Source organism: Miscanthus floridulus, chromosome 6, assembly GCF_019320115.1.
Source record: "Miscanthus floridulus cultivar M001 chromosome 6, ASM1932011v1, whole genome shotgun sequence".
NCBI classification, from domain to species: Eukaryota; Viridiplantae; Streptophyta; class Magnoliopsida; order Poales; family Poaceae; genus Miscanthus; species Miscanthus floridulus.
The window spans coordinates 118,206,053-118,269,121 of NC_089585.1; the positions used below are offsets into that span (position 1 = coordinate 118,206,053).

The 63,069-nt window shown below is 45.5% G+C and overlaps 4 protein-coding genes and 1 long non-coding RNA gene across 6 annotated transcripts; 3 read left to right on the top strand and 2 right to left on the bottom strand.

The window, feature by feature from the left end:
- Positions 1–3,883: 3,883 nt before the first annotated feature.
- On the bottom strand, positions 3,884–5,188 carry LOC136461098 (wax ester synthase/diacylglycerol acyltransferase 5-like). The gene is made up of 3 exons (XM_066460546.1): positions 4,973–5,188; positions 4,254–4,874; positions 3,884–4,084 (listed from the first exon to the last, which is right to left on the bottom strand). Exons 1-3 carry the CDS (start codon positions 5,186–5,188, stop codon positions 3,884–3,886), a joined length of 1,038 nt encoding a protein of 345 aa, XP_066316643.1.
- Positions 5,189–30,690: 25,502 nt separating this feature from the next.
- LOC136459279 (proteasome subunit alpha type-3-like) lies at positions 30,691–34,631 on the top strand. 2 transcript variants are annotated; one of them, XM_066459155.1, is made up of 11 exons: positions 30,691–30,946; positions 31,243–31,391; positions 31,494–31,533; positions 31,644–31,727; positions 32,073–32,146; positions 32,217–32,303; positions 32,410–32,494; positions 32,693–32,739; positions 33,626–33,691; positions 34,227–34,317; positions 34,407–34,631. In XM_066459155.1, the coding sequence occupies exons 2-11, from the start codon at positions 31,288–31,290 to the stop codon at positions 34,476–34,478; spliced, it is 750 nt and encodes a 249-aa protein (XP_066315252.1). In that variant the 5' UTR covers positions 30,691–30,946; positions 31,243–31,287; the 3' UTR covers positions 34,479–34,631. The 2 variants fall into 2 exon arrangements, with proteins under 2 accessions (XP_066315252.1, XP_066315251.1); XM_066459154.1 differs by having other exon boundaries at positions 30,695–30,946; positions 31,240–31,391.
- A 9,618-nt stretch (positions 34,632–44,249) lies between these two features.
- On the top strand, positions 44,250–45,141 carry LOC136459280 (uncharacterized). The gene has a single exon (XM_066459156.1). The coding sequence runs from the start codon at positions 44,409–44,411 to the stop codon at positions 44,793–44,795; it is 387 nt and encodes a 128-aa protein (XP_066315253.1). The 5' UTR covers positions 44,250–44,408; the 3' UTR covers positions 44,796–45,141.
- A 2,957-nt stretch (positions 45,142–48,098) lies between these two features.
- LOC136461099 (protein FAR1-RELATED SEQUENCE 5-like) lies at positions 48,099–49,968 on the top strand. The gene is made up of 3 exons (XM_066460547.1): positions 48,099–49,340; positions 49,665–49,841; positions 49,933–49,968. Exons 1-3 carry the CDS (start codon positions 48,099–48,101, stop codon positions 49,966–49,968), a joined length of 1,455 nt encoding a protein of 484 aa, XP_066316644.1.
- Positions 49,969–50,105: 137 nt separating this feature from the next.
- On the bottom strand, positions 50,106–51,590 carry LOC136459281 (uncharacterized). The gene is made up of 3 exons (XR_010760163.1): positions 50,688–51,590; positions 50,528–50,605; positions 50,106–50,427 (listed from the first exon to the last, which is right to left on the bottom strand). It is a non-coding gene; the product is annotated as an uncharacterized lncRNA (long non-coding RNA).
- Between the last annotated feature and the right edge of the window lie 11,479 nt (positions 51,591–63,069).

Sequence of the window (63,069 nt, forward strand, 5' to 3'; positions counted from 1 at the left end):
TATGCATAGATCTCTGCATCATTCAGATAACTCAAGGCCATGCCTCTGATCCGTGCATAGATAAATGCATAGGCACTGTCATAGTAAACCAGGTAGACCATGATGGAAGCGTGTAGAAGCACGAAGACGGTGACTAACCCCTGTACAAATGCCCACCCCAGCGCGTAGAACGGCTCTAACCTACAATGAACCAACAAAAACAAATTTGAGGGTTACAACACAAGAAAAAAAAAAGACGTTTTGGCCAAAAAAAAATGATTGGCGCCTGTACACGCTAGCTACGGCGAGAATCTCGCCTTGGTTCGCGAGGGTGTAAGCGACACAGACACGCCGTGCTGACCACCTACGGGTCGTCCGCTCGGGCGTGCTGGCCTGGGCTCGCCGGGAAGGACGAGCCCTTGTCAGCATGCTCAGAACTCATCTCTGCGCGTGAAATTTTTGTATTTTAGTTCTTTTTTAAAATATATTTTATAGATAGATCCTTCGTGAAATTTTTTCTAAAAATAGAGTGAAAGCTCGGCGTGCAATGATACTGCACCGAGATATGTGGCTTGGCACGCTACGAATGAACGCTAAACTTGCCACGTAAGCGCCAACGTGTCGATCCGGGCCGAAACTCAGCGTTTAATCATTTAACGCCAAGGTTAGGCACATCGGCGTTTAATCAGTTCACGCCAAGGTATGGTGTTGCTACAGTACAAGCTAATAGCCCAAGTGCATGATGTACTTGTCCATTCAATATCTTTTGAAGATCCATAAAAATAAATATAAATCCCCTTGACATGAGATCAATTTCATTATAACCATAAGGTTACCCTCTAGGGACAAAAATACATGGATTGATAAATTGTTTGTCAAGATTTATACCAATAATTTTGTGAATGCCGGTGTTAATTGGGAGCACACCCATGCTTGTATAAATAGTTGGACTTGGCAAGTCATTTTTTTTTTGTGGTGCGAAATAGAAGCAAGTAAAATAAAAGAATACACACATGGAAGTGTCATGTATCTGGGCTAGCCTTGATGCTGTGTTGTGCCTGCTGGTGAGATAAATATATTTCCAAAATGCAGTGATGAGCTCGCATGTTGAAAGCTAGGAGTAGTAAGGTGCAGCATAGCACATGAACGGGCAAATGCAGGAAATGAAATTCCCCAATAAGATGTTCATATTAAAACATTCGCCCTGTGAAGCCAAGGGTGATTAGTTGCAGTTAAACAACCAAATGCAAAGAGTTAGTATTTTAGCAAAGTAACAAAAGTGCCCAATGTTTCTGTACAAAAAAAAGAACTAATGAGTTTCCTTAAATTTAGAACTAAGTCGATCAAAATATGGAAAAGAAAATCCGATCAAAGTCGCATCAGGCACAATGAATCAGGTGAACTATAGATGAATTCATTCTTCATGTAAGCAGATCTTTACCCATAAGTGCTGTATAGAGAACATCCCGGGGGCAATATTGTTTCTAGTAGTAATAAAAGTTTGCTAGCTCTGTCAGCATATTGTTTTGGCCAAATTGGAAGCAATTTCAGACCAGCAACTACAACTACCTGAAAGGCTGAAACATAATAACTCTGATCATGCCCAAGGAAGCAGATCATATGCCCGTTCCTATTAATAATTATGTATGTACAACCCCCTTTGATTTGATTCACTGCAACCAAGTTGAACATGACAGAACCAATGCTCACAACTTACAGATTACTAATCACAATGGACTCAGGTGCACTATGTGGATCTTAATCAACTGTTAGCAACCATACGTCAAAAAGCAAACCAAATTTAGAAAAGGATACCCCATAGACAAAAGTACCATAACCAAACCTTTCTGATTCTCTAGAAATCTTGGCAAACATTTTATCAATCCATGTATTTTTGTCCCGTAGAGGATAACCTTATCGTTCTAATAGAATTGATCTCATGTCAAGGGGATTTACATTTATTTTTTATAGATCTTCAAAAGATATTGAATGGACAAGTACGTCACGCACTTGGGCCATTAGTTTGTACTGTAGCAACATCATACCTTGGCGTGAACTGATCAAACGCCGACGTGCCTAACCTTGACGTTAAATGATTAAACGCTGAGCTTCGGGCCAGATCTACATATCTTGGCGTAGTATCATTGCACGCCGAGCTTTCGGTATATTTTTAGAAAAAGCTTCACGGAGGATCTATCTATAAAATATGTTTTAAAAAGCAACTAAAATGCAAATTTTTCACCCTCTGCGCATGGGCCTGGGACGGCGCGGCAGTGGTAAGCAGCCACTTCGGCGGCACCTGGGCTCGCCGTGCAATGCTTGGCGGCGCTGGCTTGCCGTGCCCACGGCGAGGCTCGGAGGTCCTGTGCGTGCGCAACCATGATCGTGGCGACGCCGTGGTGTGCGGGTGTCAGTGCTGCCGGTGCTAGGTCATGGCGTCGCTCGTGAGCTCGGGACCTCGCTACCGCACGCCCTCGAAAAGGACAGCGGCGGTGGGTAAGCGGCCTGATTTAGCGGCGCTTGGGCCGCGCGTGCATGTGCGTGCCCGAAGCGGCCTGCTGGCATGCCACGTGCATGGGCGTGCGTGCAGTGCGCGGCTGCGGCGGTGAGGCTAGCCCTGCAAAAGAAAATGCACCGCCGGCGTCGAAGGCCGGAACAATCAGGCGCTAGGCGCGAACTACAAACATACCGGAGCTTGTGGTGATCGCCGCCGGCTCCTGCGCCCGCCGTGTCGCCATCGGCTCCATCGCCCTCGCCGTCTGCTCGCAAGTTGTAAGCTTTCTCATTGTTGTGGTGGTCGGAACCGTCTCCCGCGTCCCGCGCCCTCTGTGTCGCCACCTGTGTTGGAGTTGTTCCAAATTCACTCCAGGATATAGGGCGGGCTTCTGACGGAGCGAAGCGGAGGCCCGTCACCGGAGGCTTGGGCCGGAGCGTAGCGGAGTCTGAAGTCGGCTCATCAGGTCTCGCCCCTGTGCTCGGGGGGTGCGGGGGGCGGAGCCCCCCACGGTACGGTACGGTATATACACCCTTGCTAGGGTTTCGTGGAGACTTGATTCTCTTGTAAGCCGCCATAGGCGTGTAACCCAAAACTCTTGAGATAGTGAGATTGTTGCTGGCTGGTGCCCGTGGTTTTTCCCCTTCACATCGGAGGGGTTTTCCACGTTAAATCGTGTGTCTCCTCTGTGGCTTGATTCTTTACTTCATATTCCTATACGTCGTTCATAACAACCTGCTCCCTCGCTCTCCCCGTCGGCTCGCTGGGCCAGGCAGAGCACGGCACCTTCCGTGCCCTTGTCAGCGTTGTGGTGGTCTCCGCCGTCTCCCGCGCCCTCGCCGTCGGCTCGCCGGGCCAGGCAGAGCACGGCGCCGCCGCCGTAGGAAGGAAAATGTGGATTCTTGTTCTTGGAGATCGGGCGACGGAGCGCGGTGTAGCTTCCCAACCCAGCGATCCAGGCGCCTCCTCCTCCTCCTCCCAGCGTGCCGTAGCCGCGGCCTCTTCCGATGAAGCCACCTGCTGTGCCGACGAAAGGGAAAGAGGGGAGAGTGGCCGTGCGTGCCGGCGTGGCGCCAGCAAGAATCACCACGAGCTGCGCGTGCACAGATGGCCTGCCGGCGCTGGGGAGAGGCATGGCGGTGGGCGGGCTGAGCGCTAGGGTTTTGGCGGCGAGCGACGGAGTTGGAGGAGACGAGGGATTGATGGGAGTGGGAGTTGGTAGGGAGGAGGGGAGTGGTGGGTAAAATATCGGAGGCTTTTATCTGTGTACCCTTAAAAAAGATGCCACACTCCTGTGTACCCCTCAAAAGTTGGTCGTCACCTACATGCCCTCACTCGAACTTTTCTTTTCCCTCACGCCATTCCATCGGCATTTGCTAATAACGGTGGGTAACAGCTCTGGAGAATGACTCAGTTGCCCTTGGGCTTGTATGGGCGTCTGAACTTTTTCGTTTCCCCTGTGCCATTGGCAGGCCAATTGGCTTTGGCTTTGACAAAAAGGACCGATCTAAAGCATGTGCTTCTGCTTGTGTCTTGCTCATCACCTAGCTTCCGGAAGTGATACCGTGACAGAGCAGCAGACGTCACCCCCACTAGCACGTCATTTACCGTCTGTGCAGTGCGTCGATGTCAAGGCATAGGCAGGCAGGCAGGCATGGAAACAAACAGATCATGTCAAAACAACATGCGTGCATGCACGTCGTGTCTATACAGCTAGCAGTACGTAGAACGGAAGAAGAATAAAAATTCGCATGCATGGTGTGTTACGACGACGACTCACACAGCCGAGAGCCTGCATGACGAGTTTGACGTCGTCGAGGCTGAGGGTGCGCATGACGAACCGCTTGCGCCTGAACTCGACGCCCGCGAACACGGTGGGCGGGTCGCGCACCAGCTGCAGCGCCATGGCGACGAAGCGCGCCACGTCCACCACGGTGTTCCACGCAAGCACGGCGCACGCCAGGACCCACGCGGCGAGCGCCAGGGCGCCCGCCGACCACGCGGGCCGCGGCGGGGCGCCGTAGACGCGCCGGCCCTGCTTGCGCCGCGCACTGGGAGGAGGCGGCGGCTGCGCGGATGGCATGGCCGGCAGGGCCCTGGGGTCGGCAGCGCTCCGCGTGCACGCCAGGAGGAGCGACACCAGCGACGTGCCGTCGCCGAGCGCGTGGTGGATGCGGAGCGCCACGGCGCACGCCGCCTCGGAGGTCGGGAAGTCCAGCACGTGGACCTCCCACAGCGGCCGCGACTGGTCCATGGGGAGCGTCGACAGCGACGCCACGTAGTCCTCCAGCGCCTTGTCGGGGTCGGCCGTGATGGCGGCGCGGTCCAGGTCCGGGACGATGATGTGGTCGTCCAGGTTCACCGTCGTGCGGACCCACCGCGGCTCTGCCCCGTCCATCACCTGCATGCTCCAACGTGCATGCAAGTATTAGTTCTAATTCTAAAGTAACACCAACTTGTATATTGCAAAAGAAAAAAAAGGAAGAAAAACGTATATACTCGGATGCTGCAGAAGCGGGGGTGGCGCGCGAGGGTGGCCCCGACGCCGGCGCGGGCAGGTTCCAAGTCGATGGGCTTGCCGAGGCCGAGGACAGCGACGATGTAGAAATCGTGGAACATGCGTGCTGTAGGACTCAGAGGCTCCTCCGCCGCCTCGCCGCTCGCCCCAGCTCCGCACAAAGTGTCTATCGAAAGCGGCGGCGGCGGCGGAGCCATGAGGGCCGGCGGCCGGCCGGCTATTGCACCAAACGCAATAAGCTAGCTGTATGTTAGTGTACTCGGGTGTGCGTGCAGTGTGTGTGCGTGGAGAGCAGCTGAGATCGGCGATCTTGTTTATATAGAGCAGTTGCAACATACTACGTACACGGTTACACGCATTGGATTAATTGGCCTGGTAATGGCACAGGGAAAACGAAAAAGTTCAGACGCTCATACAAGCCCAAGGGCAACTGAGTCATTCTCCAGAGCCGTTACCCACCGTTAGGAGCAAATGCCGACGGAATGGCGTGAGGGAAAAAAAAAGTTCGAGCGAGGGCATGTAGGTGACGACCAACTTTTGATGGGTACGCAGGAGTGTGGCATCTTTTTTAAGGGTACACAGGTAAAAGCCTCAAAATATCGGCCCGGTGCCCCGGTTTCAGCTTGCCTGTTTTTACTGTCCGATAGGATTTTACTTTTATCACGTTGGCGCGGTAAATATGTCCGATAGGGTTTTTCCTATAAAGATAACTTTTTTACGTGATTAATATACTCATTAAATTTTTTATTATTTTCTTAAGCATCTTAACAATTTCAAATAAAAACTTTAAAAATAAAAAACTTGTAGATCTCATCGTAGCTACTACTTAATAAAAAAGTATCATCATTTGACACATTTCAAAAAAATATAATTTTTGTGAGCCAAGAACTACTAAAACTTTATATTATTTTCTCATGCCTCTTAATAACTTCAAATGTAAAACTCAAAAGTATAAAGTTGTAGATCTCATTAAAAGCTACAACTTTGATATAAAAATATTTTTATTTAACGCCATACAAAAAAGGATATTATTTTTTCAATGCAACAAGTGCTAGTACGTAATTATTATGCTATTGAAATTTTATATTATTTTTTAGCATCTTAATATTTTGGATTCGTATTCTCTTCAGAAACATTTCTAGGATGACTCAGAATCACTTGATAAGACCGTTTGGCCAATAGACCGAATTCTGGTCCTCAAAAATTTGTTTTTCAATTGAAAATCTTACAAATGAAAATATTGCTTCAAAAGAATTCAAAACTTTTTTTGAACAAAGAACAATTTAAATACAATCCATTTTTATTTATTTCATCTAAATCCTTGGAAATCTGCAAGGGAAGTACACAAGGTGAAAAAAATAAGAATCGCTGAGAAACCACGTTCTAGATGATTCAGCGGTGTAGTATAAAAAAGAGAATCGTTTCTCTCGGTTTCCGAAGCTGATCCTGTTCGCTTGAATCACTTCAACGGTATTTTTCAGCGAATGGACAGTCTCTCACAATAAATCAACATAAATATCAGCATAAGCTAAATTTCAGCAAAAACAAACAAATATGCTGAAACGCTACCCTTCTCGTCGTTTTGAGGTGCCAAACGCACTCTTTAAGTGTCATCTAGATTTTCATACTAGTCAACTAGATTTGCAAAAAATATTAATAATATTTGGATCTCCAAATAAATATATTATAGAGATATATATAATGATACATCTAATAATACTTATTATATAATATAATATTAATAATCTCTTATATATATTTGGTTAAAGTTGAATATATTTAATGTGTTTAATACGTAAAAGTAACAGTTGAAAATGACAGAGGGAGCATGTATTTTCATAACGGCTTGGAAACTGCAGACTCGCAGCCAACATTGTTGATTATTTTTTTTCGATTACACGGTACAACGCAGACACACACAACACATGTTGAACTCACACCATAAAAGATCGAGTTTTCCTATGAAGAAGTCTCTCTCGTAATACTCGTTTGCTCTAGACGTCGTCCCATCCGATCCTTTTATTATTCAGAGAACGTAAGATTTGTAAAATTTTGACACTCAGAAAGTTATTATGATTTTATCTTTTGTTTATTTATTAAACCATATTGATTTACATCTATTGATTTTTGTTTAGTTAAGTCATTAATTTGTAATCTCAACACGTAACGGATAGAATGTGATATAGTCGCCCCGCCGGTACTTTGCCGGCCAAACCTGGGTTGAACGGCCGACGTGGAGCGGGGCGGGGCGGACGAGCACGAAGTCTCCCTCTTGGCGCTGCGGAAATGGTTCATAGCGAGGGGTGACGCCGGCGACCCTGTGGTAGCCCGACGCTATGTCCGAATTTTTTAATTTTTAGTCTTTGTTTTAAAAAAAATCACAAATATGCTCTGAGATAAAATTTCAAAATCTAGACCATTGGCTTGGCACTATTATTGCTGGCGCCGGGCTTACATTGTTCGGCGTCATTGTTACTGGCGTCAAGGTTTTGGGCTCGACGTAGACGTAGCGGTGACTTACTCAGCTCGACGCCGTAGATCCTGGCGCTGAGCTTGCTTGATGTACGGCCCCAATCGTCGAGGAATAAATTGAGATAGAGAAGTGACAAGCAACAGCAAGCAATAAAGACATAGCAGTGTTACTGTAAGTGGATTCAGGAAGCCATGAATGGGCTTTTATTCTAGTGATGACTATGGAGCCACATGCAACGGGAGGTAGCACTACAGTCTATCCCGTACTGCGCTACTGCATCTGCATGCCTCTCAGCTCTCTCCGTGAACTGTTATGCAGCCAACTTCCCGGAGCCACCATGCTCGGCTGGGATCAGTAACCTTCGCTTCGGTCGTTGTTTTGCTGCTCGATCCAAACCCGTCCAGCTTGGGCGTTACGTTACTCCTACTTTGTTGTGCACAAAAAAAAACATGTGCGACGACGACGATCAACATTCGACAAGCTAGCTAGCAGTTGCGTACCCGTACGTGTTTTGATACTACAGTGCGCTTTCACATATATAGTTGTCCAAACGGCACAGGCCCGCTGGCCCGGCACTGGCCCGCTGGCCCGGCACTGGCCCGGTGCGGCACGGCAGGCCTCGTGCCCGTGCCTGGCCTGGCCCGACGTCGTGCCTGTGCCTGGGCCGCCACACCGGCCCATAGTGCCAGCCCGGGCACGGCACGGAAATTGGGCCAGCACAACGCGGCCAAATAATTCCTAGCCATTGGATGATTCAGGGGATTTTGTAGCCATCGAATGAGAGTATATGATGACCAAAACCCTAACTCTCAATTCCCAAATCACTTCCCGTAGCCTCCTCCCAGTGGCCGTCATCTCCTGTCCTCCCCATGCTCAACTCCTCCTCCTGCCCCGGTGGTCCCCATGGTGTCTCCTCCTCCTCCTCCTGTACTCACCATGGCGGCTCCTCCTTCTCCTCCCATACTCCCCATGGCGGCTCGACGGCGTGGCGACCTCGTCGCGGCGGCGCGAACTCCCTTCTCCGGTACTCCCATGGCCGCTCGACCAGGGGCGCATCCGTGCGGGATCTGCAGCGGCGGCGTAGCAACGGCGAGCCTAGGCGCGGGATCTGCAACGGCTGCACGGAGGCAGTGGCGTGCGTTCGCGCGGCGTGCTGCTGCTGCTCCACGACGCGACAACAGCGCTCCACGATGCGCGGCTGCTGTTTGACGGCGCGGCGGCGGTGCTCGAGCTGGTACGGTGGGCTGCCGTCCATCGGCATAGCTAAGAGGCCGTAGTGCCATGCCTGGACCAAGACGGCGGCACGGCGACACTGTTAGGCATGGCACGGCTAAGCTGCCGTGCCTGGCCGGGCCGTGCCTGGCCGTGCTCGTGCCAGTGCCGTGCCGTGCGGCCCGGTTGGCCAACTATATTCACATAGTCTGTCATGCATGGTCGCCGTGGACCCTAGCAGCCTTTATTCGTGAGGAAGACAGGAGTCAATTTGTGGCCTTAAAGGGGCAACCATTTTCAGTGCATTGGCACGTAGCTGTAGCCTGTAGCCAGCATGCACCAACTCTACCACCTGGTGTGTGTGCGTGCCAGGCCCTGTTCGCTTGTCTGTGTTTTTCTCTCACCAGTAGGATCGGAGGTCGTCGGACTGAGGATCCCACAGGAGCTTGGGAATTCAGTTAATTGGAGGAACGAACGATCGTGGATTATTTACTGCTGGCTGATTTGGTGTGAGAGAGAAACACTGTTTCTGACTAGAAATTTACGATCGTTTACGAGCAAGCGAACAGGCTATAACCGCAAGAAAGAGAAACCATATTTATATGGCGGCAAATATTGGATCCACTGTACTATACTCGTGCATGATTTGATCCGGCGCATGCAGTCGCAATCGCTACGGGTGCAAATAAATTTCGAATTTATACTACCCGCGGCAGCTAGGTTGTGTACGTGTGTGCAGAGAGAGTTAGTATTAGGAACGGTACTTGCATTTTCTTAAGACAATAGTCGTATCGTACCCACTAGTACAACATTGTTTAGTTTATTTATCTTCTTTTTCTTTGGGTTGTTTTGATCGAGCAGCCACAACGACCGAAGCAAAGGTTACTGATCCCAGCCGAGCATGGTGGCTCGGGAAGTTGGCTGCATAACGGTTCACGGAGGCATGCAGATGCACTAGCGCATTTAGGGGTAGACTGTAGTGCTACCTCTAGTTGCATGGCTCTACAGTGATCACTAGAATAAAAGCCCATTCGTGGCCCCCTAAACCCACTCATAGTAACACTGTTGTGTTTTTATTGTTTGCTGTTGCTCGTCACTTCTCCGTTCCGATTTATTCCTCGACGGTTGGGGCCGTATATCAGGGCGTCAAGCTCAGCGCCAGGATCTATGGCACCGAGTTGCCTGTCAAGTCACCGTTACGTCTGCGTCGAGTCTAAGACCTCAGCTCGGCGCCAGCAACGATGGCGCTGAGTTAAGGGTCTAGATTTTAAAATCTTAATTCCAAAGACATGTTTGTAATTTTTTTTTAAAAAAGGTTAAAAATAAAAAATGGGCACGCCATGTGCACTCCCATGCATGCTGCCCAGTTCCACTTGCTTCGACACATCACACAAGCATGCAAAGCGATCGACCCGGCCAGTTCCGCGAGATCCCAGCAAAACACGCGTGTCCTCCTGCATAGCGTTCTAAGTGCAGATGGTCGCTGTCACCATGCATTAAATTGGCAAGATCTTCTATGTCAACTGGATACGTAATTAGGCGCTGCGTACGTGCAAAACGGTCACAGAAAATCATTAAAAAGGGCAACCACTTCTACACCTTCGGGGCTGTTCGCTTGTCTGAATTCTGAAGTAATCTGGATGGTTTGGAGAAATGCTGGAAGAATTTATGAGAGAAAAATAATGTTTCGGATGAAAAAATAAGTGGATCAAACCGGGTTTAAGGGCACACGAACGGAACCGGTTTGATCCGCTTATTTTTTCATCCGGAACAGTATTTTTTTCTCACAAATTCCTCCAGCATTTCTCCAAACCATCCAGATTCCTCCAGAATTCGTGTCGGGGCAAATTGCATTGAAAATTTTCACTTTCGCCAAATTTCTACAATGTTAAAAAGAGTTTTGCGCTTAACTACATTTCTAGGAGCTAGCAATTTTAGTACAACTAATTAGACACTTGAAGAACACTTTCTACGTCATGGAGCGATAATAGGTTACGCCATCACGAAAGACGTGACTGCTGGGTCACACCAAAATGAATAGCGTTTTAAGCAAGTCACGCCACCATCAATGATATGACATGTACTCTCTGTCCCTTCTCAAGTGTTGCTACGCTATTCGTGCCGGTTAAATTTTATAAAATTTAATTAGATTTATAAAATATAATACTAGCATTTGTATTTTCAAATAAATTTATTATAAAAATAAATTCAATGGTCTATCTAATAATACTGATTATATACTATAAATATTAATACTTTCTTGTATATATATTTGATCAAAGTTGAGTACGTTTAATTTCTCAGAAAGTAAGAACGATAATTTTATAAAAGGACAGAGGGAGTATGTGTGCGACTGTTAATTTTTATGTGTTTTATTTTTTTTAGTTTTTTGTCTACCTAAAACAAAGGACCTATGTATATGTAAATTCTTTAAAATTTGCAAGAAGATGCTAGAAAATAAGCATGAGCTATCTTGTATTTATCTGGCCATACCTCTTGTATTTTTCAAAATAATTCTTTTCTCATAATGTTATGTTTGAGTCGTATAGCTAGGTTATTCTTTTTAGCCTCAAAATAGACTCCAAAAAATTTAAACAAATATCAAAACTTATGGTTTGGAAAGTAGTATTATGGCATGTATTTTGTAGTATATGTATTCAGGCGAAATATGGAGTTTCTTAACAAAGTGCATGCTCAAAACTAAGTTTTAATTTGGAACTAAATTTAGAAGCATTCGAAACTTTGACCAAAGTCATGGATCTATCGTTCATACGGAGAGTTAATATTACCATTGATTTTAGTTAGCTTTAGTTAATTGGAAGATCTCTAAGACTTAACAGTTATAGAGTTATGACAAATGACATATGTTTATAGTAATTATGGCACATTTTTGCACCATGAAAACACTGTCATGTAACACCCCAGGTGTTATGCTTTCATTTTTGCACCTGCATTTGCATAAGCATGAGCATCATTCGTTCATTCATGAGCATGAACATATGAAAATGCATGCACTTGTTTACATGTTTACCCTATGTGATGATTGTTTCTATGTGTGACTCGTATGTTCATGTGTGCTAATACAAGTGAGTGTTGTTTGATCACCTAAACAACATAGAATAACCTAGGATAAAAAATGGACTATGGTTCATGTTTATGATATAGCCTAAAAATGTTTCTAAGTGCTGAGTTGTTAGATAACACTTTTTTTCATGATGTTATGTTGACTGAAATAAAACTATAGGTTCTCTACTTGTATTGATGTTTGACCTTAAATGAAAGTTGTATTTAGTTTGTGTGCTTCAAACTTTGTTTAAGGACTCAGACCTAGTTCAGCCTCTAAGTCCCCAATGAACAGCAGTGAAGGACGCCCCGAGGAGATGGAGAACACACCAAGGAAGCTCTTGGACGTCCTCATTCTTGGCCACCACCTTAGGAGGCCAACAAGGACATCCAATCCAAGCCTAAGGCCCAATCTAACTTGACTTCGAGTCTGCCTCGGCCTTCAAGACCAGTCTGCAATAAAATGAATGCCTAGAGCGTATCTGGACTCTGTTTTTGAAGATCCACATATAGATGAAAAGCTAATTTCATAATCTAACTAATGGCTTTGGTTTGAGGTCCAAATACCACCAGAGTCAATGGGAATCATCTAAACAAGTCAGCGTTTAGAATCTATCATGATGCTGCGTCATCGTCTTTGGTCCACTAGACCGTGTATCGTCATTGAGCCCGTTAGGGGGGACGCGTCCAGGGGTGATGACCCTTAGACCTCATAATCAGTAGCTGCTGCCAACACTAGGGGTTAGGTTTTGCTTTAGATCAATCTATCTTTGAATAGTCACCATTATCGGTTTGTGAAACCTCACATTGGAGTGCTTAATTATACATCCGCAATTGTCACTATACTTGAGTTGCATTTTTATCTTGCTCTTGCTTGTGTTCTTCGATTCACAGTAGGGATTAGCCTTCTTGGTGAGGTCAACCGGATTATGACACCGTTGATAACCAGAGGAGACTGTCGATGCGGGACCCATAGGATACCCTGCAAAGGACAGAGAAGATCTAGTCTAACTAGGATTCTTCCCCTGTAATCTTAGTAGTATAACTATTAAGCAATCCTACTAGGATATCTCATTATAAACCAACTAGGACTCTGGCCTCCTGACTATATAAAGGAGGGCAGGGCTCCTAAGACAGAGAGAACAATTGTACAACACAACACTTGAGAATCAATCCAACGCAAAGGCTAAGGCCGACTGGACGTAAGGTTATTACCCGATCTACGATCGAGGGCCTGAACCAGGATAAATCGACTGTGTCTTGCGTTAACCATCGTGTTCGGCATACGCCGAAGCCCGAACATACTGCCCCGGGTACCCCCGTGGCAGGCTATCGGTGATAAAACATCGACAGCTGGCGCGCCAGGTAGGGGACTTCGGCGACTTTGCATCCAAGAATTCGATGGACCTCGATAACATAATCTTCCCGACGGAATCAACTTTCATCTTCGGCTCATGGATCTGCGAGGCAGACAACAACGGCAAGCTTCAGGGCCATCTCCTCAAAGATCCAGATCATCATAAAGAATTTCATATTTCACCAAATACAACGGATCAGCTCACCAGAAGATTCGCACAGCTCACAGTATCCGATTCAAATCAGATTTCACGGCCACTCGTATCCGATTCGAATTCAAACATCAAGGCGAAGTTTTATCCGAGTGCTTTCAAGAATCCGAGTTCTTTTTTGGCAAGATTCCAGAGCACATCCCAAAACAACTCGGATTACCCTCAGAATTCTTCCAAAAAGTCGAGTTCTTTTCCATTTGGGCTCAACAACATGGCAAAATCCTATCAAGAACAGTTCGAAAGATCTTTCAATCCAAGATGCGGGATACCACTGACAGGAGCTCAGGAGGGCCTCGTGCTAACAATAACATCCCAAGACTGCATCATCCATTGGCCAGGTTCTGTTCCTGAGGACAGCAATACCCAACTAGTCGGCACGACGACGACAGCAATTCTACCCTACCAAGAAGGAGGCTCGATCTACGACACCGAGGCATCCACTAAAGTCATTAGCAACTCTGACAGCGTAAAAGCTAACACCAATAACAGAGCGACTCATGCGCGAGAAGTGCTCATGGTTCGACGACCGCGGTCACCACTAAATCCCCCAGAAGCACCCGATGTCAGATCATCAGATGAATCAGAATCCAACATATCACCTTTTGCCCAAGGCTACGACGGAGAAACAGATAGTCAAAAACAAGCTAGAGAAAGAAAAAACAAGTTAAAGCAAGGGCGTCAACACCGTGCTAGGCAGCGCAAGGAAGCTTGGATCAGATACGAGTCAGATTTGGCTGAGTACGACAAAAGAAAATCGCAACGAGAAGTAGAGGGGAGACACACGGCAAATACACCTTACGATAAGATTCGAGAAGCATTAGAAGAACTCAAAAAAACTTCACACCCCAGTGACAAGTATGAACAGCTCCAGAACTTGCTCCGACCAACGATCCCGAAAACGCATGAAGAGAGAGCTCGATCAAGACTACCCGCAAGATCAACAACCCACAGGCAAGAAGATCAAAATCAAAGGAAATCCGCTTTCGAAAGACTTGGGCCGAGTAGAAGCCATGACGAAGGAAGTAGGAAGGAACATAATCAGAGTCACCGATTTGAACAACCAAGGAAGACTAGGAGTAGGGTACCTACCCAGACAATCTCGCAAGATTATTCCCGTCAGAACGACAGCTGGCCAGAAGAAGGTGCCGAATCCGAATTCAGAGAAACCAAGACACACGACAGATTCCCCTGTTTCGCGAATAGGCTTGCAATGGCACGATTACCTCACAAATTCAAACCGTCTAACCACTCCAAGTATGATGGCAAAACTGAACCAAGGCAATGGCTCAGAATATATTCACAATCAATCGAACTAGCCGGAGGAGATGACGATATCAAAACCCTGTTCTTTCCCATGGCACTGGAAGCCATGCCTCTCCAATGGTTCGACAAACTGAACCCAGGATCTATCAGAAATTGGGAGGATTTGCAAAGAGCTTTTTGTGAAAATTTTGCAGGAATCATTACACATCCAATCACCCATGCAGAATTAAAAGGACTCAAGCAAAAGGGAGGTGAAAGTCTCAGAAATTATTATCGACGATTCGGCGAACTACGAGCCCAAGTGCATGACATAACCGAACGAGAAGTAATTGAAGCTTTCTCTCACGGAATCATGGCTAGGTGGCAATTTCAAGACTTCTGCAAAGAAAATCCGAGAAACAATGAAGAATTCAGACGAACAGTAGAAAAGATGATTACTGCAGAAGAAAAAACCCGAGAAAGGTTCCCGGACAGAAACAACCAGGACAACTCGGACAAGCAAAATCATCGAAATAGCAGACATCAAGAAAGAAAACGTAGACCAAACAATACTGTGGCAATGGCCGACAAATCAAAGAAGTTTACCAAACCCAGAAGATATGATGACATTGAAAACATATGTTGCCCATTGCACCCTAACGGGAGACACACCATTGGAAATTGCTATACTTTCAAAGATCAATACACAAGAAAAAATAAGGAAGACACCAAAGAGGACAATCAGAAAAGAGAAGAAGACGACCACGAGGACAAAGGATTCCAAAAACCTAGGGGAACGGTAGCAGTGATTTTCTCAGGGGCTCCGGATTGCAGAAGCAAACATCAAGAAAAACTAGCACTGCGGACCATTATGACAGCAGAACCGGCTACACCAAGATACCTCAATTGGTCACAGTATCCTATCCAATTTACCAGGGAAGACCAATGGACTAGTGTGGGAAACACAGGCCATTATCCATTGGTTCTGGATCCGACTATAGCTGGTATGACTGTCACCAAAGTACTAATCGATGGAGGAGCTGGGCTTAACATCATCTTTTCAGAAACTCTAAGAAAAATGGGACTACAACTTGCCGGGATGATTACACCAACAAGCACACCTTTTTACGGAATAGTACCCGGCAAAGCAGCCATGCCACTCGGACAAATTACTTTACCTGTTACCTTTGGAACTCCTTCAAACTACCGAACAGAGTTTATCAAATTCGAAGTCGCCGATTTCGATTCATCATATCATGCAATCCTAGGACGTCCAGCACTGGCCAAATTCATGGCAATACCACATTATCCGTACTTACTACTTAAGATGCCGGGACCCCACGGTATCCTTTCTCTTCGAAGCGATTTAAAGCGCGCTTTTGACTGCGACGTTCAGGCAATCCAAATTGCAGCCAAAGCACAAGCTGACAATGGAAGAAAAGAAATAGCCACAATCGCGGCAGAAACAAGCCAAGAAGAATTAGAAATACCAGCCAAAAAACCCAGTATCATCGCACCACCAAAAGAAGCCGACGTCAAGCAAATCGACTTAGGCACGGGCGACACCTCCAAGACAGCAACTATCAGTGCTCACCTCTTGGAAAAATAGGAACTCGCGCTCACCAATTTTCTTCGGGACAACAAAGATATCTTCGCTTGGAAGCCAGCCGACATGCCAGGGGTCCCAAGAGAGTTGGCTGAGCACAGAATTGATGTCAACAAAAGCTCCAAACCTGTAAAACAACGGCTACGACGATTCTCACCCGACAAGAAGGCGGCAATTAAAAAGGAAATAACAAAACTGATGGCAGCCGGGTTCATCAAGGAGATCCTACATCCAGACTGGCTAGCAAACCCGGTCCTTATACAGAAGAAAAACACGGACGAGTGGCGTATGTGCGTCGATTACACAGATCTCAACAAACATTGCCCAAAAGATCCGTTCGGGCTACCACGCATTGACCAGATAGTCGACTCAACAACAGGATCTGCGTTATTATCTTTTCTTGATTGCTATTCAGGATATCACCAGATCACACTAAAAGAAGAAGACCAGATCAAGACATCTTTCATCACCCCGTTTGGTGCCTACTGCTACAAGACCATGTCGTTTGGACTAAAAAACGCTGGCGCCACGTACCAAAGGGCTATCCAGACTTGCCTGGGGAATCAAATCGGTGAAAATGTGGAGGCATACGTAGACGATGTGGTGGTGAAAACAAAAGACCCAGACACTCTAATTGAAGATTTAAGGCAAACTTTCGAAAACTTGAAGAAATGGAGATGGAAATTGAATCCAAATAAATGTGTATTTGGAGTTCCCTCAGGACAACTACTTGGATTTTTGGTCAGTCAGCGCGGGATCGAAGCCAGCACCAAGCAAATTCGAGCTATAACAGAAATGGGCCCACCTAGAAATATCAAAGATGTGCAGAAACTAACAGGATGCATGGCGGCCCTCAACCGTTTCATATCAAGACTCGGTGAAAAGGGGTTACCTTTCTTTAAACTACTAAAGAAGACAGACAAGTTCGAGTGGACAATAGAAGCCGATGAAGCTTTCAAAAAACTTAAAGAATACCTCACTTCATCGCCTATCCTGACACCTCCAAAGAAAGATGAAGATATGATGCTATATATCGCGGCCACTCCCACCGTAATCAGCACAGCAATAGTCATAGAAAGAGAAGAACAAGGGCGCGCGTATAAAGTGCAACGTCCAGTATACTACATCAGCGAAGTGCTGTCAGAATCCAAAATCTGGTACCCACATGTACAAAAACTACTCTACGCTCTACTCATTACCTCTCGGAAGCTTCGCCACTATTTCGAAAGCCACAAGATTACCGTAGCGACAGATTTTCCACTCGGAGACATCCTACACAATAAAGACGCCACAGGGCGCATATCCAAATGGGCAGTTGAAATTGGAGCTCTGGACATCAATTTCACCCCACGGAAAGCAATCAAATCTCAAGCCCTCGCCGATTTCGTGGCCGAATGGACAGAGATTCAACAGCCCTTATCAGATACCATCCTCGACCATTGGAAGATGTACTTTGATGGATCACTCAAACTAGGCGGGGCCGGTGCAGGCGTTCTCCTCATTTCTCCAGAGGGAAAACAACTCAAGTACGTCCTTCAGAGATTATGGCAAGCTACAAATAACGAAGCAGAATATGAAGCCCTCATCCACGGGCTATGAGTCGCGATTACCCTCGGAATAAAAAGATTACTCGTATACGGCGACTCAGCAGTGGTCATCAACCAAGTCAACAAAGATTGGGACTGCACCAAAGAAAACATGGGTGCTTATTGTGCTGAAATACGGAAACTTGAAAAACACTTCCAAGGATTAGAAATTTTACACGTTTTACGTGATTCCAACATTGCAGCAGATGTCCTTGCCAAGCTCGGATCAGACAGAGCAAAGGTTCCACCCGGCGTGTTCATAGAAGAGCTATCAGTTCCCTCTATCAAACAACCCGGTGAAACAACGCATGAAATTCAGGCTAAAGGCGTTCAGATATTGATAATCAACACTTCATGGACTCAAGTTTTCATTGACTATATCAAAGAAAACAAATTACCAGCAGATAAGACAGAAGCCACCCAAGTTGTTCGCAGAAGCAAAAACTACATTCTAGTAGGAGATAAACTTTACAGAAGAGCAGCATCATCAGGAGTACTCCTAAAATGTGTTTCGTTTCAAGAAGGAAAAGAGATCCTAGACGAAATACACTTAGGTTGCTGTGGAAATCATGCCGCTTCAAGAACACTGGTTGGCAAAGCATTTCGCACCGGATTCTACTGGCCAACTGCTTTGAAAGACGCAGAAGAGCTTGTCAGAAAATGCAAAGGTTGCCAAATGTTTGCAAGACAAGCCCATGTACCAGCTCACAATCTTATCTGCATCCCACCCGCTTGGCCTTTTTCCTGCTGGGGGCTAGATCAAGTAGGACCTTTGAAAAAGGCAAAAGGCGGTTTCGAGTACATCTTTGTGGCGGTTGACAAGTTTACCAAGTGGATTGAATACAAACCACTCGCGAAATACAGCGCAACCAAAGCAGTCGAGTTCATCCAAGACATTATGCACCGTTTCGGCATGCCAAATCGAATCATCACAGATCTAGGCTCCCCCTTCACAGCTACAGAATTTAAAAGCTGGGCACAAGACTGTGGTTTCAGTATAGACTATGCGTCTGTTGCACATCCAGAAGCCAACGGACAAGTAGAAAGAGCTAATGGACTCATACTAGCCGGATTAAAACCAAGGTTATACGAAGAACTAATGGACTATGGGTCCAAATGGATTGAAGAACTACCGAAAGTAGTATGGGGGCTACGAACTCAAATAAGCAGAGCAACAGGCCACTCACCTTTCTTCCTAGTTTACGGGTCAGAGGCCGTACTACCCGCCGACTTGATCTGGACATCCCCAAGAATAGAACAATATGATGAAGGAGAAGCAGAACAAACAAGAAGATTAGAACTCGACAGCTCAGAAGAAGTCAGAATAAACGCTACCCTTCAATCAGCTAGATACCTACAAGGTTTAAGACGGCACTACAACAAAAGTACCCAACCTCGATTACTACAAGTCGGAGACTTAGTGCTAAGAAGGATACAAAAGACTGATGGACGACATAAGCTACTCAGTCCTTGGGAAGGCCCGTTCATTGTCACAAAAGTCACCGGACCCGGCACATACAAGTTAATGACCGAAGATGGAAAAGAAGTCAGCAATACATGGCACATCAGCCAGCTAAGAAGATTCCATGCGTAAAAACAACTCAGGGAAAAGCAGACATGCAAGCCACAAAGGACCTATGTTCACAATCAACGAAAGACAATACTCTTCAAAAACATATGTATTAGTTTATACTCATGATCAATAAAGATGATATTCATCCACAGCACGTCTTGTCATGACTTCCAACGAGTTGTTTTCACGAAACAAAAAAGCAAAATGGCTAAAAACATGCCTGAGCATTCCGGCCGAGAGCAAAATAGCTGAAAAGACGCTTGAGCCCGCCGATGAGGGTAGCTAAAAGCTAACACCCGAAACAAAAAAGCAAAATGGCTGAAAACACGCCTGAGCATCCCGGCCGAGAGCAAAATAGCTGAAAAGACGCTTGAGCCCACCGATGAGGGTAGCTAAAAGCTAACACCCGAAACAAAAAAGCAAAATGGCTGAAAACATGCCTGAGCATCCCGGCCGAGAGCAAAATAGCTGAAAAGACGCTTAAGCCCGCCGATGAGGGTAGCTAAAAGCTGACACCCGAAACAAAAAAGCAAAATAGCTGAAAACACGCCTGAGCATCCCGGCCGAGAGCAAAATAGCTGAAAAGACGCTTGAGCCCGCCGATGAGGGTAGCTAAAAGCTAACACCCGAAACAAAAAAGCAAAATGGCTGAAAACATGCCTGAGCATTCCGGCCGAGAGCAAAATAGCTGAAAAGACGCTTGAGCTCGCCGATGAGGGTAGCTAAAAAGCTAACACCCGAAACAAAAAGCAAATAAACCAAGCCGACCGAAATCTAACTTCAAAAGACCCTCCAGCACTTCGTTCCGAAAAGCAAGAGGCTCGGGGGCTACAACCAGATGGAGGTACTTCTTCTTCAAAAAAGCACAAGCACCACTCAAGAAAGCACTCGGATGCCGAAGTTTATCAAAGCTGCATTCTATACCGAGTCGTTTTACATAGTGCGGGCGAAAGGTTGCTAACGCGAAGATCTACATCTAACAAAGTCATCACACGGACAAAACACTCAACGAATCACAAAGGAACGATAAAAGAAAAGTACCCGACAAATCAAGGGGCCCCGTAAGAATAACACATAGAGCCGTTTTGCGGAGCAGAGACGGGAACAGAACAAGGTACTCAACAAGTCAAATAACTTCAACCGCACCCAAGCAAAGAATACATCAACAAGAATAAAGAATCTTCATTTAAAAAGGAGTTTAATATTACAAGGGGATGCTCAAGCGAGTCAGGCATTGTCATCAGAGAGGGAAAGGTCAATATTTAGACCATCTACAATTCTACTGGCTAGATCTTCGACCTCAGGCTCCATCTTTTCAACGGCGTCAAGATATTCTTGGCTTTCAGCTTCTTTCGCTATCTTGGAGAGAGGCACCTCCGGAGCAAGGACCCGGACCTGGGCCAGCACATTTTTGGTACATACTTGGGCGCACCTCTTCGCGAACTCTTGGAAACGAGTCGGAATCCGAGGAATGAACTGCGCCCAAGATTGCCCGTCATCCGCCGAAGTCCGGAGGACGTCGGCTACCGAACGAAAAGATTTCCACAAGGCATTCCAATTCTCGGTAGCCGTCGCCAGCTTCCCAGATAGGCCTTCAATGGTTTTTTGGGCCTGCACAAGATCTCTGTCAGCTCCACGCCTAATCAGCCTAGCAAGGGCGAGTTCTTCCTCAGCGTGAGTATTTACCTCCTCAGCTCTATTATGACTAGAACGGACAAGGGCCTTCATTTCATTAATACTCTCCGAGAGCTTTTGTTTCTCAACCCGGAGAGCTAGAACAGAACACCAAAGAACAAGTCAGCAGAAAAAGAAGTCAAAATACAAGAAGAAACAGGCAGAACCCGCGGCACCTTTGCTTTCATTCTTCGCAGACTCCACCACAGCATCTCTCTGTTTCTCCGTCTCCACAACCCGGGCGCGAAGGGTTTTCTCCTCCTTTTGGTGCAACTGGCGCTCCGTCTCCAACTCAGCCCGGAGAAGGTCAAGATCGGCTTTCAGAGCGTCTACCTCCGAAGACAACTTCCTCTCATTTTCAGATGAGAAAAAGAAGCCAGAATGATCACGAGAAAAAGACTGAGCAGAAAGAGGCAAAGAGAAATGGGGCGTAAGGATAGAAGAAAAACAAGCATGCAAAAGAAAAGTGGCAGAAAATTTTACCTGGAGCTTTTCACCAAAAGAAGTCGTGAGGGTCGACAAGCTCCCCCAGGCTGCGGTCAGCTCCGATAACCGATGAGTGGCATCGAATTGTTGCACCACATCATCGGACAGGGAAGGGCCGCCGGAGGCAAAAGAAGGGGAAAGAGAAGCCGGCTGGGGCGAAGCAGGAGCGACCAGAGCAACCTCCAGGGAAGCCGGAGCCAAATCCCCAGAAGAACCCGGCGCGAAGGCCACAGTTACCTCCGGAGCGACCAAGCCCGCAACTCCGCCAGGAAGCTCTGAAGCCCCCGCCGCGACTTCATCAACAGAATGATGTGAGTCTCGAGGCTCAGAACTCGTTGGCACAGCGGGAAGCAGAGAAGAAGTCGGTGGAGAAGTTAGAGAAGACGAAGCACTGAAAAGTGATAAAAGGAAGCACCAATAAGAACCAGAGGAAGGAAGATAAAAGGCAAAAAGACGAAGCAAGAATCTACTCACCCGACTACTTTTTTCCTTGCGAAGCCAAGAGAAGGCCTCACAGGGGGAACCACGACGGCGAAGACGTCCCCGTCACCCAGCGACGGGAGCGGGACAGCCGACAACGGAGCCACGGAAGAAGCCGGAGCCGGAGCCGTGGAAGAACTCCGCACCAGAGGAGCAATACAGCTCGGGGCGGAAGAAACTAAAGAACTCGACCCCGGAGCTTCGGAAGAAGTCGGCGTGAGAGCATCGGAAAAACTCACACCCGACCTCCGATTACTTCAAAAAAGTTCAAGACTAAGATTAAAAACAAAGAGGAAAAATTCAATGCGACAAGAATATGAAAAACAACTCATCGCCGCGTGATAAGGGGAACTTCATCATCCTCTTCTTCCTCAGCCAGCGAAACCAGAGCACCCGCTGAAAAAGAGGTGAAAAGTACTCGGTTCAAGAGAGAAACATGAAAATAAAAGAACAAAGAAGTACTAAATGTGCTCACCTAAGAGCATGCTAGCAACAACTGGAGTACCTGAAGGAGTACTTGGTTTGCGAGGCTTCTTGGAGACAGGCAAGCCAGATGAAGACCCGTCCATCCGCCCCCTCTTCGGGACGCTGCGAGGTCCGCGAGGGACTAGACGAGGAACATACTCTTCATATAGATCATCAGATCCGAAAGATACCCCAGGAAGGGCTGTAAAAGTTTGAGACTTACTAATTACAGAAGTACCGGCTAGATGATCCCCGGCCTCCGCCACAGCAGGGAGAACATCAAGGCGGATCGGATCAACGAAGTTCCGACCAAGCACCTACAAAAAAAGACAAAACACCAAGACAAAGAAAAACTAAGCAAGAACGGACGCACAAAGAGTACATAAAGAACTCAAATAAAAGAAAAAGGAGGATAGACAACTCACAGCTGGGGGCGGGTTGTTGGCCGAGTACTCAGGGATGGCAGGAGGAATGACGCTCACTCCTTTCAGCATTTTCTGGAGACGCTCGAGTACCTCCTCACCGGTCAGCTCAAGAGCTGGGACCATGCGCGAAGAATCCTCAGCCCCAGAATACTCAAAGCCGAGATGTCCCCGCTCTTTCAAGGGCTGAACCCGACGACGAAGAAAACTTGAGACAATACCAAAGCCAGTCAATCCTTGCTGTTTCAGTGTACTAATCCTATCAAGGAGAGGTTGGATCGCTTGAATCTCAGCGGGAGACTCAAGCTTTTTGTTCCACCGGTCGTTCGCCACAGGACCGGATTCGGAGTGGACAACAAGAGAAGGGATCAAATTGGCAGCGTAAAACCACTCGGCGCGCCAATCCTTGACAGAATCGACCAGGTCATAATCAAAAAACTTGATTTTGAGACCCTGGTGAAACTAAATCCCGCAACCACCAAGGACACTGGTTTCCTCGCGGCGGGGTTGAGGTTTCAGGCGAAAGAAAAAAACAAAAAAGAGATAGAGAAGGAGGAATCCCAAGGAAGGCTTCACAAAGATGGACAAAAACGGAAAGATGGAGAACGGCATTGGGGTTAGATGGTTCAAACTAACCCCAAAATACCCAAGAAACTGATGAAGGAAGACAGAAGCAGGGAGACAGAGACCTGCGCGGACAAAAGAGACAAAAAGGACAATCTCACCAGGACCCAGGGCCGGAACCCGATGCTCGCCCGGAACTCTCCATTCAGCGATGACTTTGTTCTGGATCAAGCCATCACTAACGAGCTCGCGCAGCTGGTCTTCGCTGGTTGTTGGAGCTGGCCAAACCTTCTGAGCTGCCCTCATGGCCACGAACTCCTGGTTTTCGATCAAAGAAAGCGACGACTCCTCGTCCACAAAGGTCGCCTGAGATTTGCTTGCGGTCTTCTTCTTTCCCATGAATTGGCGGAAGCAACAAAGGCGCTAAGGAGGATGAAGCTAGAACGATGAAGCTCGGGCGATAACGACAATGACGGCGGCGGTTTTCTGAGAACTAGGGTTTAAAGGAAAGAGCTGGGTGACAAGGGAAAGAAGATAAAAGGTCTTTAAATAGATTTCTCAGTGATACAAACGGCCCATAAGGCCCGTTAAAGCACATCGTGGGAAAACAACGGTCCATTTACCGACGCAGCTAAAACAACGGAGGGCACGAATCCACACAACGGTACGAAACAACGGGCAGATTTCAGACTTATCCACGCAGCAACACAGCAGGGTTATCAGATGACCACAGAAACAACTCGTTGAACCAAGAAGAAAGAAAGGGCTACCTCACGAGTAACAAAAGAACCCGGTTATGTAAGAAAGAACTCGGTAGTCCCATGAATGACAGGGATCACAACAGAAGAGTCAAAGACAACTCAGAAGACAAGATTCGTTACATTATAAGCAACTTCAAAAATAGAAGATTACAAACCCTACAAGACCCAACGAACTCGGCACCACGAAAAGCAAAGTAGCAAAGAGGAACACGGACACGACTAGGCTCTAGAACGACTACGTGTCCCAAATTGCTACTCGGAAGGACAGACCGCCATCAGCTACACTGTTTTCTTCAAAGGACGAACGCAGTGCATCCAAGGCGAAAATCGGCAGCACGGCAGGGCAACATGGAGCAGAGAAGGCCGACGGGCATCTGTCTACCCAAGACCGATGTGATGCTGGATATGATGTTGATCTGCACCGGACGGTCTCAAGACAGGCGACGAGGATCAACCCGGAACTGCCGGATGAAGGAACGAAGCCCACATCACAAGACTTCCTCCAACTACCACCACGTACATCCTGGCACAATGCTGTCGCGGGATTAGCCTACCTCTAATCCCTATCACAAGACTTCCTCCAGCTACGACAAGACACACAGGAACTACAAAATACGCCGGGGGGCTGCTCTACTTCACAAACTACCATGTTCACAACCAAGAAGGTTTCAACAGAATGTCCAATGGATGAAAACAAGCACTCCAGGACGGTATTTATAGGCCAAAGGATCGGCGCACATGAACCAGGAGCACCAACGAAATAAGCCCAACAAAGGACACAGTGAAAAGACAGGACTCAATAATGGATGACTCAGGCGAGAAGAAATAGTACTCGAAGACGGGCATATTCAGAAGAATATACTAGCACAGTACAACCCATGAACAAAAGGCATTTACGCTCAACCACCACAATACAACTACATCTGGCAACAGCAGACTATCAAAGAATACGCCAAGACCTCGCATCCGAGTTCTTCCTGAAACAAAAAGAACCCGGACATAAGCTCGGAGGCTACATGCCACGAAACTACTCGGATAACGAAATAATCCAAGTCTCGGGGACTACTTCAGAACACAAATTCTTCAAACAACATAAAAGATCAAGACCCTCCAACTTTTTGTTCCAAATAGCAAGAGGATCGGGGGCTACACTCAGTGAGTGCACTTTTTCCTCAAAAAAGCGCACGTCACCAAAAGATTTCCTCAACACAGACCACTTCAAGACATTACGACAAAAAGAACCCGGAACGATCCATATTCGAGCTCTTTTTAAAACTTCAACGAACAATCAGAGCAACTTCAAGACAAGATCCTCCAGCTCCTTGTTCCAAATAGCAAGAGGCTCGGGGGCTACAACTAGATGGATGTATTTTTTCTTCAAAAAGCACTCGCGACTCAAAGATCCCAAGAAGCGCTATAAGGTTTCACTCCAGAAAGCACTCGGATGACATTTTGTTCCTACTCAACAAGACTTGAAGGAGCAGAGCGAGACTTTCAGAGCTCAACCATGAAGTGCTCGGGGGCTTGTCGATGCGGGACCCATAGGATACCCCACAAAGGACAGAGAAGATCTAGTCTAACTAGGATTCTTCCCCTGTAATCTTAGTAGTATAACTATTAAGCAATCCTACTAGGATATCTCATTATAAACCGACTAGGACTCTGGCCTCCTGACTATATAAAGGAGGGCAGGGCTCCTAAGACAGAGAGAACAATTGTACAACACAACACTTGAGAATCAATCCAACGCAAAGGCTAAGGCCGACTGGACGTAAGGTTATTACTCGATCTACGATCGAGGGCCTGAACCAGGATAAATCGACTGTGTCTTGCGTTAACCATCGTGTTTGGCATACGCCGAAGCCCGAACATACTGCCCCGGGTACCCCCGTGGCAGGCTATCGGTGATAAAACATCGACAGAGACGTAGTGCTAAGGTTGTAGGGTACAGGTCTTTGTGATCTAAAGCTAGATCAGTGTGTCGCTCTCCACCAAATCGATAGTTATTTTAAACTTAATGGAAGATCGAAAACCCTATCCCCATCAAAGCCGCCATCGTAGCTGCATACCACCTCCACCAGTCAAATTGGAGCACATCGCCGCACCACTCTTTGATTGCACTCTCCCACAGCAGTGCCGGTCTTCATAGGTAACGACCGAGCGGGTGTTGGTAAATTTAAGATGCACATAGATAAATCTGTAAGTGCACGGATACCGCTGTAGCTTTTACCCAGAAGTATTCCAAGTATCGTATCCATAGAGAAACGTGTGATTAACTATAGTCTAACTTAACTAGAGGTAGCAACAAAGCTAAGGATAAACATGAGCGTAGAGAGGATTACTAAGATTCTTTAGTTCTGACTTGGGTAAGCTATGTCTTTTACTGTTTAACTAGGGACATTACTAAGGAAAGACATAATAGAGGATGCTTTTCATAGTAACCGGGTCTTATTTGGCCTACAGACGGGATGTGCACTACAGAGGACTCAACAAGAATGTCACACTCGTGATCTACCACCGATCCAGAATGCAAGGTGCATCCACGATTAAGCCAAGTCTAAGCACCATGCTTACACTTACGATTAAACTTTACTCCCCCTAGGAAGAGAATAAAGCACTCAAAAGAGCCGCGAACCTGATAAATAATATAAACACGATACTTACTTGAATTAGAAGTTGATTATTAAAGAAATCTTAGAAGCAAGCTCAAGTAGAACTTGATTCCACCAAGGTACAAGCAGTAGATAGAGCACCGACAAGTTGGTACCCTCTCCAAACTTTTCTCTCACTCTCTATCTCACTATCTCTATTTATAAAGACTAGATCCTAACTTGGAGGTCTAATCTTCTCTTGATTGCTGGCTTTGATCCTGATGATGAGGATATGAATTAGGGTTTTAGGATGGCTCTGCTGGAGGAGGTATAGGGGGTATATATAGGGGCACCAGGCACCCTATGTCAAATCTGGACCCTCGAATCAAAATGACTTTGAGCAACGGCGTAGATTTGATCTTTAAGATGGTGGAGAATTGACATTCGAAAGAGGGACTGCAATGCGGGTCCCATAGGGCGGTCGCCCTGCAGGTGGGGCCGGTCGGCCCCACATGTCAACCTCTCAGGCTAGGTTGCGGTGGTTCGCCTTCTAGAGTGTTATATAGTCTTCCCAATTCAGTTTCAACGCGGATAAACGTGATTTATTTTGACGAATAGATCCACCTTGATGGTTTTCTGATTAAATCCTCCTGCGGTCATGAAATCACCAAAACTCATGGAATTCATTAGTTTAAACCCCTATGACTACTCTGGCCACACGTGGCAGCGTCCTCTGGGTGCATGGATCGGGTGCACCTAGCAGTTAGATAGGTTTGTGTTGTTTTTTTTAAGAAAGAGGTGTGAATCTTATAAAAACAATATCTTGAGCTAGGAGTATACAAAATTCATGAAACCAATTTTGTTATATTTGGCTTTCTGCTCTCTATATGTTACAATCATAAAACCTATTGTTTGACAACTTTTTATATGATGTACTATTTATCCAAGTTAAATGCTTGTTTAACTTGTTAAATAGATAAATGAAGCTAGAAATGTCCAAAAAGATGCAGCCCTAGTTTTGTTAGCTTTACCTTGACATAAATTAGCTATGAAAATTGTTGAACCTGTTGTTTGAAGATTCTTTATGAGCTGTACCTTTTTATCTAAGTTTAATGCTTGTTTAGCTTGTGAAAATGATATCGAGTTGTAAGTAACAAAAATTCCTAAACCTTTTTTCATAGTTTTGTGGTAACATGCTCTATGCAGGAAAATTAAGAAATTTGTTGTTTGACACTAAAAAGTGTGTTGAACCTGTTTAAGTTGATTTAAGCTTGTTTTGCTTGTCCTTTTTGTATATGATGCCTATATGTCCAAATGTGATGAAATTTATGCAGTATGCTAGGTGCAGTATGTATGTGCTGCAGTATTTTTCTGGGAACCAGATTTGAACAGCAAATAGCCTTTTTCTTTTTGTGCCTTGTTTACTAGGTAATTATGTTTTAGCATGTTAATAATGTAATTGAGTTGCAATAGTACATTTTCTAGTATTTTTAGGATGTGCCTTATCCATTACTATTTTTTCGTGGGTGCAAAATCATGTTTTGTATGTAGTTCCTCTTTTTGCTTGCTATCCAAGTGTTTGTTAGTATAACTTTTAGTCTTTCTGTGAGAAGCTTGATATATATGCTATGTATCCTTGGTTGCTAATGTTAAGCACTTGTTAGGACTAGTTTGTTCCCCTGAGAAATGTGGCTTATGTGTGTGCTATCTTGATTAACCAAACAAGTGATGAACCTTTTTATATGTGCTGAAAATGGCTGCATGTGTAGTATCTGTTGTGATGATGTTTTCATAGTGAAAATGATGCTTGTTGTGAATCTTGACAATAACAAAGTTGTAGATAGGTTACTCGTCTGTATTGTCCTAAAATTTCATGATTTAACCGGCAGGTTTGTGAGTAATAGATTTTATAAATTCCCTATCAGGTTTTGTTTGTTGTGTAGTTATAAAACATTGTATTGTTTGACCTTGTTAACTGTTGAATCATCTTAAGATGATAATAAGAGAGTTGTGAAAAAATTCGTAAGCTTTCCATAAAGTTAAACAACATGTTTGTTGGATGCTTAAAACTCCAGTTATGGTTAAACCAAGTGATTATTGTGTTGTAGTCTAGAAAATGCTTAATTTAAGCTTGTAACTTGCTTCCTTATGAGTTGCTATATGGTTGCGTACTCCGTAAATGAGTGTCCAGTAAGAATAACTAAAGTTTGAGCATCACCTTGTCACCTCTGTGTTTATATGCTTAGTTATGCTTGTCATGAAATGATAATGGTGTAGTTATCTTCTCTGGTGCTAATCATGTCATCCATATATTGCATTTCCTGTGCATTCCTTTTACTTATGCATCATATTCATGCTTAGGATTGGAGGAGGGAACACCGCTGGTGGAGTACGTGGTCATGGAGGAGGAGAATCCTTTGGAGCAGCAGCATGTGCTCATATACCTCAAATATGCTTTTTGTGTTGGAGATTGTTATCAAATAGATAGTATATTTGAACTCGTGCTACTGTAGTTGTTTCAAAACTACGTTGTTTTAACTACTGGGTTTGAACTCAGTGTTGTATTAAATACTTGTGAACTTGGTTTGTAATATTATTTCTGCTACGAACTCCATATGTGTGATGCATGTTGTTGCTTAATCGAGTACGATCTTGGTTATAAAGTTGATTAATCGAGGTCCTTAGTGATACTCGACGGACTACCGAGTTTATATGGAATCGGGTATGAACATGCCACTGTCCTTAGCAGTAGTCATCGTACTTGTGCTTTTATAAATTGGGCAGTTCTGTTACAGTCAACATGTCTCGGAACAAAAGAAAATGAGCGTTGCATGAACATATTTTATTCAAATAACAAGGTTCCACATGTACATGGAGTATTTCTGTGCAGGAAGTAAAATGGAGCAAAGGGGTCAGGTGGGCACCCCCTAGGGTTAGGCGACCCTAGGTGGATTCAACCGACCCCCTGGTGACCCTACTACCCCTAAATCCTGGTGAACAACAAAGAAACACACTCCTAAGTATTCCTTGCCATTGCATGGAGAGTGTGTTTTCTCTCGACGGCAAATGTGCAACTCACAAGGATTGAAGGACCAACATGGATAAGAATTCACAACACCAAGTGAAAACCAACATGACACCAAACACCACATGGTAGGTGGACCTAGCTCCCCACCAAAGGAAAGAGGCCCCACAGAAACGGGGGGGGGGGGTGTTTCAGCGGACCCCTTATGGTCACCCGACCCTAGGAGCCTCGACTGTCTTCCTCTTGTAACCATGTAGAAAAGCACACACTTGATCTCCACCCTTGTTTATACGATGGTTTGATCCCAGGAAGGAGGTGGAAATCACTAGGATCCATGGGCTCACCTCCAATCACTATCTATATCGGGTACCCCTCTAAGAGACACCAGTACCACACCACTACAAGAAGAAGAGATGCTCCAGTACTACCTCTGTATCAGTAGGATAGTTTACTATGGAAGTTAGAGTGAGTCAGCCCTTGTTTAGGTGGCCGAATTCGGCGGCGCCGGATTTACTGTGCGTCACTGTAGCCCACTGTAGCATTTCGTTTGTATTTGGTAATAATTGTCCAATCGTTGACTAATTAGGCTTAAAACGTTCGTCTCGTAAAGTACAACCTAACTGTGCAATTAGTTTTTGATTTCGTCTACATTTAATACTACATGCATGTACCATAAATTTAATATGATTGGAAATCTTCTTTTTACATAGTGCCAAAGTTGAGAGTTGGAAGCGACTAAACGAGGCCTCGGCTAGTCTCGGGTATAGCAATGGGCGTGGCGAAGGGCGCCTCCCTTCCTAGTTGCATTTAAAGGCCGGAGGCCTCTTTAGCTCTGGCCCAGGTCGACCTTGTTTTCTTTTTCGCTAGCCCAACAGAGAACCTTCCACGGCCCTGCTAGAGATAGTTTAACAATCGAAATAGAAACAGAAACAAAAATCATCAGAGTGAGAGTTCATCTTCTTCTCCAAGCTGATTTCTGCTTGTTAGCTGCTAGGTACTCACGTCAACGGAAAATCTCGCGTTCCCCTCCTCTCCAGTCGCTCCGCCTCCCGCAGCCCCGCTTACCTCTTTGGCTCTAGTCTGTCCCTCTCTCGTTTCTTTCCTGTCGGCGACGGCTGGGGTGCTGCGCCGCTCTCACCTTCGCCGGCGACGAGCATCCACAAGGTACGCCATCTTCCCTTACCTCCTTCCCACTGTGCGAAACCGAGCACCCCCAAACCCTAATTTGATCTATTTTTATCCGGATCTGACCCAATTGCATGCATATGTGTTATACCCCTACCTTCGATCTTTGCAAAAGAATTTTAAAAAAAGGTATAAATATGTACCCGTGTCCTATACTCGATCCGCCCCTGGTGGGTTTATGTCCTGTGGTGTTGTGTAATGGTGATATATGTTTATTTACTGATGAATTTTGTGTGGATTATTTCACTGGGGTTTTGGTGTTTCGTTTGCAGTAGTGATCTCCTTACTAGCGGCGTAGAGGTGACGAAAAAGCCTTGACAATGAGCAGCATAGGCACAGGTTATGATCTGTCTGTCACCACCTTCTCTCCAGATGGCCGCGTCTTCCAGGTCGAGTATGCCACGAAGGCTGTCGACAACAGCGGGTTAGGTTTCACTGCCTCCCACTTCCTATTTTGTTTTGCTTCACTTGTTCCCTTTTTTTTTTCTAAGTATCTTATTGATGAAGCCATGGTATTTGTGAAAAGGACTGTTGTTGGGATCAAGTGCAAAGATGGCATTGTTCTGGTAAGATAAGATTGGGCTTTCTCATCCCCCTGCGCCATTCAGTTCGGTTCTAAAGTTGTTTGAGTTGCTCAAGTCTTGACTGGATTGCAATTTGGTGGTTGGTCTTTTAGGGTGTCGAGAAGCTAGTAACCTCAAAGATGATTCTGGAGGGGTCAAACCGGAGGATCCATTCAGTGCACCGGCACTTGGGCTTGGTAATGCCTTTACAAGTGACTCAAGATCGATAATGGTCTTGATGTAAAATCATGCTGTGGATGAAAAAAATACAGGACCAAGATTGAGTTCTGCTTGGGCCTTCTAATCTGTACTATTAACGATTGAATATAGGAGCAAGATAGAAAAAGCATGCTCTATTATCTGTTTTCCTATATAATCAACCGTTGATGCAAAGTAGTAAAGATGTATCTATTGAGATCTTATTTTTCTTTTAGATTTTCTTACAGTGATGCCTTTTCTCTTCTTGCAAAGCTCCATATTCCATTAGCCACTTTTTATGAATCGTGTATGTTTTCACAAATTACTTTTATGCTCAATTGCAGGCTGTTGCTGGTTTGGCAGCAGATGGCAGGCAAATTGTTTCAAGGACCAAATCAGAAGCTGCCAGTTATGAAAAGTAAGCACCTAGTCTTTTACACCCTGCGAGATCTTTTATATGATTATGTTCTAAAACTTTAATGCACCAGGGTCTATGGAGAACCCATTCCTGTGAAGGAATTGGCAGACCGTGTGGCAAGTTATGTTCATCTTTGCACGCTGTACTGGTGGCTCAGGTAATATTCAACAGTAGTGGCCCATAAATACTGGAGGCATGACTTCTATTCATCAAACATTATTTTTGGCTACTGCTCAACCCTAACTTGGTTTCTGTTGTATCAGACCTTTTGGTTGCGGTGTTATTCTTGGAGGTTATGATAGGGATGGGCCACAGCTCTACATGATAGAGCCCTCAGGAGTTTCCTATGTAAGTTGTTACTGTATTACATAGTTGTATCAATGTGAGTACGTAGGCTTATGGCTTTAGCTTTTACATGAATTATGCATTCCACCAGTCACGCGTTCATGTTCGGTATGGATGACCTTGTTTTTAAGTTGCATTACGCATTAGGAGTCTTGTGAATTTGAAATACATAGTGTTTATTGACTTTAAAAACTTGAACAGAAGTACTTCGGTGCTGCATTAGGGAAGGGAAGACAGGCTGCAAAGACGTAAGCTTACCATTTTTTTATTTCGTTTTTAGTGCTCTCTTTGTTTCTTGTTCTGTTGCCAATGCATAAATCAAATAAACATTTATTGCCTTTTATTGTAAAAGCGGATATAATTACAACCTATTCCCTCCAATCACAAACAAGTGCTGTTGGCACATTCCTCAAAAGCTAAAACACCTGTAACTAGTAGTTTTTGTTACAAAATAATTACAAAACATAGGAAAAGTATTACTTTTAGGAAACTACATTATGAGACAAATGTACTCATATCATTTTCAAATACCCAAACTCAACATAAAAAGTAATATGCAACCAAAGTTTAGACTGATTGACTTAGGACACCTAAAAATGTCATATATTTGTGGCTTCGGGGAGTAGCTCGCTGACAAGGAAATCAAAAGAGAAACTAGTACCCTCCATATATCAAACTGTTCAATAGTTTGAATTATTTGGTAGCTATGTTCTTTCAATGGAAGTTAAAGATTTTCAGGCCATATAGAATAGTGACTATACCATTACATTGTGAAATGATCTTTGTGCATAAGCTTCCTTTGTATGTTCATTGATTAGAGTTAACCATTAAACATATAGGAAGGATCCATTAATATAATTGCAGCTCACATTTTACACACTATCTCAGTTTTTATGTATATCCTTCCTTTTATTTTTCCAATCAAATATTGGCTTTTAAAATAATCTGATGGAAGTAATTATTGAATTTAGCTTTTGTGTTCCATAATATTTTTAACAAGAATACTTATACAACTACTGTTAAATTTACCTCTGGAAAATTTTCTTGTTTCTGTGAGACACTTCTTTCTATTTTCCTACTATCGATGGACCTCAGAATGATTCTGAAGCCAACTGTTTGATTCTTGTCTTGCAGTGAGATAGAAAAGTTGAAACTTTCAGAGCTTACCTGCCGAGAAGGCATTGTTGAAGTTGCAAAGATGTATGTCTAAGTCTATTTTCCCATAATAGTACAAATTTTCCACTTCATGAATTTTTGTTTTCATTTTACTTATTCCCGGGAATGCATGTTGTGGCTATAGCTTTGCTTGCATTCGTTTTGCTGTAGATTATCGGCTTGAGTCACTGTTCTACATTGTTCAATGTCATTCTGGAAATCTGCTGTTCATATTTATACACAGCCTGGCAAAGGGTGTTCCCAGTTATTATTGTTTAGTCATTAAGGTCTTCTGTGAGGACATTTTTTTTTTGTACTAAACATTTTTATATCAAAAGCTTGCTGGTAGGAGCGTTATCAGTAGAAAAGTGCTTAGAAATATCATAATTGCACTGTAGCTTTGATAATACTACAAACTATTGTCATGTACTCTTGTTAGTTGCGAAGCACATGCTAGTTTACATCTTATTTAAGATATTGCCAAGTTGCTTTTATATTTTCCTGCTTATATGACGCCAATGAACCTGAAAAGGCTACTGCTCTTCAAAATTTACGTTCTGACAAAATGTTCCCAATGCAGAATTTATGGAGTACATGACGAAGCCAAGGACAAAGCTTTTGAGTTGGAGTTGAGTTGGATCTGTGATGAATCGAAGCGCCAGCATGAGAAGGTACTGTGGGATATTCACATGAAGAATGGCCTCTGTATGTTTCTCCATTTGAATTTAAAGCTAAACTTCTTTGCTCACCTGTCATATAGGTCCCAAATGACCTGTTGGAGCAGGCCAAAGCTGCTGCTCAGGCAGCTCTTGAGGAGATGGATGCTGACTAAGAAACAAGATGATATGCCCAAACTTCATGTTTTGGTGATGTTGAAATCTTTGATCCCTTTGGGGTGACAGACTGGACATGGCCAATTTGTCTGATTTTATTTTGATGTCATGTAAAAACTTCGTTTATGGAAATTTGAACATGGATTGACTGATATCAGAGCTGTTGCATTCTTTAGGGACTTGCCCTTAGACGATGCCTGTTTTCATCCCTCGAGCAACATGCGGTCTCTTACACATGCAAACTGAACTGCGTCTCAGTTCGCACCAGTAGCAGGGCAAGCGTAAATCAGAATTTTAACTGTTTCTTGATGCACAAGGTACTCTTCTGTTTGCCATATGGTTAGCAGATTTTGCAACTGTGCTATCTTTTGATATGTGTGTGATCGCATAGTTCGCACCAGGGCTTAGATTGGAATTATCAAAAGTAGTACTCCTAAATGGGCATTAAATTAAGGTATCATGTGTAGGTGCATGTTAAAGTAATCGTCGCTCTTACAGAGGAGGCAATCTTCATCAGTTCCTCGGTTGATATTCACGCTAGGATAAGAAAACACACACCGAAATTTCTTTACCTAAAATTCACGTTATTCTTATGCAATAAAATAAAAATTATCTAGTGGCCCTTTTAGTTGTTATAAGTTAAACTTTTCTAATTTTGATCAAGTTTATTTATAGAAAAATGCATGAGTATCAAACTAATATTATCCTTACACTTGAAATAGTTCATTTATTTGGCATTATGTTACCTAGAACAAAAGTTACGGTCTACGATTGTTCGTCCGGCTGGACGCGCGCCTTCGCTAGGCCTGCCGACCAGGTTTGATCGGCCTAACTCCCCTCACGGCTTCCCCATTTTATTTTTAGACAAATCTGGACGCTTCGCTTTCCTATTCTCCTGTTGCGGTCGATTCCGCCGGGACGGACCCGCCTCGTGCTGCGCACCCTGCCGTGCCTCGCGCTGCGCTCCCCCGCGCCGCATCAATGAGCCTTCATTGGGCAACAGCAAGTAGATGAGCACATGTTGCGACTATATGCTTCATGCGTTTCATATGTATGTTGCATATGTTTTATCTGGATGTTGCAAAAGTAGATATGGTGTTGCATATGTTGCAATGGCTATACATGTATGTTTCAAATGTTTTAGCCGTTTCAAACGTATGTTGAAATTGATTTATCTGGATGTTGCATATGTTGCACTGGCTGTACACGCATGTTGCTATTATATGTTTCAAATGTTTCAACTGTTTCAAACGTATGTTGCAACTATTTTATTTGGATGTTGCATATGTTGCACTGGCTGTACACACATGTTACTATTGTATGTTTCAAATGTTACAGCTGTTTCAAACGTATGTTGCAAGTGTTTTATCTGGATGTTGCATATGTTGCAGTGGCTATACGTATATGTTGCAAGAGTATGTTGTAAATGTTTCATCTGTTTTGGACGAATGTTACAGCAAATGCTTTATGTCGCAAGTGTTCCATGAGCAGGCACGGGAAGTGGGCACAATGGAGGTGGTCCCCTCGGGCGCACCGGTCCCCATGTGGACGCTTTCGACGCGTCCCTCAAGGGTACCTGCCATAAAACATTCTCGGGAGGGGTGATGGCTCCCCCTGCTGGAGTCAGAGTCGGAGGGCGACTCTGAATCTCCCATGAGAAGGTCATGGAAAGATTCTGTGACATATTCGGTCATCCCTACGAACTCGTCGTTCGTAGGGGATGGGTGCATGCGCTGCGCCACGAGGTGGCCAACGGTCCCCGCAGCATTGCGCAGACCGAGCGGGAACACTGTCGGGGTGCTCCAGATGAGGTTTTTTGGGGAGAGCGGTTCCCCTCCGGTAAGCTGCGTCATGACGTTGGCGAACTAGAAGGTGAGGCAGCGCAGGTCCTCCCGGGACGGTCGGGGTCCCAGGAAGGCATCGAGCTGGCGCTCTAGTCTCCCATAATCGAAGCCGAGGAGCTGGTCGCTCCTGGGGGCGCGAACCTCCGGCGCGTGCAGCTACAACTCCTCTAGCGCCTCGACGATCGCGTCGAGGCCGGCGGAGTGGAGAGGCTGGATGGCGACGGAGGCCTGCGACAACTCTCTATCGTGACGACGAAATCTAGGTTCCCGAAGCGCACATGTGCGCCCGGGATCCAGCTGACGCCGTGACTAGCCATCTGACGCCTGATGTGGACGTCGAGCACAAAAAGCCCCTACCTGACGCGTGAACTGTCGGTTTTTTGGATCACCGGCTAGTAAATTTGTATCTACACGTCTGGCCCGGATGGTGTGCTCGGAGGACACAAGGATTTATACTGGTTCGGGCGGAATGTCCCTACGTCTAGTCTACTGCTGCTCATGTTACCGACACTGGTTTGTAGTAGGGGTTATAAACGAGCGAGAGAGGGAGAAGTTCCCAAGTCTCTGGTGAAAAGATCGAATGGAGTTGAGTCTTGCTGAGCTTATTCAGTCGTGTGCTCGTTAGCTGTCTCTCTTCTTGGGGTGTTCTGCTTCCCCTTTTATATGTGGAGGGGAAGGTGCAGGTTATAGAGAGAAAGAAGGAGAAAAGCAAGGGAGAAGAAGGCCTCCAAGGCCACCGGGTCCTTCTCCTTCATGCGGGTCCCGCCGACGCTGTCGATGGTGACGGGGACGGCTCCACGTCAGGCTCCTGTTCACCATTGGTGCCATGCCCTGGCGTCATCAGCTGGTCGTGGCGTCCTCAGATACCTTCTTCGGGTATCCCTAATACCGATACCCGATACCATGGATCTTCCTAGATTCTCAAGTTGTTGTCGTCCCCAATTCTCCAGAGCATACCTTGCTTCATAACCTCTAAGCCTCTCAGTACACTCCGCCAGGTATACGACATCCCGGCCTTTGGTCTTGCCTCTAGCACAGAGGTGTTGGCGAAATATTTAGCTTTGAATATTGTAGCAGAACCGCCTAATCTAATGCCTGCTAGGAGTGCTCATCTTCCATTAGACACTAAGCACTTGAGGAACACTAAATTACTGGTTCCGTCGGGCACACCCTAGGGGAGAACCCGAAAATCCACATTTTTGCCATCAGGATTACAAATGAGAGAATAAAGCTTACATCATTCTTAACCATTTCTTACATCACTTTACATGTACATCAGAGTATAACATTTATTTACTATAACAGCGGAATGTAATTATATTATCAGAGTTATGAATAACTTAATGTAACAGCGGAATATAAACATGTTAACAGAGTTATGACAATTTAAATTAACAGCGGAATGTAAACATGTGATCAAGATTATAGCGGAAATAAATATCTATTCATGACATGTTGAAGTATTGATATATAACAACTATGACAACATATTATAAACTTTCATTTATAAAAACATTTGGTGAGAGTTGTAAATAACAACTACGATCGCAGCGTAAAGGAATCCTCGCTGAGCCCACCAGGAGGTATCCACACACAAGGGTCAGCTTTAGCATCCACCTGTCACCTGTAACAGGGGGAATAAAAACCCTGAGTACTCAATTGTACTCAGCAAGACTTACCCGACAGGAGGAAAGAAAAGACTCCAATGATATGCAAGGCTATCTGGCTTGTGGGTTATTGCATTTGCGGGAAGCATTACTAAGCGTGCGTCCTTATATTCGATTTTTATTTATAGCCGCATTGGTTCATTAACTAACCATTCTATGTAAGCACATGTGCTACTTTCAAGCAGGTGGTAAGCAATCAGATTTTCCTTTTCCATCTTCTATCTTTCATCTTTCAGTTCTTACTACGATGTTAAACCGTAGATAAGCCGTACCGGATCGTCCGGCGATTCGCGAATCAATGCCCCCAGCTGGGTACCCCGAAAACACACGCCCCGCTTATACCCCAGGCACAAGCAGGACCAACCCATCACTCTCCTGTCCTGGGTGTCCAGATCCCCGTCCAAACTGGGACTCCAAGCCCCCGCCCCTGAGTCCCGGACTCAGTGCGGTGCAAGGACCTCCTCCACCAAAATAAAACCCTAACAGTCGGTCCAGAAAGAGCCAGATCCGCGACAAGAGAGCAACAAGTCTTCCAAGCGCCCATACACAAGTACGTGCTCGGAATAATAAGTCTGTGACCTACCTAGAGCTTTATACAACGATCGGTCCTTAACCGACCAGACAGGGAAAAAACGGTGTAACCAAGCTATGACCCGCATCCGCGGCGACACAACTTCTTACACCCATCAATACCCAAACCATATCCCTGCCCAGTCACCATTTTCCTTTTCACCATTTATATTTTCCAAGTGATAATAATAAAGTAACATATTTCCTATCTCTCGCGAGTGACAGGTAATCACTCGACTTCTACCGGAGACCTGTAGCATAGCAATCTATATGATCCTGTAATACTAGTAAGACTCATAAGATAAAGAAATATATATGCAAGTGGATTTCATTCAACTCCTTAAAACTTAATGCACAAATATAATGTAAAACTACAGAAAAGTATGGGTTATGCACCGGGGATTGCCTGGGTAAAATATAATCAGAAGTTAGCTTTCCATCATGGCGACATGATCTCTAAAAGCACCATTTCTCCAACAACTTCCGATGACTCCGTGATCCATCGACGTCCCTATTATAATATGCAATGTAATGCAATGCAAAGATATAATTAATTGACTGCAATCGTGACTCGTATAAATACGCTTTATGCCTCTCAAGTTAACAATCTAGTTCTAACGACGACCGTACTTAGGCTACATATTCATGCTATCGGATAAGACACTATTTCCCCAACAATTATTTTCGTTACATAAACCCAAGTTGTTGCTTTATTTTATTTTATCAATTTAACCTTTATTCGAAATGGACACCATTATCTATCTAGCAATCAACTATTCTGGAGCTACAAAATTTACGGTGGGTATCTAATATTGCTAGGAGCCTACTGTAAAAATTTCAGATCCAACACTATTACTAATTTACCATAACAATTTCTACAAGTTTATATTTTTATAATGTTAAGTACCTCAAATTAATTATATAGCTCCCAAAAATATTATCAAACTATGTGAACAAAATATACTAACAGGTAGATCATGATTCTAGGAGATTAACCAAAACTGGTTTGACATTTTTATAATTTTTCTACTATTTATTTTGAATTTCCAAACATGCAGCCGGTTATTAAACTTGCAAAACACCGAAAAAGAAAGCTAAAACTCCTTGGGCCCGAAACGGCCCAGCTCAGCCTGGTCCAGCGGACGCGTGGCTCCAGCGAGGCCCACGGCGGCGAGCTGGTTCGGCCCGTAGGCGCACAGCGCGCGCGCGGCCCAGCGGCGCCAGAGCCGGCCGGTCCAGACAGGTAAAAGGCCTAAGCGGCGCGGCGGCCCAAGCGCGGCATGGACGCGAGCGGCCCAGTAGCGGGTGGTGGTAGGCCGGCAGCTGGCGCGGTTAGGCCAAGCGCGCAGGCTGCGGCCCAACAGCCAGCCCACGCGGCCATGAACCAGAGAGGGCGCGTACATTTTGCAGAAATGACCCTACAGTTCTACGAAACCGCTCCGCAGTCCAGTATACCCTATTCATCAGAGCCTAGCGTTTCGCGTTTGGATCCAAAGAAAAACTCTATTCCCGTTCCTCACCTTATCTTCTTCTTTCGATATAGAGCAGAGGCAGAAGAGCCGAGGACGCCAGCCGCCGACCTCAAAAACGGCTCGCCGACGACGGCGCTGTCGCGGGTCGGCGCGTGGGGCAGCGAGGGCACCAGCCGCACCCGAGGGCGTAGGCGTCACGGCCAGGGACAGCCTGAGGCGGTCCAGCCACGAGCGCAGGCGACCGACAGGGGCGCATGGAGGCAGAGGGCAGCGGCGGAGACGCTGCGGGTCGTAGCGAGTCAGGACGGCGTTTCCGAGTGGCGCGCGGGCCACGGTGAGGTGGTGGTGCGGAGCATGCAGGGCTCGGGCGCGCTATGGGGCGGCGGTCCGGAGCGACCATGGGGCGGCTCTGGTGGTGGGAGCTCGTGGGTCGCGGCTGGCGAGGCGATCTGAGAAGGGGGCGGCGGCGTGGATCAGCAGAAACGGCGCGGCAGTGGGGGCACACGTGCTCGCGCATGGTGGCAGGGGCGAACTGGCTCGACAGCGGGACGCTCCGGAGGTGGAGACGCGCGAGGCGCCGTTGGGCTGCGGCACACAAGGACGGCGAGGGCGCGTCGGGTCCGGCGCGACCGTGGGACACGCGCGGTCGCGCCCGTACGCGAAGACCGGACAACGTCGGCGGAAGGCGCGGCAACGGACGCGGCCGAGAAGGACGAGCAGGAGTGGCGCGTACGCCCGCACATGGGAGGGCCGAGGGAGAGCAGAGCTGTGGCGTCGGCGGTTGCTGCGGTCCAGAGCGTGGAAGGAAAAAAAGAGGGGGCGCTTGTGCCAAGCGAGAGCAGCAACAGCGGCTCGGAGTTGACCCCAGCACAGAGACAGACAACAGCGGAGTGAAATAAAGAGTCGGACAGAGACATGCCACATCAGGCAAGCAGAGGGAGGGAGAGTGGACTGCCTTGTGCGCATGCCTGTGTCAACATAACGCGACGAGGAGACATGGCCGGCGTAGCGTGGCTGGCACGGACGAGACGGCGGCCGCAGAGACAAACAAGGCAGTACACGGCAGCAGATGCATTCATGACGCCGCAGAGCTGACACGACGGAACTGGCAGTGAGACAGAGAAAGACAAGAAGCGTTGAAAAGCAGGCACGCGAGAGAGCAAGGGAAAGAATCCTGCTGCCTGAATGATCGGTGCGACAGGCGCTACATAAAAATATCGGACACGACGCAAGCGAATGATAGAAGGACAGGGGCGCAGGCAAACGGACACGCCGTGGTGTAGAGCAATGCAGAGCCACGATGAGAGATGTGACGATAAAATTTCCATGCAACGAGTACGCGGTACACCAAGGAAAATAAACGAAGTTGCTGCGCTCTCTCTCTCATCCGTTCGTGCTTATCGAAAATAAACCTGTGAGTCTATGAATTGGATTTTATTTATAAAAGTTTGATTTTTATGCTTAATTTAACAGAACAAACCGTTCACTGGCATCGTCGTGCGACATTCCTAAATATTTCTATGCACTGCGTAATTGAACTTGAACGTTTATTCGAGTCCCCAAAATTGGGTCACCGGATTCACTTATCACATCAAGTATGTTTAAATTAAAAATTTCGAGAAACTTGTTTTCGAAATTTGACTTAGGCCTAAATCACGGTGCTAAACGAGCTCGTAACACCAGGGGTGTTACAAGTACTCAGCACAGGGAGTTGGGGAATTGCCAAAGCCTCCAGCATTGTTTAGCAAGCATTGATTTTATTGGATTCATTCATTGTTCCATGTCATTCTAGAAAGCTATTGCTCATATTTGTGCATTATCTGGCAAAGGGTTTACCTGGTTATCATTGTTTAGTCATTATGAGAACTTATGTCATTCTGTGAGTACATTCCTTTTATACTAGAATTGTTTATATTGAAAGTTTGCTGGTAGGAGTGTTATTAGTAAAAAACTGCTTAGTGCTTGGAAATATAATGATTGCACTGTATTAGTTTTTTAATACTGCAAACTATTGGCATAAACAATCTTAAAACAACTCTTATTACAGCAGAGGTACATGATAGTAACATCTTACCTCAAGTGATCCTAAGTTGTGGTTGTTTTGACTTTGATATCTAAAGATACCGAGTTTCTTTCGTATTCCTGCTTATAATTGATGAAATGAACCTGAAAAGGCCGCTGTTCAAATTTTGCATTATGACAAAACCTGCCCAATGCAGAATTTATGGAGTGCATGACGAAGCGAAGGACAAAGCTTTTGAGTTGGAGTTGAGCTGGATCTGTGATGAATCGAAGCGCCAGCATCAGAAGGTACTGTGGGACATTCATATGAAGAATGATCTCTGAATATTTTTCGACGTGAATTTATTGTAACTGTTTTTTGCTCACTTGTCATACAGGTTCCAAATGAACTGTTGGAGCAGGCCAAGGCCGCTGCTCAGGCAGCTCTTGAGGAGATGGATGCTGACTAAGAAACACCATTGCTAGGCCCCAACTTGTTTCATCTTTCGGTGCTTTTGAAACCTTTGATCCCTTTTGGGCTGAAGGGTGGACCTGGCAAAAAATTGTCAGATTTTTTTTTAGGGGAAAATTGTCAGATTTTACTTTCAGTGCGATGTAAAATTTCATAGATGTACTTAATGAAACTTGGTTCAGTTCACCGGTTCATGGAAGTTTGCATCTAGACAGGGGATATCAGGGCCGTGTTGTTTACATTCTGGTGGCGGCGCTTGCGTTTTCCATGAACTTGTCCTATGCCTGTTTTCATTCCTTGAGCACCACGAACACGAATTGCTTGCCTCTGTACCAGTTACGCGCCCTGAACTGCGTTTCTGCTCGAACCAGGAGCTGGGGACAGGAGTTCAGCTAGTTTTTGAGGTTTTAAACTCTGCTATTTTCCGTATGGCTAGCAGACTAGTGTAAACGTGGCCCTTTGTTTTATTTGTGAATCGCATAGCTAGCACCAGGGCTTAGATTGGAATCATCAAAAGAAAATTTAGCCAACCCATCGAAGAAAGCGAAAGCGAACAAAGCACGAATGATTCAGGGTAAAGTAAGGTATATATCATGCAGGCCAGCAGGTGAATGGTAAAGTAACCCCTTCGCTTTCACTTCACTTACTGAGGAGGCAATCTTTAACAACCTTTTCAGTTAACATCTCCGGCACAATGTAACGAGTCGAAGTTATCGTTTGAGCATCTTCAAAAGCTCCTTGAAAATTACTCGGTAACCAATGATTATACTAAGTGAACAATATAAATACATAATTCTGTTTTTATCCTTTTCTAATACTTTCTAATAATTAGCTTCCTAAATATTGAAAAGGGGCGAAGAGGACGTTCAGACAGATGTCAAGCGCATATTTAGGAGTCGAGGAGATTTACTAGCTTAAGGAGTTTAGATATAAAACTGTTGGAGGCTTGTTTTTTCTTTTTGTTAGAAAATGAATTAGAGTAACTTCATATGTTTTCTATAATTAACTTGCTAATTCAATAAGTTTAGCAAGTTAAAAAAAGTAGCAACCACAAATTATTTTTCCCTCCAATAATTTTCTATATTAGCATTCTAAATGATTTTGTATTGGGAACTCTAAACTATCTCTAACCAACCAATTTTTTTTTTTAATAATTTCTTTGACACTTATCATTTTCTCACCTGGAACCTTTACTTTTTTTCTTAATTTACTCATGTGTCCAATTTACTCTAATCTTCTAAGAAAAACTTGGGATATGGAGCGGATACGGAGTGTCTCTCGACTACATAAACTTACTAGTTAGAGAGAATACTTAACAAAATTTTATTTTTAAGGAGCTTTTTACCAAACGGTTGGAGGAGACTTTTTCCTTTTTTGCTAAAAAAATTCAAAATAGAGAGTTTACAATACTCCTGGAGATGCTCTTATGGAGTCATTTTGAGAAGCTCTACAGATGAAGAAACAAAGAAAGAAATAACGAGAAAAATCGCACAAATTCTCTTCCTTATTAACGTTGTTTTTAAACAAAATCTATTACCAATATGGATTTTTTTTTGCGAATCCCTCGTTGCAGGTTGCGCGTGCCTTAATTAACCCAGCCGATCAGCCAAAAATCGGCAATTGCTATTCTGGGCCAAGGCGAAAAGGGACAAGAGCAGGCGGCCAACCCAACGCCAACGCGGTCCAGCCAAGTCCAACCCAACCCACCCACCCACCGAGTCGGTCGCCGACGCCGACGCGTCGCCAACGGAAACTTCTCAAAGCGCCGACGGGTTCCACCGCGCCCGTAATTTCAAGGGAAACCGTCCCCACCGCCGCGGCCGCCTCCTCACGGACCCCGAAGGCCGCCGTGCCTCCCTCCCCGCCCCTCGCTGGCGCCCATCGGCCGCCGGCGACGCCCGGCATGCCGCCCTCGCGCCTCGTCCACCTCATCCTCCTCGCCACGCTCTCGCTCCTCCTCGCGCAAACCCTAGCCTCCTCTTCCCCCACGCCCGCCGCGGCGGCGGCGGCGGAGTCCGGCGACCCCTGCGCGGCCGCCGTCGCGGACGGGGACGGCGACGTCCCGCTGTGCCCGGTGCGGTGCTTCCGCCCGGACCCGGTCTGCGGCGCCGACGGGGTCACGTACTGGTGCGGCTGCCCCGAGGCGACCTGCGCGGGGGCCCGCGTGGCGCGCCGCGGCTACTGCGAGGTCGGCGCCGGCTCCGCGCCCGTCTCGGGCCAGGCGCTGCTGCTCGTCCACATCGTCTGGCTCTTCGTGCTCGGCGCCGCCGTCCTCCTCGGCTTCCTCTGATGCGCCCCGCCCCTCCCGTTCCCGCAGGTGTATTCCCCTCCCCGTTATCATTGTGCCGATCTTCTGTTGGCTCTTGCCTTTTTGGTGTGCTGTTGAGGGCTGAGGAATGGTGATGTGACGATTTCGTTGTAATTTTGAGAGGATTCGTCTAGAGATGTAACTCAGTTCTTTCTCAGATCTGTTGGGTTCAGCTTTGCTCTACATTTCGGAGCAGAGCTATGATGATTGGTTGCCAAATGTTGTAGGTTGAGATCATGTAAACAGTTGTAAATTCTTTGCTAGCAAATCGCATTGATCAGATTGTTGTTTTCCAGAAATTTGAGATTGACGGGAAATTGAATTTGAACTGCGATTGTCATCTCAGAGAGCTGCATAAACTAAATAAATCTGAAACTTGCAGGAACCATTGCGTTGTTCTTCGGGCAATCCTTTTTTAAGGAACGATATTTCCAAAAAAAAAAAAAGATGCTATAATGCTTAAGTCAGTGGTCTTGCACATGAACATCATTCTGCATATCCCGCGGCCTTGTTGGGCAGCGACAGCGTTTGGGCCAAATTTCCCCTACTTCCCAAAAATCGCCAACATAGGCGCTGATCCTTTCCAAACTTTCTCGATTTCTTTCAAGATTTCCCTATGGATTTGCACCTGATAGGGGTGGTGGTGCCTGGAAATAGTACCACAGATGAAGCTGTGTATAAATAGTTGTGATATATCATAATTTTTTTGTGTGCATTTGTGTTCAGGATATTTTTGTAGTACTATTCTTGCTTTTGACGGGGTTCTGGTGCCCTCTTCGCTCCTCGAACCCTTCTCAAGCGGCGTTGGCTTAGATGATCACCGTTCAACCACCCAGCACATGTGGATGGGGGTGGATTAGATGGCAATCAAACAAGATCTTAGCTATTTAGGGGGTCCTAATCCAATCCACTTTTGAAAATTAAATCTATTCCAACCCTGATTAGTAAAATCCTGCTCCAACCCTCGCCCTTTTTGAGGCCTAAGCCCTTAGGCTGATTCTACGTAGCGTTTGGTTAGGAGGTAAGTGGAATGTTCTGTCTCCAACTCTAGAGACGAACAGTTTTGTCTAGTCGTTGGTTGAAGGATACGATAGTATCTCTGTTTTTTGTTCGGATTGGGGACGAGGACCGTTCGGCTCGCTGAAACTTGACTGAAATTGACTAAAAAATACTGTTCTGGCTGAAATGTTGTGAGAGAAAAATACTGTTTCGGTTAAAAAAAGAAGCCGAACAAGCCAGATATAAGGTATGCCAGAATGGACGTATGGGTGTGAGGCAGAGTTCGCCCGCGCGGGACGCCTGCTCCTGCGCTTGAGTCTGAGCGAACGAACGCTTATCCCATGTGGGATGACGCTATCTCTGGAAAAAAAAAAGAGCCCAATGGGACGTCTCTGACTCTTGACACCGCTTTTGAAATGGGATATCTCACTTAGGACGGGGGTTCGTTCGCTTGAATTTATCATTCAGCTTACAACAGTTTCAGCAGGCTTTAATGGCAGCCGAAACAGGCTCCTCAACCAAACACACTTAGGCCCTCCTTGGCGCAGCTCCTGGGGGCTCCGGCGCCTCATCTCGCAGCACTGTAGCAGGAGCCGTTTCGGAAATCGAGACAAAAAATGAACTGGAGAGAGCCGGAGCCGGTGAAACCATGATTGCAAGGTTCTCCGGCTTCGCGCTACAGTACTGCTACAGTATCCGGAGCCGGAGCCGGTGAAGCCCTGTCAAAGAGAGCTCTTTGGACTGCCTCTGAGATGGCGTTGGGCTAGTATAGACTATTGAGCTTAAATCGACAACTAGTGCACACTGAATTTTGTTCAACAAACAATGCAGCGAGAATTCTTTCCATCTATTGCAGAGGCAAACAATGGAGCAAACACAGACAGCACAGAGTGCAGGCTGACACTCCAACAACAGTGCCAAACAAGCGTACACAATATATACAACTAAAATGGCTCACTTCAGGAATAGCACTTGCAACATTAAAAAGCCAGACTGAAAAGTACCGCTCGCTGATTTGTTGTGGAAAAAAAATAATGTCTTAAATCCTAAATATCATAGTTGATAAGTTCAAACAAACATAGAGAATACTACTATTTGTCAAAAAAAAAAACTACTAGTACTACTACGTCTAAAGAAACAAACAACCTCAAGAGAGATCCATGCATCACTCGTCGTCCTGCAAAACCAGCTTTGTATTAGCCTGGACTGTATGAACTACTTGTGTGGCTGCTCCTTCTTTCTATTCACTAAAATATGTCGATTAGATTAGTATTTTTATTTAGGGAATTTGGTGTTTCTGCTCTATGCTACAAACTCCTATGATGATTTTATCCTACTTTTTTTTTAACTTTGTACATGCTCATTACCTCCCCTTAGGGTGGTGAGTTCGAGTCTCAAGGGACTTACTCTTTATTTGTGGTTTCGGCCGCAGTGACAAGAGAAAAAAAACTTCCTCATCTGACCCACATTTAAAGCACAAATCTGTGGTTAGCTCATCTCACAGAACTATGGTACAGCTATGTATGAACGGAGCAAGAATTCAGGGGTTTTCTCGAGAAAATCTTCTTAAACCAAAATACCTAGGAGCTGTGTAGCCACGTAGACCGAGTTTTTTTTTAAAATTTTGTGATTTTAACGAAGTAGCCGTTTACCCGCTCCTCGTAGTACCGCCTACGTTGAGTTGATTAAATGACAAAAAAAAACACTCATGCAAAAGGACATCCATACCCCTCAGATCTTTTTCTCCCTCACCAGTTACTCTTCCCTCTCCTCGGGGAATGAGATCGCCTAACTTCACAGCATACGACTGCACCTACAATCAGCATAATCAGCACCGTCCGCTGCTGATCCAACGTCTCCACGTATAGGCTAAGCACTCTGGCTGTTGTGCTCCTCTGCTACATGGGCCTTGGCCCAAGAATAACACCGCCACTCCCGTATTTGGCGGCGTCTTTTCTTTTTTGGCGCGAATACTGCGTGCTTTCCCGCTAGCGAAGGTTAAGTGTCGGCGTCGGCGTCGGCCATCGGCTTTCTTGCAAGCACGGGCGTCAGGCATCGGCGATCGGCTGTTGCCTGTGTTGTGCACCAGAAATATGTTTGCAGGTTTGCACTGCTTCTCTCCTCTCCACGTGTGTTTGATTGCATCAGTTTTCTTCTAATTTATTTGCTATCCTCTACTACCTCAGCTTATGTTGGAATTGATTAAAGAAGAAATGTCAACTTGCTTTCAGAATATATGAGATGGAAAAAAAGAGGTGTGTGACCCATGCCTGTTTCTTTCTCCCCATGCGTTCAGACACATTTCAGTTGCTTATTGAATATTTCGTGTGCTATAGGGATGAGTTTTCTTCAAATTTCGCACCTCAAGTTGGCATGGAATTCAACAGTACACATGAGGCTTTGTTGTTTTGGGTCAACTATGGTGGTCAAAAATGTTTTGAGGTTAGAAAAAGATACTCAAACAAAAGAAAATCAGATGGAAAGATTAGGTCGTGCAGATTTATTTGTGCGAATGAGGGTCACAGATTGAAAGATAAAAGAGATCATTTAATAAAGTCTCCGAGAGCTGAAACTAGAACTGATTGTGAAGTTCGCATGGGTCTCGTACTAGACCGGGAGAAAGGAAATTATAAAGTCACTGAGGTGATTTTGGAACACAATCACACCCTTCAGTTGCCACAAACCTCACATTTGTTGGTGTCTCAAAGGAAAATTTCAGAGCTACAAGGTTTTGAAATTGAGACGGCTGACGATGCAGGAATTGGACCCAAAGCTGCACATGAGTTGGCTTCTATCCAAGTTGGTGGCTCAGCTCATCTCAGTTACACTCTTCGAGACCACAAGAACTATTTAAGGGCCAAGCGCCAACGTGAGATGGCATATGGTCAAGCTGGAAGCATGCTTATGTATTTTCAAGAAAAAATTGCCGAGAACCCGTCATTCCAATATGCATTGCAAATGGACCGGGAAGAACAAATAGCTAACATTTTCTGGGTTGATGCTAAAATGCTCACTGACTATGCATATTTTGGTGATGTTGTTAGTTTTGATACTACTTTTGGAACAAACAGGGAGAGTAGGCCTTTTGGAATATTTGTTGGGTTCAATCATTTTAGAGAAACTGTGATTTTTGGTGCTGTTCTCATGTACGATGAGACATTTGAGTCCTTCAAATGGCTATTTGAGACCTTTCTAAAAGCACATAATGGCAAGCAACCAAAAACAATCTATACCGATCAAGATGCAGCAATGAGAAAGGCTGTTAAGGAGGTCTTTTTGGAATCTTGGCATGGTCTATGCACTTTTCACATTATGCAGAACGCTGTCAAGCATCTTGCTGAACGTGACGATGAAGAATCAGATACTCCTCCAAAAAGAAAGAATGAAGACAATAAGGAAGAACCAAGTATTCTCGCAGATTTTAGTGCATATATGTATGAGTATGAAGATGAAGAAACATTTCAAGAAGCATTTAACACTATGAGGACAAAGGCCAGCAAGCAAACTTGGTTGGATAGTATATATAAGGTGCGTCCTATTAGTCAACGAGGCACTTGACATGGTTAGCAAGCAAGTCGAAGAAGAAATCATGAGTCTTCCTAGTGCAGTGAATCCAACCAATGTTCCCACAAATGATTCTCCCCCAATTGATTTGTTGAGTACAGCAAGCCTAAAGAAAAAGCACGTGGAAACTAAAACCTCAAAGCGCAAAAAAGCTTGGTTTGAAAAGATGCGCAGAGTTGCAAAGAAAAAGGAAAATGATCCAAAGGTATGTGGTAACACAAAATATATCAGATTTCCTAATACTGTGTTTAATGGGCACATGTTCAGTTTTATTTCTTTTATTTGAAGGAACAAGAAACTGCAAAGAAGGGAGGTAAGAAAAAGAAAAAAGAAGATGCAGTACAAGAAACAACATCAATACAAGACACTGCAGCAGTACAAAATATTTATCCTAGTACTTCTTTGCCCATGAATGAAATGCCTGAACCATACATGACCATCAATACCTTCTCTCAGATATTGAAGGTGATATTTCAATCTAATACACCATTTTTCTAAACCATACATGGCCATCAATACATTCCTCATTTGTTTTTTTGAATCTTTTATTTTGCAGGGGGCAATCACAGATGATGTTATTGCTGACTTCTAGTAGTTTAGGAGAATAGCTTTCGGAAAATAGCCTCCTGAAACATAGATTGTTTAGGAGAATAGTTTTTGGAATAGCCTCCTGAAACATTTCTGCATCTCTGAACATTCTGGGGCTTGCATCTCTGAACGAACAGACCATTTTGTGCATCACTGAACTTGCAACAATCAGTTACTTTTTCTTGAATTCCAGGACAATTTACAACACAATGACAATCTATACAATTTGCATGATTTTTTGTGCTTTCGATACAATCACAAGTTACATAGTAGTCAACACAAGGTGCTTAGCTACATTCCAAAAGTGATCAGGCAAAATCACTCAAAAGTGATCAGGCAAAATCTCCTGGACAGTGAGAGACTGGAGCATCCCGATACCCATCGCCCAGCCCTCTCCTAGATCGCCCAAGGGCCTTCGTCTCTGCCCTGTTCCGGAATACTTGGTAGAAGTAGTAGTAGACACCTGACAGTAACACAAAAAATCAGGCTAAATCACCGGCAAGGATCAGGCAAAATCACTCAAAAAATTCAGACAAGGAAGGGGAAAGAGGAAGGATGCGGACCAGGTACAACTAGCGAGCGGCGCCGTCCTTGAACGCCAGCTTCGAGGGGTCGCGCTCCATCTGCTACCGCGCGTTCACCTACGCCAACAAAAACCTCAAAATTTCAGCAACCGAGAAATCCAGGGCGAAGGTCGGCAACGAGGCGTCGTCAGCCACGTACAGTGTGGAGCGGGTAGATAAGGAGCTGGGCGATGATCCCGCCGCCGGCACCGGCGAGGTCGTTGATCAGCGCGTCTGACATCTCCGCCCGCTCGTAGGAGACCAAAACGAGGATGGCACGTACGGCCGGACGGCGACGGCGGCGCAGCTCGACTAGAACAACGAAGACGGCGGCGTCGATTTTTCTTTATTCACGGGAGCTCTCAGCAACAGCAGGTCTGTGTGGGCTGTGATGGGCCTTTCCATTGTGCAGCCCATGTCACTTTGGTGGGTGTGTCGTCGGATCAGCAACGAATAGCACATATGTGCCTGACTGCAGGTGCAGTCGTTTTCACCGAAGTTAGGTGATCTCGTTCCCTCCTCGGACGCTCAAAGCGTCGTGGATAGGAGCGCTCGCGCGATGCGTCGCCTAGGGTTCCGTCGGCGGCCACTGCAGGGCGGCGCGCCTCCCGGAGGACTTTACCGGCGGCACCCCTCCTTCCCCGCGACGTCCACCCAGGCGTAGGAGCCCTCGCGCGGGCAAGTGCGGTCCCGGGCTGGGCGCCCGGCGGTCGGCTAGGCCCTGTCGGCGCGTCCCCTGGCTGGCGGTGCAGGCGCCTGTCCCCGGCCAGCGACTCCCCCACCCCCACCCCTGCCTCCCCCTGCAGCACTGGGCGCGGCAGCAGCAGAACGAGGGCGCAGATGGAAGTCTGCACGAGCGCGGCATGCTCTTTGCACTTGGCCTCGGAGGTGGTGCAGATGAAATGCAGATCTTGCACTGCGCTCAGATGGAAGCATGGTTAGTGCATTTGGAATTAGGATGTTGTTAAGAAATCGATTTGTATCCACACACACAGGAGAGATAGGGAGGAACGAGAGCTCTCTTTATTCTTTTCACTTCTGGTGACCAAAGTTAGATAGGAGATGCGATGCTCTCCCGGTGAGCAGGCAAACGGGCAGGCAATGCTGCTCATCGGATTCCTCCCGCTAATCACTCTCCCATGCGTTTTGTCTTATATGATTAGCGCTTTTGTCCTATATCATTAGTGAATCACGTGTTTCAACAGTGATCACATATATCGAATCACCCACGTCGATACTTCACGTTTCACAACCATCCCCCTTGGGTGAATCGCGTTTACGTGCGTGCCTCCTCAAAAACTCCCCCAAAAAACTAGTAGGAAAAAAGATAGAAGAAAAGAGTACATTACTTACGATAGCTGTGTTGCATTTGTTGCCTCCTTAAAATTCTTGCGTGAGAAAACCCAGTGAAAATAAACTCGTCAAGAAAAAAAAAAGTACAACAGTTGATCTTCAGGTTCAGGGCTTCAGGACCGACATATATTATTTAGATCTTCAGGACCTACTAATCTTCAGGACCAAGTTGTGATCTTCAGGACCACAATTTTGGACTATGGTTTTAGGGAGCCTTCTCCTCCTGGACCCTGCAACTTTCTTAAGTCGTCCACAGACACATGTGGAAGCTAGAGGCTGACAGAGACTTTGTAAACAAATCTACCAGATTTTGATAAGACTTAGTTTGCAGGATATCTATTTCCAGGCTCTTGTGGAGCTTATGGGGATAAAAGAATTTTGCAACAATATGTTTTATGATATTGCTCTTCACATAACTCATATGCATTTGTGCAATACGAGCAACATTGTCTTCATAGATAACGGTGGGGGCAGCGGCGGATCCAAAGGGGGGGGCTGGGGGGGCTGCTCCAGCCCCCCCTAATGACTTGATTTTAAGCCTAATCACTGTAGCAAAAGCTTGATTTCACCATTAAATCTTCATGCAAATCAACATCTCCATTGTTTTAGCCCCCCTTATCCCGCATGGTGCATCCGCCACTGGGTGGGGGAGTGTCGTGGGGTCGAAACCGTGGTAAGCAAGGTTGTTCGTGGTAACCTCAGAGTGTGCGTGGGTGACGTAACGATCTATCTGGTGACTAAAGTTAAAAGAAGAGATGCGGTGCTCTCCTATTTACAGAGCCGGCGAGCAGGCCAACGGGCAGGCAGTGCTGCTCATCGGATTCCTCCCGCTAATCACTCTCCCATGCGTTTTGTCTTATATGATTAGCGCTTTGTCTTATATGATTAGTGAATCACGTGTTTCAACAGTGATAACGTATGTCGAGATTCACCCACATCAATACTTGACGTTTCACAACAGATGTACTCGTCGGTGCATGGGCCGCGCTTGCCCCTTAGGCCCCTGCGCGTGGACGCGCGCTCCTTCTCGCCGGCGCAAGAGCCACATCGTGATGACATCTCCCGCTTTAGGTCGTGCCCGCCCTCGCCGGTGCGGGAGAAGAGGAGGGCGCGGTCGGAGATGCACCGGAGCATGCGGCGGCGGACCCACACGCTATTCTAACAAGCTGTTATACCGAACAAAATTTAATACTGTTCAGTAGTCGCGTGTCAGTATTATTCAGTATTTCGTGATACTAGGTGTAGTACTGACTGATGCTGAATCCGGTTCAGTACGATTCAGTATTTTTTTCAGGTCAATTTTGGCTTACGGTGTAGAATAATATTATATACCTAGAATGTAGAATAGCGCTGCCCTAAACGAGTCATGAAGGGGATGACGAACATAGCTTGTCTCCACATTGGATCCATAACAGGATCAGAGGGATCAAAAACCGCTAATTATTATAAAGCCATCGAGCCAGCCCAACCATAAACTAGAGCTATGTGCATATAGCGGAGGGGGCATGCCGCCACGCGTGCGAGGAGGCAGAGCAAAGGGCACGGTCCGCCTGGCGCCGGAGGATGCTGCGGCGGGGACGGAGCACAGGATGAGGGCGACGAGGACGGAGCGGAGCAGAGGATACGGGCGGCGCGATGGGCGAAACCGCAAAAGGATAAGGTTGCATACGCTTGGTAGTGGAAGGATGTGCGGTGGAGATTTTTTTTAATTTTAACACTTTTTGTAAACTAATTTTAAATCTAACACTGTTTTTTTACTAACACTTTTGGCCGCGCCTATTGTCATGGCGCGGCAGGAGGGTGACGTGGTGAAGACCGGGGCCACTGACAGGTGATGTGGCAGGGTCTGTCACGCCACCGATCTTGGCGCGACACTGACGCGCCACGACGCATGGCGCGGCAGGACCTGGATGCAAACAGAAGATCGGCTGCTTTTGGTTGAGGATCGGCAGCGATGCGATCATGGACCATAGACCCTGGCTTCCGCGACCCCTTCCTAGTGGGCTCCGACTAGGTGCTCTAGTCCGACATGGGGTCACGCAGCATGATCGACTTCTGCGCGTCTAACCAGGATGCCTTCTTCGGCGATTTCGTGACGGCGATGACCAAGCTCGGGAGGATCGGGGTCAAGACGCCGGCCACCGGCATCGAGATACGCCGGGACTGTTAGTTCCCGAACTAGTTGCTACTTAATCTCGTCGACAGTGCTACCGCGACGCATTGAAACGAATATGAAGCAAATAAAAATAGTCCGTGCGCAAGTTGACAAGCTGCCACATAAAATTTTCATTGGTTTGACATAAGTTCGACATAACATAACCAACTAAGCCTGCAAGTTTTGGACGTCAATATTCGTTCGACCTAACAAACTAAGACCCAGGAGTGTAAGGATCCCTCGGACGTCTTTGTCTCTTCGGATTTGTTGGCAACACATTGGGAGTGTAGCCAACATCAGTGTGGTCGTGTCGCCGGTGCGTACGGCTCGTACCCTACAAGTATATGATATGTACGATTACTTATAATCTTTATGATCATTAGTTCATGGAGCCTACGTATTTAAAGAATCTAACTTTGTTAGTACCTGTGAGGCTCCTTAGATACTAAGCGGGGCACCACCTAGCTGAGACATGTCGATCTCGTCCTGCGGCCAATCGTTCCATTGGTCGTGCTATCTGCGGAAGCGTGAGGGGTCATCGTCGTCCTCGGTTGCAGGGTCTTTCCCAGCGCTATGATGTGGTGGTATACGCACTGCAGAAGTGACACCTGTCACCGGCTGGTGTCCTTAAAGAGGCTGAAGACGTGCCACTCGACCACGCCGGGAGTGGCGGTTCCACATAAGGAGTGTCCATACAGCTCAACTTCTGAGCTAGCTTCCTATAGCTCTTCTTCACCTTCTGTATAAATAGACGTTAAAGTTAGTGTATTTTCCAAACGCATATACACTAAAGAAACATTTTTGGAATGGATAAGTTTATGTTTACCTCCACAAAAGCCTCGAGAACGCTTGGCCCCTGCCCTCTAGACTCGTGAAGCCGAAACAATGCTTCGTTGGACATCCTTGACAATTGTGTCATCTGGGTACAGAAACACGGTTGGACAGTTTTAGTATACATACTTAATACCAAAAGGATAACAAATTGTATCATTCAAGTATCTTACCATGTATCTTTGAAGCGGGGCTCTCTGTAGCTGTGTGTCCTCCCTAGTGGCAACGTCGTACACATCTTCGATCACATCTTCCTCTGAGTCCTCGTCAATCGCCTCCTCAGTGTACGGGGGCTTGATATGTGTCCTCGTAGACCAATGAAGCCACCACAGGTACTCATCGAAGGTGTGCTGGTCGTGTGGAGGACCCGCATGGACCGACTGCCATTCCCTAGTCTCCCACAAAGGATGTGCGCATTGTGTGTCACACGCTAATCCTTGGTCTTGTACCTCTTCCTACGGTTATACCTGCAACAAAATGATGTTAGTTGTACCACACACACCTCTGAATTGTAGCTTTATTATTAATCGATAATGCACCTATGCAATCCTTGGTTGGTGAAGTAAAGCGGTGGTGGGCAGCCTGTCATTCTTCCAAACTATCTATAGACCCTAATGGGCAAGTAAATCTCGACCACGTGGAAGAAAATAAGAGGGACGTTGCAATGATACTTGTCTGACTCGTCCCTAGTGACAGGACTCAGATAGTACTCGAGCTCTGGAGCATCCCAAGGACACCAATGCACCTGAAAATTTTGTAATTGAGTTAGGTTGTGATATAGTGTACATCGAACAAGACACATATATGATAGTAATGAGAGCGTAATATGGTGCTGTGTCAGGATGTCGAGACCGTCCGTGTACTCCATGTACTTGCACCTCGCATTCCCTCTAACTAACTCTGCTTCCGTCCAGATATATAGAGCTATAGGGAGTGTATCATGCCCGTTCCATTGCCGCATTGAACACGATAATGAAATAGCCATTAATAATTTAATCATATGTAACTGCTTCGAAGAATATAGTGAACCAAAGTACTTATCGATAAACCAGTATTAAGGGGCCTCCCAATGGGCCATCGTTCCCAACACTAAACATGGAGTAGGTAGGAGCAACCCCTAAGGTTCGTATACCCTGAGGTGCGACGGCAGGCAACACACAGCTGTCGGTACGTCCATGCTAGGACTACGTTGCCCTAGCTATACGCCGCTATGTTCTCCCACGACTAGCGTAGTATGTCAAGGAAGATCCAGTTGATGGTGTTGCCCGAGGCGTCTAGGAAGAGGAAAGCACCAAAGAAGTGCCAGAGCCTATGGGTCTAAGTAATCAAAGCGCTCTGTGATCCAAGACGATGAAACATCAGAACTTTTTCTAAAATTGACCAAAGAAAATGAGACCCAATGACTACAGGAAAGCAAGTATTAAATACGCTTGAATTGCTCACTTATTTTTCTTAAAAGCCTTGTCGTCCGGTGGAAGAAAGCCAGTGAACTGAGCCACCAGCTCCCTCCAGTGATCATTGTCAACTATCCCCGTCACTGGAAGTCCCCCCAACCAAAGGCCAAAGATAGTCTTCATGTCCTGCATGGTTAAGGTCATCTCGTCGCAAGGTAGGTGGAACGTGTGGGTCTTAGGCCTCCACCTGTTATAAGAATAGAACGACTGTTAGTTGCCTCAAATTTGTTATAAGAATATTTACGTACAAAGAAGGCATTCGCACCTGTCTACAGCTGCACTAAGTAGTGCTAGGTCAAGGGGCGGAAGACCGTAGTTGACAACATGGACAAGCTCAAGGAAGCAGGCACGCCATATATACGGCGCATAACGCTCGTCCCACTGGTACGCCCTGGTGTGCATGCGGGGCCTCAAAGTAGGCAAGGCCACCTGTGCATCGGTGTCACTCAAGAGGTGTGCTCGGTGCTAGTCGTCGTACTCCACCTCAAGAATGGGATTCAACGGGTGTTGTGTGGGAGGGGCCATCCTGTTACAAATTGATAAACAAAGGGTTAGAGTATTCAAATTAATAATATTCAAATTAACATTATGTAGCATTATAAAATTTGAACTACTTGTTATGTAATACGAACACAATATGAAAGCACATGTATATATTCAAAGTAACATTAACAGACATATTAAACAACTTCACTAGAAAAATAAGCATTTGACGAAACTTCACCGAGTCATCCAAATCGCCATATCACGCACTACTAAGTACCGACAATCAATCCCTAAACCTAAAATCCTAACTAACAGTAACCTAAACCCTAACTACCTAACCAATACTACCTAACCTAAACCCAAAATCAATCCCTAAACCCTAACTACCTAACCAAACCTTAACTATCCTAAATCACTATCCTAACAAATTCTAAATCACTATCTGTCGGTGCAGAAAGTGATCAACAAGTAGATATTTGTAGTTTTGCCGTACGTTGTGATCGGAGGTGGCCTAGCACTCAATGACACAGGGTTTATACTGGTTCAGGCAACGTGCTCTACGTCCAGTTTGAGTCGGTCGGTGACTTTATTCCTGAGCCCAGGTGCTCGAAGTTTGCTGTGGGGTTACAAAAGAGAAGGAGAAAGATGGGGGTACAAGAGGTCCGGTCGGAAGGGCCAAGAGTGACAGGAGCTCCGCTATGAGCTAAGTGTTCAAGCGTGTGCTTGGGGTCCAAACCTGGCAGTTCTGTGGTTGTGAACTAGTGAGCTTGATCGATTTAATGAATCTAGAATCACTTGAATAGATATGGATTAACTGAGTCTCTTGGGAGAGAGCGCATCCCCTTTTATAGATGAAGTAGATGACCTTACAAGTGAGAGGGAGAGAATACGTATGCTTCTAAACCTTGCTGCCCATGTCGACAGGTATAGGATGATGGTAGGCACCCACAACACTATTGGATATCAGATGCACGTGGGAGGCTGCGTCATTTTGTTTGGGTATGGCGGATGTCAGTACCTTCTATACTATTGATGCCCAGAGGCATGTGAGGGGTTTTACCATGTTCACTCGGTATGGTAAATGCCGACGCCCGCAACACTGTCGATGAATAGAGGCATATGTGGGGAGCCTTACCATATGGGAGTTAATGGCACCCATAATACTGTAGGGAAAATGTCGGCGCCTACAATACTGTATGTGTCAGGGAGATTGTAGAGTACTGTTTCTATAGATGTACAAGGTACGGTCCCTGGTATCGTGGTTTAACTTGTGTGCCTTGCTTTCTTTTCTCCGTTCATTTTCTGGTCCTTTCCGAGCGAGCGTCCCCGATCGGTCGGTCCCAGTCGGCTATGGTTGCGCCAGTCGGAGAAGAGCGGTGAGCAGGGTTTTTGTGTACCCCCGGTCGGAGACGCGGGGTCGGAGTCATAAGTAGTGTCTCGGCCAGGCCTTTCGGTCGGAGAGGCCGTCGGAGGTGGGCTGGAGATCGAAGTGAGCGCTCTGATCAGAGAGGAGGGCCGAAGTCGGAAAACGGTCACCGTTCCTCCTCGGCTAGGCCTTTCGGTCAGTGATTGGATCGCCCTTCTGGCCTGTTGTTTCGATACTTGGGCCGGCCCATGAGTTACGCGTTGTCTACTTGGGCCGAGCCTTTGTTGGAAAGCCAGTCCGCGAGGGACCCCGGGTTTATGAACCTGACACTATCCTAAATCACTAACAAATTCACTAACCTAACTATCCTAAATCACTAACCCTAACTAAAATAACAATCATAATAACATGAAATCGAGAGAGCCTACCTTGATTGAGTGGGCCGGCGGCCGTGACGCGCCGGCGTTCGTGGCGCGGCCGGAGTGGGTGAGAGCATGCGGTGCGGGTGGGTGGGCAGGCGCGGTGGTCGGCGTGCAGGCACGGCGGCGGCAGGCGCTGTGGGCGCGGCGACAGCGGCGCTTCGGGCAGAGGCAGGGGCGGCTCGCGGGTAATATTTATCTGATCCTGCCGTGCCATGCGCCGTGGCGCGGCACTGCCACGCCAAGATCGGTGGCGCGGCAGACCCTGTCACGTCACCGGTCAGCGGCCCCGGTCTTCGTCACGTCACCCTCCTGCCGTGCCACCATGCATGGCGCGGCACAGGCATTTCACCGCGTTATGACAATAGACACGACTAAAAGTGTTAGTTAAAAAACAATGTTAAATTTAAAATTAGTTTACAAAAATTGTTAAAATAAAAAAATCGCGGTGGACGTGGGACCCATGTAAGTCTGCCGGACGGCACTCTTTTTGGACACCGTTTGAATCCTACAACAACACTAAGGGGGTGTTTGTTTCTTTAGTCGCTCTTAAAATTTATGTCACATTAAATGTTTAGAGGTTAATAAGGAGCATTAAATATAAATTAATTACAAAACCAATTACATAGATGGAGGCTAATTTCCGAGACGATTTTTTCAAGCCTAATTAATCTATCATTAGCACATGTTTACTGTAGCACCACGTTGTCAAATCATGGACTAATTAGGCTTAAAAGATTCGTCTCGCAAATTAGTCGCAAGTTGTGCAATTAGTTTCATAATTAGTCTATATTTAATACTCCATGCATGTGTCCAAACATTCGATGTGACAGGAATTTCAGGAGAAGGGGAAGGAACCAAACAGGCCCTAATACTGGGATAGAGGGAGTAAGCAATATTCAGATGACCAACTGACAACTGAAACACCCTCACTAATCATTGTGCTGCAGTTGCAGCAGCAGCCAATCTGAACCTACTGCTGTGGCTTCCGAACTGGTATGAGATCCGGTATGTATTCCAAGCAAGAGGAAGTAATGAATTGCGAGGAAGAGGGAGTGGCAGGCGTCCTGCAAGTAAAAGTGTGGGTGCGCAGGAATCAATTTCTGAGATATGTGCACACAGTGGAAAATAGTAGCGATGACTGGGTGTGTTAACTTGTTTATTCGCTGCTGTGATTTATAGGCCAAATCACAGAGAATTAAAACTTGTCAGAGTGTCGTCGTTTTTCAGTTTGCCAGAGAATGGTCCAAACATGGAGATAAAGTCTTTGCAATATGTGTGATATTAATTTGTTTTGTGATATTAATTTATGTTTATATGGATGTGAAATACTGTCGATTTTTTCTAAAAATTGTGGAGTTCTGTATTGATTCAATTGTATAATTTTGTATCAAAATTGTAAAATTCCTGATATAAAAATGAGGGTAAAAACACAAATATCAAAATAAAATAGGGATAAAAACGCATAGAAAAAGTTGTCCTTTTGTCCAAAAGTTAACATCGTTAGAGAGACTTCATAGAATAAGGGTAAAGTCTCCCTTCGTTTTGAAATCGCAGGGGCTAAAATCATAATGTAAAAAACAGAGTAAAATCCTCATTTCGCTTTAAAACATGAGTAGAAACAATTAATTAAGCCCCTTTTATTATGGTAAGATGCCGGTACAAAAGACATTAATTTAAAATCTAGCAGGCACATATTCAATTATTTCACGAGTTCCTCTTGACTTGCATCTAGGAGCTCTCATTTCCCTTTCCTTTGCTTGTGGGTGCTGTGGCGGCAGTGCCGGAACAGTAATTATGGTAAGATGCCGGTACAAAAGACATTAATTTAAAATCTAGCAGGCACATATTCGTTGGGCGAAATTTGGGAATTTAGCTACTGTATCACTTTCGTTTTTATTTGGCAATTAGTATTCAATCGTGGACTAATTAGGCTCAAAACGTTCGTTTCGCGATTTCTAACCAAACTGTGCAATTAGTTTTTTTTCGTCTACATTTAATGATCCATGCACGTATTGCAAGATTCGATATGATAGCTACTGTAGCACTTTTTGAGAAAACTTTTTGGAACTAAACAAGGCCCATCCTATAAGACACTTTAAACTAATACTCGTAATAATATATACTCTACTTACTTCCGCATTTGCAACGTCTTTCCCAACTGGCGTGCGAGTCTAACAAGCTTCTCCGCGCTTATTTTCTTCTCGTCATCTTCATTGAGGATATGACACACGCAAGGGATATCGGATTTTTGTACAGCCTCGATGCAGTTGACGGTCGGGAAGTGGTACGCTCTGTTATGTTTTATGTTAGTCTGCCACTTAAGATTTTGCTGAATTGATAGTAAATTAACAAGGAAAGAGAAAGAGTTAAGGTACTCCTGTGTCAAAATAAATTAAATTATAAAGTTGTTCTAAATCAAACTATTTAGGTTTTATCGAACTTACAGAAAAGAACACCAAGAGTATTTATGACATTAAATTAGTATCACTAGATACATCATGAAATATACTCTATTACAAATTATAAGTCATTTCAACTTTCTTGAGTCAAAGTATCTCAAGTTTAACCAAAATTACAGAGAAAAACATAAAGATTTATGACAGCAAATAGGTATACTATAAAAATATAATTAATAAAGAATCTAATTATACTTATTTAGTATTATAAATGCTATTATTTTAATATATAAATTTAGTCAAACTTGAGATGCTTTGACTTTCCAAAAAAATTAAAATGGTTTATAATTTAGGATGGAGGGAGGAGTATTTTTGTAGTATACTTATTTGGTGCCATACATGGTGTTACCTTTCTTAAGATAGTTCAATTTAGGCTATTCTAGAAATTAATTTATTTTTCTATAGTGGTTGTCATATCATAGTTATATTTATATAACATGGCAGCTCTGGAAAGAGCTATATGACACCATGCATTGAGACTGGCCTTGTGTGGTAGAACCGTTCGAAATAACACATTGACGAAGGCGTTCGTCTTCCACCAGACACTAAGCACTCTAAAAGCAAACTACAGCGAACGGTATCCGTCGCGCACACCCTAAGGGAGAACCCGAAAGATCCACATTTTTCCCCAGAGATCCAATAATGAGAACGAGGTACAATACTTAATGCATTTCATACATCCAGAGTTCATAGAAATTCATTATTACATTGCCAAATATCAGAGTGTGGAATATTAAACAGCGGAATTAAAAATAAACATCTAGCGATAAGGAACGGGGATCCGTCTGTGCCCACCAGAAGAATCCTCCACACAATGGTACTTCTCAAGCATAACCTGCAACAGGGGTAAATAAACCCTGAGTACACAATGTACTTGTAAAACTTATTCGACTAGTGGGAATAATTTCTCGACGCCAAGGAATATAATAAGCTTTATGGTTTGCTGATTTTCCTTTTTGGCAGAAAGCAATACTATTAGTGAGTCTTTACTTACGATGTTATTAATAGCCGTATTAAGTTATTAACTATCCATTCTATGTAAGCACCCGTTCTACTTTCAAGCAAGAGTTGAGCAATCAGATCCATTTCATCACCTTCCAACTTTCAATTCTTACTAAGGTGCTAGAGTTAAAACAAGCTGTACCGACTCGGCGGCGATTCACGAATCAATGTCCCTAGCTAGGTACCCCAAACACACACGCTCCGCTTGTACCCCAGACACAAGCAAGACTAACCCATCACCCTCCAGTCTTGGGTATCCAGGTCCCCATCGAAACTTGGACTCCAAGCCTCCACTTCTGAGTCCCGGACTCAGTGCTGTGCAAGGACCACTACCATCCCCGCCTCCAATCAGTCGGTCCGGAAAGAGCTGGATCCACGACAAGAGAGCAACGAGTCTTCCTGCGCCCATATCCAAGTATGTGCTCGGGATAATAGATCTGTGACTTGCCTAACGTTCATTGCAACGACTGGTCCTTAATCGATACAGACAGGAAAAAAAGTGTAACCGAGCTATGCCCTGTTGGCCACATGACACAACCCCTTACACCCACCAGTACCCAAATCATATCCCTGTTCGGTCACCATTCCCCTTTCCACCATTTTATCATGAGTGGTCATATTTATCGCCTATTTACAAGTAACGGCAGGTTACTCACGCTACTGATATCCTGAGCATAGCAGCTACTCGACCTATACTAGTAGGACTCATAGGTAGATATATTTATGCATGTAGTTTCCATAAAATGCCTGTAACTTAAATGCACATAATATATATATATATATATATATATATTCAGTGATCATAAAATAAGGGTCATGCACCGGGGCTTGCCTTGGGCAGGCGACGGGTCAGCAAGGTCAGCACCAAAAGGCTCCGGGGCTCCCTCCTGCATGAGGATCTCCTACTCGTACTCCTCAATGACTTTCTCGTACTCCTGTTCGTCCACGGGCACGAACTCTACCAACTCGTGATCAACATGCATGAAATGATGATGCAATACTTAGTAATACGGCAAC

Excerpts from the sequence above, each read along its gene's own strand:
- LOC136459279 (XM_066459155.1), top strand. The coding sequence starts at position 31,288 with ATGAGCAGCATAGGCACAGGTTATGATCTGTCTGTCACCACCTTCTCT. Across the intron at positions 31,728-32,072 it reads TGCACCGGCACTTGGGCTTG|GCTGTTGCTGGTTTGGCAGC; the intron begins GTAATGCCTTTA and ends GCTCAATTGCAG. Across the intron at positions 32,495-32,692 it reads AGCCCTCAGGAGTTTCCTAT|AAGTACTTCGGTGCTGCATT; the intron begins GTAAGTTGTTAC and ends AAACTTGAACAG.
- LOC136461098 (XM_066460546.1), bottom strand. The coding sequence starts at position 5,188 with ATGGCTCCGCCGCCGCCGCCGCTTTCGATAGACACTTTGTGCGGAGCT. Across the intron at positions 4,875-4,972 it reads CCCGCTTCTGCAGCATCCGA|GTGATGGACGGGGCAGAGCC; the intron begins GTATATACGTTT and ends TGGAGCATGCAG. Across the intron at positions 4,085-4,253 it reads TCATGCAGGCTCTCGGCTGT|ACGGTAAATGACGTGCTAGT; the intron begins GTGAGTCGTCGT and ends CGCACTGCACAG.
- LOC136459280 (XM_066459156.1), top strand. The coding sequence starts at position 44,409 with ATGCCGCCCTCGCGCCTCGTCCACCTCATCCTCCTCGCCACGCTCTCG.
- LOC136461099 (XM_066460547.1), top strand. The coding sequence starts at position 48,099 with ATGCGTTCAGACACATTTCAGTTGCTTATTGAATATTTCGTGTGCTAT. Across the intron at positions 49,341-49,664 it reads GGTTGGATAGTATATATAAG|GAACAAGAAACTGCAAAGAA; the intron begins GTGCGTCCTATT and ends TTTTATTTGAAG. Across the intron at positions 49,842-49,932 it reads CCTTCTCTCAGATATTGAAG|GGGGCAATCACAGATGATGT; the intron begins GTGATATTTCAA and ends TTTATTTTGCAG.